This window comes from Musca vetustissima, unplaced genomic scaffold (genome assembly GCF_032173495.1).
Source record: "Musca vetustissima isolate MV318-11 ecotype Yass unplaced genomic scaffold, APGP_CSIRO_Mvet_v1 utg1722, whole genome shotgun sequence".
NCBI classification, from domain to species: Eukaryota; Metazoa; Arthropoda; class Insecta; order Diptera; family Muscidae; genus Musca; species Musca vetustissima.
Window position 1 is genome coordinate 1 of NW_026884475.1, and position 56,792 is coordinate 56,792.

The 56,792-nt window shown below is 33.8% G+C and overlaps 1 protein-coding gene across 1 annotated transcript; it reads right to left on the reverse strand.

Annotated features, from left to right (window-relative positions):
* Window positions 1-30,548: 30,548 nt before the first annotated feature.
* On the reverse strand, window positions 30,549-53,848 carry LOC133331479 (protein embryonic gonad-like; the record flags this gene model as incomplete). Its single annotated transcript, XM_061539870.1, has 2 exons — window positions 30,549-30,701; window positions 52,742-53,848. Coding segments are annotated over 2 exons (1,260 nt in total), but the record flags the coding sequence as incomplete, so codon positions are not given.
* Window positions 53,849-56,792: the final 2,944 nt, after the last annotated feature.

Consider the following 56,792-nt stretch of genomic DNA (forward strand, 5'->3'; position numbering starts at 1 on the left):
GACTACCACAGCTATAGGCGTGGATTTTTAAAATGATTTTTTCCAAGGACTACCACAGCTATAGGCGTGGATTTTTAAAATAAAATTTTTCCAAGGACTACCACAGCTATAGGCGTGGATTTTTAAAATAAAATTTTTCCAAGGACTACCACAGCTATAGGCGTGGATTTTTAAAATAAAATTTTTCCAAGGACTACCACAGCTATAGGCGTGGATTTTTAAAATAAAATTTTTCCAAGGACTACCACAGCTATAGGCGTGGATTTTTAAAATAAAAATTTTCCAAGGACTACCACAGCTATAGGCGTGAATTTTTAAGAAAATATTTTTCCAAGGACTATCACAGCTATAGGCGTGGATTTTTAAAAGAATATTTTTCCAAGGACTACCACAGCTATAGGCGTGGATTTTTAAAAGAATATTTTTCCAAGGACTACCACAGCTATAGGCGTGGATTTTTTAAAAAAAATTTTTTTTTGGACTACCACAGCTATAGGCGTGGATTTTTAAAATAAAATTTTTCCAAGAAACTTCGGAGCCAAAGGCGTGGATTTTTAAAATAAAATTTTTCCAAGAACCTTCGGAGCCAAAGGCGTGGATTTTTAAAATAAAATTTTTCCAAGAAACTTCGGAGCCAAAGGCGTGGATTTTTAAAATAAAATTTTTCCAAGGACTACCACAGCTATAGGCGTGGATTTTTAAAAGAATATTTTTCCAAGGACTACCACAGCTATAGGCGTGGATTTTTAAAAGAATATTTTTCCAAGGACTACCACAGCTATAGGCGTGGATTTTTAAAAGAATATTTTTCCAAGGACTACCACAGCTATAGGCGTGGATTTTCTAAACTTCTTCTTTGCCAATATGAATCAGAAAGTATTTTGGGAGATTTTTTGTTTTTCAAAATATTGTATATATTTAATTTTTTTATTATTTACATATTTACAGAATTGCAAAACAAACAAACCGGAAGACATTTTCTTATAACTACTTATTGCTAGGAATTTATAACTAAGTTGGAAGACATTGATTGAAATTACAAATAATATGTTTTAAATCTAAATTGAATATTTATCACAAAATATTAAAGCGTTCAGTTTTGTAAATTAAGAGTTTTATAACTTTTCAGCATATCCAAAGACCTGTGGAACCCCATCATCAGCCATTAGCCAAGTTGAAACAAAATTTTTAAAGTCGGGATTTCAGCTACATACTTTTCGCCACTGCCATAGAAGAAGATTCCCATCGCAGTCATCAGGAAGCCAAAACGTTTCCATTAAAGCGTTGTGTGTGCATTTTTTTATTCCATTGCGAGGAACATTTATCCATTGTTGGGGAACATGTTAATACAGCAGGGCCTCTTGGTTCTCCATTTGTTCATTTAGCCAATTTTGATGTTCCTCCTCGGTGAGGCAAGTTTGTACTACCACAGCAGACGATTGACTGCTGTTCAATGCCAATTTCTTTTGCTGCTGCACATCAAATTTGTTAAAGAAATTTTTACAATTTTTGGCAAATTTCTTGAAAATGTTTTTGTTGGTGTTGTTGCTGACAGACAAAATCATGGTTTGAGCCATTTTCGTTTTCGAAATTTTTATTTTTTAGATGAGAAATATTTTTGAAATGTTAACTATTGAAGTTGTAATCGTTGAATGATGACTTTCTTCGATGAGGGACCTTCTTTTATACGGAATTTTCCAAAAGAGCTATTTTAATACAAAAATGCCTTGAGGGAGTTTAAGTGTGAGGAGTCACAATATATTGCTGTTTCTTTCATTCTACTTATCGAATTTGTTTAGGGGTGGTTTGAAATCTTTAACTCAGCAGGAATTAGGAATTCTCTACTTGTTGCCCTGACCTTTGGCAATGTGTGTGGTGTGGTGGTGTTAGCTCATTTGTCTTATAAATTATTGATGTTGTTCTTTGTTTTGGTAAGGTGTTGTTATGAATTTTAAAAACAAAATCTTATTTGAATGAATAATGCAAAAAATAATTCAAACATTATTTTTAAGCTATATGAGTTGATTTTTTTAAATATATTTTTCGATGACTAAAATATACGTCTATTTTTAAAGAACCTTTGAAAGGACTGCATTTTTTAAAGAATATTTCTTAAAGGCTAAAATAAAATAGGATTTGTAAAATATAAGGATTTATAAAATATATTTTTCTATAGCCATAGCTATATTTGTGGATTAAGAAGAATTGTATGGACTATTAATATAATAATATTTTAGAAGAACTATCAGAGTTATTTTTGTTTGGATTTGTAATGAAATACTTTTTACAAGGACATCAGATCCTTGATTTAAATTTATATCTCGCATTTTTTAACTAATATTTTTGCATGGATTATTTAAACGATAACATCGATTTTCAGAAAAATATTATTCCAAGGGCTAACAAAGCGTGGATTCAAAGAATATTTTTCGAAAGACTACCATGGTTATAAGCAACGATTAAGAAAAATATTTTGCCTAGAAATATCGGAGCTATAATCGCAAATATTATTTTTTAGAGACTACCAGTGATATAAGCGTGGATTTTTAATAGAATATGTTTCCAAGGACTACCAGGACTACGTGAATTTTTAAAATATTATTTTGTAAGGAGACCAGAGACTATTTTTTCCATTTTTTAAAGAATATATATAGGAGTGGTTTTATCAAATAATATTTTTCCCAGGACTACCAGAGCCATATTTGGATTTTTAAAATAATATTTTTCCAATATTTTATTAAGGACCAAAATTAGCGGATATTGTTTAATAATATTTTTTGAAGAACTTTCATAGCTATGGATTCTTTAAAGAATATTTTTCAAAGGTCTATAAGAGGTATAAACTTGGATTTGATAATTGAATACTAGGTCTATAACTTTCGATTTCTTCCATGACATTTTTGAGTTTGGATTTTTAACGCACTGCTAGATGATTCCCTTTGGATTTCTGCAATTAAATGTATGGTAAAGACTATCAATGATATTGCTATGGATTTCCTAAAGAATATTTATCAAAGGCAATTTGCACTGATTTTTTAACGGAGTAGAAACACAATTGAATTAGATTTCTTCCAATTTAACTTATTTTAAATATTTTATGAATGACAATAAATATTTTCCGCAATATTAAGAATGTATATAAATAAATTACAAACAAGAAACACACTTATATTCTTCAAAAAGTATTCTACCTGTTGCTAAAGGAAAATCCTTAATAGCCAAATAACATCCCATTGGTGAAGAAGAAACAAAACTACTAGCATTACTAGGCTATGCCACTCTAACACTAGGATGTGTAATGCACATCCCCTTCAAACTAAATACTAAAACAATTGACAAATATTTTCCTCAGTTCCCTATAAATAGTGAAGCAATTTCCTCAAAGGACATCAGTCAACGTTCAGTTGTTCTAACAAAAACATCGAAAATCATCAACAATCTCTCATCAAAAACAATTTCGACAAAAATGTCTTTCGCCCAAAAATCCTTCAAAGTGTTGCAACAAACACCAACAAAAATGTTGAAACTAGTAAAGAAGTCCTTGCATCAAGTTGGCGCACAATCAAGATAATCACCCAGCAGCCAGAACATGGTTCACAGCCGACCTCATCACAACATGAGCGAAGAAGAGCTACAAAATTATATCAATGAAAAATTGGAAAGATAAATCAATGGAAAATTGGCAACCATAATCAGAGAAGAGAGCAGAAGAAGAATATCCTCCCTAATGAAGCTTTAATTGGTGCCAAGCACTCCGCCCACAACTCTTTGGAATGAGTGTAACTTCCTTATGAAATAAAACAAAATGTGATTCAGAAACGTTTTCCTCCATCCGTTCCTGTGTGACTAATAGTGACTGTTCTCCAAATTTCAAATCCCGACACTAATTTTTGGCGAACACCATTTGGTTGCAGCAGAGCCTTTTGGAATACGTTGTGATGTGAAAAGTGATTTTATTGAAATAGAAACAAAATGTAATATTTAATTTTAGTTTGAATTTATATTTAGAAATCAATGTCTTCCAATTTTTAGTTTTTAAAGTTATATTTAAGGTTTTAGTTAATTTTAGTTTAAGAAAAATGTCTTCCACGGTTTGTTTGTTTTGCATCATGTAAATATTTGTAAATAATAAATACAAAATTATATATTTTCTAAAAACAAAAATAAATTTTGAAAATTTTTATCATTTGGGGGAAAAACATATAACAAGGGTTTAAAATTGGTTGTTTATTAAACAATGCTCAAACGACCAGAAGAGCAAAAGAATATTTTTCCAAGGACTAACTGATTTATAGAGGTTAATTTTTCGAAGAATATTTTTCCAAGGAATACCAGAGCCATATTTGGGTTTCTAAAATAATATTTTTTCAAGGACTAACAGAGCTATAGGCGTGGATTTTTAAAAGAACATTTTTCCAAGGACTAACAGAGCTATAGGCGTAGATTTTTAAAAGGATATTTTTCCAAGGACTACTACATCTATAGGCGTGGATTTAAAAAAAAAATATTTTCCAAGTACTAACAGAGTTATAGGCGTGGATTTTTAAAATAATATTTTTCCAAGGACTAGGATTGTCATAAGCGTAAATTAAAAAACAATATTTTTCCAAGGACTTTGGTGGTCATAAGATTTTAAAAGAATATTTTTTTCACGGACTACCAGAGCTATAGACGTGGATATGTAAAAGAATAAATTTCCGAGGGCTATCAGAGCTGAAGCTTGGATTTTAAAGGAATATCTTTTAAAGTTTATCAGAGGCAAATACGTGAACTTAACAAAATATATTTTTTCCAAGGATCATTTTAGCTGCAACCTTAGATTTTTAAAATATGTTTTTTACATGGACTACCAGAGCTATAAATATTAAAATAAAAAATATTTGTCGAAGGATTCTCAAAGCTGTAAAAGGAGATTTTTGGTGAATATTTTTCCAAGGACTCTCTGATCTATAGGCGTCGATTTTCAAAGACTATTTTTCCAAGGACAAATTTTTGAGTTGTGAAGAATATTTTTATAAGGATTATCATAACTATTTTCTTATTTTTCATTGGATTTAAAAAAAAATAATTATTGTATCAACAATAGAATATTGTACCAATTACAGGACGATCATGTAGTTTTGTTAGTAATTATAAAAAATCTTTAAAAGTGGTTTATTAGACCTCTTCAAAAAATCCCATACCATTGTTTCTGTAGTCATCCAAATATTACTAGAACAAAAAAATATTATTTTATTCTCTTGATAAATATTATTCCCCAGATAATAAACATTTTCAAAATTTAGTTTTTTATACCCTTCACCACACTGTGGTACAGGGTATTATGTCTTTGTGCATATGTTTGTAACAGGCAAAAATAATCGAGATAGACCCATGGTTCCTTTTGAGAATATACATAGAATCACTTTCTAAGTCGATTTTAAACGGCCCCTATATAACTTTCGATTTGCACGAAATTTGGTACAGCCTAACCATTTAGGTCTAGAATGATGCCTGCCAAGTTTCGTGAAAATCGGTCCAGATTTAGATATAGCTCCCATATATAGTTTCGTCCGATTTCATGTAAATGATGCCCCAAAGTCCCTATATATCTTTCGAGTAGCACGAAATTTGGCACAACGTATTGAATTAAGCCTAGAGTGATGTCTGCCAAGTTTCGAGAAAATCGGTCCAGATTTAGATATAGCTCCCATATATAGTTTCGTCCGATTTCATGTAAATGGTGCCCCAAAGTCCCTATATATCTTTCGATTTGCACGAAATTTGGTACAGCCTAATCACTTAGGTCTAGAATGATGTCTGTCAAGTTTCGAGAAAATCGGTCCAGATTTAGATATAGCTCCCATATATAGTTTCGTCCGATTTCATGTAAATGGTGCCCCAAAGTCCCTATATATCCTTCGATTTGCACGAAATTAGGCATAACGTACTTAATTGAGCCTAGAATTATGTCTGAAAAGTTTCATGAAAATCGGTCCTGATTTAAATATATCTCCCATATATAGTTTCGTCCGATTTCATGTAAATGGTGCCCCAAAGTCCCTATATATCTTTCGATTTGCACGAAATTTGGTACAGCCTAATCACTTAGGTCTAGAGTGATGTCTGTCAAGGTTCATGAAAATCGGTCCAGATTTAGATATAGCTCCCATATATAATCTCGTCCGATTTCATGTAAATGGTGCCCCAAAGTCCCTATATATCCTTCGATTTGCACGAAACTAGGCATAACGTACTTAATTGAGCTTAGAATGATGTCTGAAAAGTTTCATGAAAATCAGTCCTGATTTAGATATATCTCCCATATATAGTTTCGTCCAATATCATGTAAATGGTGCCCCAAAGTCCCTATATATCTTTCGATTTGCACGAATCATTTAGGTCTAGAATGTTGTCTGCCAAGTTTCGTGAAAATCGTTCCAGATTTAGATAGATATAGCCCTTTTTTATTATAGATTGATTTTAAGCAATTGACGCACCATATATATTTTCGCCCGATTTCAAGTAAATTGGGCATCAAACTCCTCATGTTAGTCAGATTGACATCAAAGTTTGCACATCGTTCAAAATTGAGCGTAAAATTCTATAGTTGCGTTTTCTAGAAGTACAGACATAGCCGAACGGATGACCTATTTATATTTGTTTGAAGTCGATTTACATACTTTATGGATAGATCTAGGTAGATTCACATTTAGATAAATATCACATATTTTATTTCATCCAATTTCATGCTAATAGTCCTGTTTAATATACCCATAGTGGTGAAGGGTATCATATAGTCGGCCCCGTCCGACTTTACTACTTTCCTTACTGGTTTATAGATTTTTTTGTATTTATTATTTACAATATATACATGATGCAAAACAAACAAACCGTGGAAGACATTTTTTCTTAAACTAGACTTAACTAAAATCTTAAAAATAATTTACAAAACTAAAAATTGGAAGACATTGATTTATATATATATATATATATATATATTCAAATTAAAATTATATATTGCATTTCGTTTCTGTTTCAATTAAATCACTTTTCAATCACAACTTATTCCAAAGGCTCTGCTGCAACCAAATGGTGTTCGCCAAAAATTAGTGTCGGGATTTGAAGTTTGGAGAACAGCCACTATTCGTCGAACAGGAACGGTTGAAGGAAAACGTATCTGAATCACATTTGTTTTATTCAATAGGAAGTTACACTCATTCCAAAGAGTTGTAGGCGGAGTGCTTGGCACCAATTAAAGCGTCATTAGGGGGATATTCTTCTTCTGCTCTCTTCTCTTCTTATGGTTACCAAATTTCCTTTGATTTATCGTTCCAATTTTTCATTGATATAATTTTGTAGCTCTTCTTCGCTCATGTTGTGATGAGGACGGCTGGGAACCATGGTATGGCTGCTGGATGCTTGTCTTGATTGTGCGCCAACTTGATGCAAGGACTTCTTTACTAGTTTCAACATTTTTGTTGGTGTTTGTTGCAAAACTTTCAATGATTTTTGGGCGAAAGACATTTTTGTAAAAATTTGAGTTTATGAGGGATTGTTGATTATGTTAGAACAACTGAACGTTGACTGATGTCCTTCGAAGAAATTGCCTTGGTATTTATAGGGAACTAAAGAAAATATGGTTTCTTGTTTTTGGTATTTTCTTTGTAGGGGATGTGTATTATACATCCTTGTGTTAGAGTGGCATAGCCTAGTAATGCTTATAGTTTTGTTTCTTTTTCACACTGGGATGTAATTCGGCTATTAAGAATTTTCCTCCAGCAACAGGTAAAATACTTGTTGAAGGATAGAAGTAATATTACTTGTTTGTATTTTTAGTTGACTTATATTTGAATAGTACGAAATTTTTTTATTGTCATTAATAAATATTTAATGTAACCTGAATGGGCAGAAATCTAATATGAATTTGTCTAGTAGTCCGTAGAAAATCGAGTTAAACAATCACTGATTATCCTTTGAAAAATATTCCTTAGATAATCCAAGGTAAAATTATTGATAGTCTTTACCAAAAATGTAATTTATGAAATCCAAAAAGAAATATCTCATACCCCTATAGTAAATCCAAATTAAAACAGTAAATGTCCTTCTAAAAATTTTATAAAAAACAAACCAAAATTATAAATATTTTATTACTTTAAACAAATACACGCGCATATAGCTCTAATAGACTTTTGAAAAATATTATTTAAAAAAAATAACTAAAGGCTGCGATAGTTCTTCGAATATAGTTCTTCAAGAAATCATCCTCTATTTAAAAATATTTAAAAAAATCGTCACTTTTTCGCCGTTGAAAATAATCCTCTTTTAATTTTTTTTCCAAAATATATCAAGTGTATGAAGAACTTCTGAAGAATATTTAATAAAAACTCCGGGCTTACGACAGACCATCGAAAAATATGTTTAACAAATCGACATTTCTATAACAAATTCTCACTCACGTAAGTCCTATAAAAGGATCACAATTATTTTGGTTCCTCAGAAAATTATTTTAACTGCTTGTAGAAATAATATTTGTGGTAGTCCTTCGAAAAATATTCTTTTAACAATCCACGCCTATAGCTGTGGTAGTCCTTGGAAAAATATTATTTTAAAAATCCATGCCTATAGCTGTGTTAGTCCTTGGAAAAATATCCTTTTTAAAATCCACGCCTATAGCTGTGATAGTCCTTTGAAAAATATTCTTTTAAAAATCCACGCCTATAGCTGTGGTAGTCCATGGAAAAATATTCTTTTAAAAATCCACGCCTATAGCTGTGGTAGTCCTTGGAAAAATATTCTTTTAAAAATCCAAGCCTATATCTGTGGTAGTCCTTGGAAAAATATTCTTTTAAAAATCCCCGCATATAACAAACAGAAAATCAAATCCTTTTAGTTTTTTGTCTCTAAAAATAATAATATACCTGTGTATTGAACTAATACAGGGAAATGAAAAGATAAATGCATAGCTGTTAGAGTGAGACATAAACTCACATGCAACTAGTTAATACTACTCTTACATTAATGGCATCCTTTGACCACCACCAGCACAAAACAATTGAGTTAGAAAGGACAGACAAAAATACCAACAACATGTGTTGTTCTCTTGGAAACTAAACTCCTATAAATACCGAAGTAATTCCCTCAAAGGACATCAGTCAACGTTCAGTTGTTCTAACTAAAACATCGAGAATCATCAACAATCCCTCGTACAAATAAGTTCTTGAAAAATGTCTTTCGCACAAAAATCCTTGAAAGTGTTGCAACAAACACCCACAAAAATGTTGAAACTAGCAAAGAAGTCTTTACATCAACTGCATGCCGCACAATCAAGACAAACATCCAGCAACCAGACCATGGTTCACAACCGCCCTCATCACAACATGAGCGAAGAAGAGCTACAAAATTATATCAATGAGAAATTGGAACGATAAGTCCAAGGAAAATTGGCAACCACAATCTGATATAAGAAAAAAGAAGAAAATCCCCTTAATGACGCTTTAATTGGTGCCAAGCACTCCGCCCACAACTCTTTGGAATGAGTGTAACTTCCTTTTAAAATAAAACAAAATATGATTCAGATACGTATTCCTGCATCAGTTCCTATTTGACGAATAGTGGCTGTTATCCAAACTTCAACTCCCGACACTAATTTTTGGAGAACACCATTGGGTTGCAACAGAGCCTTTGGAATACGTTGTGATTTGAAAAGTGATTTTATTGAAACAGAAACGAAATGCAATATTTAATTTTAGTTCGAATATATATTTAGAAATCAATGTCTTCCAATTTTTAGTGTTGTATGTTATAATTTAAGATTTTAGTTAAGTCTAGTTTAAGAATAATGTCTTCCACGGTTTGTTTGTTTTGCATCATGTAAATATTTGTAAATAATAAATACAGAAATATATATTTTCTAAAGAAAAAAAAAAAATCGAAAATGTTTTGATTTAAGGGGACCCCCCCATTCTCGGGGTCAAAATTTTTGTTGACTTAATTCCAATCTACACTAATTCAAGAATGTCCCTGCAAAATTTCAAGTAAAAATCTCAAGAACTCTTGAAGATATTGCCGATTTATTGTGTCAGCATCAAGTGACGGCTGAAGAGCTTCTCAAACTTTGAACCCGTTTTTCTCTAAACATTTTTTTGCGAATGGCGGGCACGATAACTCAAAAACTAATAACCCAATCGATTCCAAATTTTTACATGTTTCTCTGTGAGTGAATAGCTATCGTATGAACTAGGATAAAGCCAGTCGGTGAAGATCTTCCTTATTTTTTAACTTGGTTTTTGGTCAAAAATCGGCGATTTTCGAAAAATATTTTTTCAAAGGTCCGCCATTTTGTTAATTTTAGAGCGAAGTCAATAATCCTAGTTCATACGAGACCCAGACATGTACTCTTTCTAACACCGTTGGAATTTTCGGATTCCGATGTTCCAGTGAGGAGTTATCATGCCCGCCATCAAAAATAAGGACTTTTCCTTAATTACAAAAAACAACAACAAAACAATAACAAAAATTTTTTGTAAATTATTTTTCTTCTCTTTTAAATCTTCAAATATATATGTACAAAGTTACAAACCTTAACAAGCATTGGTATTGATTTACCAGCCCATTGAAAATCTTGAAAAATTAAAATCGAGAATGGGTGGGGTTCCCTTAAGGAAATGACAAATTTCAATGGTATAAATTTGGGCCCACTTTTAAACTTGATGAGCAATACAATTTTTACTGTCTAAATGACAAGACCACCAATATTAAAAGAATATTTTTTCAAAGGGCTATAGCACTACATGCTTAGATTTTTTGAATAATATTTTTCCAGGGACTATTTGGGCTATAGACCTGACTTTTTAACGAACAATTTTCCATTAGCTATCAGATTTTTCAAACAATAAATTTTTCAATAGATTATCATTTTTTAAGGGGAGGATTTTTTTCAAAGAACAATCATGACAATTTTTTATTATTTGAAGGGCTTACAGAACTGTAAGCGTGGCTTTTTAAACAAAAATTGTCCAAGACTCTTACATCTATAGGCGTGGATTTACAGATAATATTTTGCGATGACGACAGAGCTCTAATCGTTGATTTTTCAAATATTTTTTTAATGGCTGTCTGAGCTCTAAAATTGGATTTTTTATATAAATAATTATTTAAATAATATCTGAGCTATGGGCGTTGATTTTTAAAAGAATAGTTTTTAAAGATATTCATTTCAAGTACAAATCAGGACTACAATAGTGGGTTATAAAAATATTTTTTTCAAAATACTGTCAGCACTACAAAATTTTGTAGGGAAACGTTTAAAGGACTGTAAGAACTATAAACGTTTATTTTTAAAATAATATTTTTCAAAGGACTGTTGGAGCTGCAAGCATGGGTTTTGTAACGAATATATTTCCAAGGACTGCAGAGCTTAAATATTATTTGTTTAAGGACTATAAGAGTTATAAAATTTAATTCTTTAAAAAGTATTTTCATCATGGACGTAAATGTTTTAAAGAATATTTTTCAAGGTCTGTGTGGCCAACAGGCGTGGATTTTTTTAAAGACAAATTTCAAGGACTATCCGCAAAATAGACTTGGATTCCGTGGATTTTTTAAAGATAATATTCAAGGACTTTCCGACAAATAGACTTAAATTCCGTGAATGTTTAAGAATATCTGTGAATTTTTAAGGATTGCCTTTTAGGGAATATGTGTGGATTCGTTGAGAAAACATTCTTGCATTCTTTTCTATAGTTTCATATTTTTGAAGAATGTGTTTTCAATCCTTCTATTTAAAAAGGAAATTTTTAAGGACTATCAGCCCCACATACATAGATTACTGAGTACTATTATTTTCAAGGATTACCCGTGGATTTTTAAGGAATATATTTTTACATTTAAATAATATTTTTTCAAGAAAAATCCGTGGAGTTTTTAGGAATATTTTTAAGGACTGCCTTTAGTATTAATAGGGAATATTATTTCAAGTTCTATTCGTGGGTTTTTGAGGAACATATCCGCCCCATAGAGTAGATTTTCTTAAGAATATTTCAATGTCAAAGATTTCTTAATGAATATCCCTGGAGTTTTGAAGACTATTTAAAAAAAGTATATTCGTGGGCTATAAGGAAAACTTCTTCAAAGACTATTCACCCCATAAAATTAAGGGCCCGATAAAAAAGTATCCATTTTTAAGGTATATATTTGAAGGACCCACACATTGCGTGGATATCATAAAAAATATTTTTCAAGGACCCACACAAGACTTGGACTTTTTAAAAAAGGATTGTCCTGCATATGAGACTATTCTAAATATTTGAAAATAATATTTTGTCAACGACTTTTCGCCCCTTAGACCTAGATGATTATATTTTGAATCTTTGGCTTAAATAAGGATTTTTAATGACTCCCTTGCCTCACAGACTTGGATTAAATTATTCAGGTATTATTCGTGAATTTTTGGAAATATATATGTAAATAATTTTTAAAAAATATTTTCTGAAGGAATATGCGTGAAGTAATTTGGAGGACTAATAACAGATTTTATAGGGAATATTTTTCAAGTTATATTCCTGCGTTTTTAAAGCACATTCGTTTTAATTGATTAAGAATTGTTTTCCAAAGAATATTCGTAGATTTTTAAGAAAAACATTTTTAGGGATTATCCTTGTTTTTTGAGAAAATATATTTTTTTTCAAGGACCATCCTTCCGATAAAATTTTATCTCTAAAGAAAATATTTTGAATCCATTCATTTTAAAAGGGTATTTGTAAAATATTATTTACATATAATATATTTGTGAGTTATTATTAAGGGATATTATTTCAAGGTCAGTGAGTGCATTGATTTTTAAAGAATATTTTTTTAGCATATACAAAAATATATTTTGTCGATTTTTAGTGCATAACCATGAGAGAATATTTTTACATAACATTCCGTGGAGTTTTTAGAAAATATTATTTGTTTATAATATTGTTTCAATGTCTATTCGTAGATTCTTAAGGAATGATTTTCAAGGACTAACCTGCCTGTTTTAAACATTTACCTTTAATCCTTAATTTATTTCTCCAAACCAAAATTTATTAAATAAATACGACGTTTATATAAGTTTTAAATATTTGTTTATTATTTGTGTTTTCAAAACATCACAATATCAGATCATAGTACCTATTTTTTTAATTGTTTAAAAATATAAATAATTTTTTTTTTCTTTTTTGATAATATCACAGTGAATTTTTGGTCGTTATTTATTCTCCTTCCAGGAGTCCCGTTTTTTTCTAACCATCATCGAGAGGGTTGTTGTCCAGAGAGTATACTCCTGTCTTGTCTTCTTAATATTCCAAAAATTCATTGATATAATTCTGCTGTTCCTCCTCGGTGAGATCTTGCAGAGCTCCTTCCGCCGAAATCAAAGATGGTGTATAGTTGCTAAGTAAGTCCTTGGGTTCTTTTTGGACACAGCGCAGCGACTTCATGATGTTCTTCATTAGTTTGGTGGGTCGTCTCATGATTTTTAGCGATTTTTGGGAGAGAGGCATTTTGCGATGAATTTGAGAACAGAAATCCAAAGATGTGTGATGATGTAATGTTTAGCGGTGAATGATGCTGTAACCAAAAGATGACTAGACATTTATAGAGATTTAAAAAAATCTGTGATGACAATTTTATTGCACAATTTTTGGCAAACTACCTAGTTAGGTAGTTATATATTAGACAAATAACCGACCTATAGTTAGTTGGCCTCTCTCAACTCCCGTTTCCCGCCTTTTATGGTTTATTAGCTACTCCTTGCAAATTTCGTTTGCCAAAATCCTTGCCTACACTTGAAGGGATTTTCTTTTGCCTTGCTAGCAGGTAGCAAAGACCTGTGGTGTAAATCCCTGTTTTAGTCCTTCCATCTCTTTCCTACCACAATAAACTTTTCTTTCTCTATCTAATCTTTTTAGAGTGTATGTGTGTGTAAATGTCACAGACATGGTAAATGAGGGGGCGATTTTTAAATCTCGAGCATGATCGATCATGCTCGAATTAAATTTTATTCCACGCAGGTAGTCTTGTTCATTGAGTTACTGAGATTTTTCGAAGAACAATGGAAAACTCTGAGAAAATTTTTACCAACCTGCTGAAAAATATCCCATAATGCACTTGTTGAATAAAATCATGATCAAGCATGCTCTCTGAATAGAAATTGTATACAGTGAGAAAATGTAAAGTGTATTTAAAATATACAATTACATACTTATTTATTTCGATGTATGTATTTATTGTAACAGAGATTTAGAGGGTAGACGATGGGGTCCTTAGAATTATCTGATAATGCAAATGATTTGTTTTTAAAAGGTCGTGGGAAAATATTTTCCTATACATATGTACATAAGTAAATACAAAATACAGACTTCTTAGTTACAAAAATTCGTCCTCCAAATTTGAGCATGATCGTGCATGCATTGTAGAAAATTTGCCACTTGATGCATACTTCCTTCTATTTCATTGTAATATTTTCCTATCTTAACTGAGTTTGAAATGAAAATGAGTTTCTTTATGAAAACATCACAATGGTATAGTTGTAATAATTGTAAGTCTAACGTGATTTATTACGCCCTATGACTCAGATGGGTCAGGTGTAGAATTTTTATACCCTTCACCACACTGTGGTACAGGGTATTATGTCTTTGTGCATATGTTTGTAACAGGCAAAGGAAACGAGATAGACACATGGTTCCTTTTGAGAATATGCATAGAATCACTTTCTGAGTCGATTTATGCATGTCCGTCCGTCCGTCCGTCTCCGTCCGTCCGTCTGTCCGTCTGTCCATGTTAAATTGTAAACAAAGTACAGGTCGCATTTATGATCCGAATTGGATGAAATTTGGCATAGGTCACTTATTCGGCCCAAGGACGAACCCTATTGAAATTGGGAAAAATCGGTTCAGATTTAGATATAGCTCCCATATATATATTTAACCGATTTAATGTAAACGGTCCCTATATATCTTTCGATTTGCACGAAATTTGGTACAGCCTAATCATTTAGGTCTAGAATGATGTCTGCCAAGTTTCGTGAAAATCGGTCCAGATTTAGATATAGCTCCCATATATAGTTTCGTCCGATTTCATGTAAATGGTGCCCCAAAGTCCCTATATATCTTTTGATTTGCACGAAATTTGGTATAACGTGCTGAATTAAGCCTAGAGTGATGTATGCCAAGTTTGGAGAAAATCGGTCCAGATTTAGATATAGCTCCCATATATAGTTTCGTCCGATTTCATGTAAATGGTGCCCCAAAGTCCCTATATATCTTTCGATTTGCACGAAATTTGGTACAGCCTAATCATTTAGGTCTAGAATGATGTCTGCCAAGTTTCGTGAAAATCGGTCCAGATTTAGATATAGCTCCCATATATAGTTTCGTCCGATTTCATGTAAATGGTGCCCCAAAGTCCCTATATATCTTTTGATTTGCACGAAATTTGGTATAACGTGCTGAATTAAGCCTTGAGTGATGTATGCCAAGTTTGGAGAAAATCGGTCCATATTTAGATATAGCTCCCATATATAGTTTCGTCCGATTTCATGTAAATGGTGCCCCAAAGTCCCTATATATCTTTCGATTTGCACGAAATTTGGTACAGCCTAATCATTTAGGTCTAGAATGATGTCTGCCAAGTTTCGTGAAAATCGGTCCAGATTTAGATATAGCTCCCATATATAGTTTCGTCCGATTTCATGTAAATAGTGCCCAAAGTCCCTATATATCTTCTGATTTGCACGAAATTTGGCATAACGTACTGAATTAAGCCTAGAGGGATGTCTGCCAAGTTTGGAGAAAATCGGTCCAGATTTAGATATAGCTCCCATATATAGTTTCGTCCGATTTGATGTAAATGGTCCACCAAAGTCGCTAAATATCTTCCGATTTGCACGAATTTTGGCATAACGTACTGAATTGAGTCTAGAATGATGTCTGCCAAGTTTCGTGAAAATAGGTCCTGATTTAGATATAGCTACCATATATAGTTTCGTCCGATTTCATGTAAATGTTGCACCAAAATCCCTATATATCCTTCGATTTGCACGAAATTTGGCATAACGTACTTAATTGAGCCTAGAATGATGTCTGCCAAGTTTCGTGAAAATCGGTCCAGATTTAGATATAGCTCCCTTTTATTATAGATTGATTTTAAGTAATTGACGTACTAAGGAACCAATTGGAATAAAACGTTCTGAAAGTTGTATAACCTAACCTGTGACAAGTTTGTTTGAAATCGCTCAATATTTGGATAGAGCTTCCATATATATTTTCGCCCGATTTCTAGTAAATTGGGCATCAAACTCCTCATGTTAGTCAGATTGACATCAAATTTTGCACAACTTAAAAAATTGAGCATAGAATTACGTAGTTGCGTTTTCTAGAAGTGCAGACATAGCCCAACGGATGACCTATTTATATTTGTTTGAAGTCGATTGACATACTTTATGGATAGATCTAGGTAGATTCACATTTAGATAAATATCACATTTTTTTCATCCAATTTTATGTTATAGTCCTGCTTAATATACAATATCTCTACTTTTGTATGGAAAATGTCGTGGGAAATGAGTGCACGTGCATAGATTTTATAATTTTTGGATTGACAAACATACAATTAAATTAAAAAGGTAATGAAAAATCTAAACCATGTTAGCCATTGATTGTTTCCCATAGAATTACCAAAGAAATTTTTTTCTTTCACCCTTCGAGCTATCAATTTTGGAAAATAATATTTTATAAACGTAGATATTGTTACGAATTCTTTAGCCCCTTATAAGGATCCCTTTTTAAAACAATATTTTTTCTAGGGCCCAATAAGGCGTTGAAAGAATATTATTTCAAGGGCACAATAGGAGTTGGGTTTTTTATTATATAATATTTTTCAATCATCCAAAAGGAGAATACGTTCAATTGCATTTTTAAAGAGGACCTGATAAGGCGTGGATTTTTATAGAATTCTATTTTGAAAAACCCAAAAATACATGGATTTCATAGAATATTTTTTATAAGGGGTAGATTTTTTTAACATTTTTTTCCAAAAATAATTTTTCAAGGCGTGGAATTTAAAGAATATTTTTAAGGGCCCAATAAGGCGTTGATTTTATAAAAAATGTATTCCATGACCCAATAAAGCGGGGATATTTTTTTAAAGAATGGATTTTAAATGATATATTTCTTCACGGACCCAATAAGGCGAGCATTGAAAGAAAATATTTTTAAAGGACCGAACTCTAAGGCGTCTATTTTTGAAGACTGCAAATTTCAAGAAACGAACAATATGCCATGGATTTATAAATAACTTTTTTTAAATGTCGTAATAAGGCGTTTATTTTAAAGAATATTTTCTTCAAGCATTTTTAAAGCATATTTTTTTCGAGGTCACAGCAATAAGGCTTGTATATTTAAATAATATTTTTAACGAACCCAATAAGGCGTCGATTTTTAAAAGACTTAGATTTTTTAAAGAATATGTGTTTAAGACCCCAATAAGGCTTGAGTTTACTTTCTTTAGGACCCACACAATATTTTTTCAAGGGACCAACATGCGTGGCTTTTAAAAAATATTTTTCAAGGGGCCAACAGTAAGGCGTTGTTTTTTCAAGGTCCCAACACTAAGACGTGTATTTTTAAAGAATATTTTTTCAAGGTCCCAAAGAATATTTTTAAAGAACCTATACCTAAAAAGGGGGAGGTTGTTTTTGGAATATATGTTTCAAGGGGAAAATAAGGATTTTAAAATTTATATATAGCAAACCCAGACCAATAAATGTTTTTTTAACGAATATTTCCAAAGGACATTTTTATCTTCTTTATTTATCGTAGCAGCATAGCGCTTCCATCCAATTCTTCGTCATCTTAATCGTTAATAATTTTATAGTTTTTATACCACTTAAGTTAATGATTGGTCTGCTGTAGCCTTTCCAAAGTGATCATGCTGCCATCTATCATAGGCTAGAAGCAATTAATCCTTTTTTGAAGTGGTTGAAATCCGAGCTTATTTAGTGTTACCATTTTTCTCTGGGTGGTGCTATATCATCACATTTCTATATTGTTTTATCTTCATGTGTTGATATTGATGTCGAGGTTTGTTTTTTAGTGTCAGGGGGATTTGATAAATTTCATCTGGAGGCGGGTGTTAGCTTTTGTTTTACAAATATTCGAAAACCACTCTTCCGGTGGAATTCGAATCCGGCACACATCAGTTTGTAAAGTGGTATTTTATTCACTGCATTACGTCAGCTTCAATTCTAAAGGCCTATCAGAGCTATAGGAGTGGGTTTTTTGGGTTTTCGCCCTCTAGTGTGGTAATGGGCTACTAAATAATATCGGAACACATAAGCACCTGTATATATTTAAGTGTAACTCCCACATCCGAGTACAGGTGATAATGTAATTGGTATCAATTTAAATGTTAACCACTCCTTTTGGATATACTGTCAACTTCTCGGGTCTATGTCCTTCAGGGACAAATATATACGCCATAGAATAAAAATTTTGTCATTTTTCATACAAAAGTAAGGGTCCGATAAACATTGACCGATCTTTATCAAAACAAGCATGCATAATTGCGGCCCCTAGGGCGACCAGAAAATCAAGTAAAAATAAAGTTTTTGGTCGATTTCATCCCATAAATATTAAGCGATCTTTACCAAAAACAATAGGGGTCTTCATTGGCCAGAACCCATCCTACATGTATTTTCGTGAAGATTGGTCCATAACTGTGGCCTGTTTACAAATTATAATGGGCAGACGACGGACAGAGGGACACACATGTCTAGATCGAGTAAGTTGGTCAAGATATGACGATCGGTAACTTAAAGGAGGGTCTAGGACTAATATTTCGCGGCGTTACAAACTCTTGGGCCTGCACAGAGCTATAATACCCTGACAACGTAGTATAATGAAAATAAAGGTTCCCAACGATTTAACCCTTTCAGTGTTTTGTCGAATGTATTCGACATTTAAAAATTCTCTCTTTTTTGCGATTTTTCGGTTATCCTATGTACCGTTAACATTGATGTTTTTGTTTTTGCTGAAAAACAGACGAAACTGTCCGAGGGTTAAAATAAAAAATTCCTTTTTTTAACTATATGCCTTTATATGATTTTAAGTACAAAATTTTAGATTTTTATTCCGACAACAATTTTTTTTGACACTGAAAGGGTTAAGGTATTTTATACCCTATACCAAGAGTTTGTAACGCCGCGAAATATTGGTCTGTCTCGACCAGCTGAGTCGATCTAGACATGTGTGTCCTTTCTCGTGTCCTTTACAATTTTTAAACATAGTACGGGCCACAGTTATGGTCAATCATGAAATTTTGCATGTAGGGCTGGTTCTGGCCAAAGAAGACCCCTATTGCTGTTGGTGATGATCTGCTAATATTTAGGGGGTTCAATGAACCCAAAACTTTTTTTGTCAGATTTTCTAGTCGCTCTAGAGGTCATTACCATCACATATTTTACACATAAATATTTTACACGGTGAAAGGCATCTGACCATATTGCCTATGCCTAGGTAGTTGTATAGGGTATCATATGGTCGGTCGCGTTCCACTATACTGCTCCGTTCACTGGTTATATATTTTTTTCAGCAATATTATTTTAAGTTTCAATATAACCCATTTGTAGGAATTCCGAAGATTCTAGACGCATGTTTCGAAAAAGGGCTGCAATTTGGAATTTCGAGTTTTCAAAAATATAAATTTTGTAATATATGGCGGCCGACCCTATTTCAGGTGTATAAAGGACCTAACCAACCGGTCTATATCATTATATCCACATATTTCATATTTTTATTTTTTTCGCAAAAAGGAAAAGTTTTCCCTTTTCCATCCCCTCACATACTACGCCATTAAAGTATAACTTCCACTCACTCACAAGGCACTTTCTTTACATTCTCTCCTGCACAAATTTCGAAATTTCCCAAATTCTCTACTTGTATGAAAGAAAAACAGGAAAATCCCTGGTGTGGTGAATCAACAGGTAACAATATAACCCGACCCAAAGAAAGAAAATCCACTCACAGCAACAAAATAAAGAAAAAAAAACGAAATAAAATGAACACTAAGTAGGACCTTGAATTTAATCTCCCTCCCTATATTTTGTTGCTGTTACACATGTTTGCAATACAACGAACTTCATTTATCTCTACTTCGCCAGCCGAGTATAAAAGTGCCACGAAATTTAGCAACAGACATCATTCGCTGAGTGTAGCTCAACAAGTAAACATTACAAATTTCATTCACTAAATAACAAAGAAAAAACCTTCAAAAATGTTCTCAACCACTGCTGCTGTGTACAACAACAATTTCGCCATGGTCTTCAAACAAACTGACGACAACAATAACAACACCACTACAAAAATGTCTTCAACCAAGAAAAATATCTATACTCCCGGCAAATCCTTCAAGAGCATTGTGAAATGTCTACGTAAAATCATCGTGAATAAAAAATCATCAAAGATGAATGGACCCATCCAGGGTTGTATGACCGAGGAAGAATATGAAAATTATCTCAACGAGTTGCTGGAAGCCAGTCTTGAAGCCGAAATGTGTTACATAAATTGAAAGCGGGATAGATGAAGGAAAATCACAATTCACTGTGATATGTGAAGTGATGTATTTAGCTGAAACAAATTGTATCCATCTCCTGCGACTAAGGCCTGCCAAGAGAGAGAGAGAGAGAGATCGAAGGAAGAACCTGAAATATTCCTTGCTTTTGCTGCAGACTGCAAAACACTGGAATGTGAATCCCGTCCCAACTGCAGAGTTGAATCCCGTGTTGTCCTGAGTTTTCAAACGTTTACTGAAAGTAAACCTTTTTGCAATAAACTCAATGGACATGGAAATTATTTGAAGTTTTTTTATTAAAAACAAATTAAATTTATTAATAAAAATATAAAAACCAAAAACATTTGTTGTTATTATTTACTGAGGGAACAGTTTTCTATAGCAAATAGGCAGATTTTCTATAAAAATAAAATATATACATTAGAGAGAAAGAGAGGTCTTGAGGACACAAATTTTCCAATGAAATACAATTTTTTTGGTGGCCATAAATTTTTTTTAAATCAAATTTGTAGGCTTCCATAGAAATAATTTCCTCAGGCCCCATATAAAAGGAACACTCAGTTACATATTTTTCTCTGATGAAGACTTTGAAACCTTTGAATATTTATTTGCATTTAATTTTGTTTATTTCAATTGAATGTTTGTTAATCAAATAGTTTTTTATCGTATTTTTAATTCATATTTTTTAACTTTAAATAACTCTGCTCTGGCAAAAAACAAAAGACTTAGGAAACAAACCCTTTTGCGAGTAGTTCAACAGCATGAACATATTGCCAACTACTTTAGTAGTATTTTACACCAAGCTTAGACACAAACCAATTTATTTCTGGATTATTCATTGTTGTTTTGGCAGTCCCTGAAAATCATTCGATTTGCAGGAATTTTGGCATAGCGTATTGAATTATGTGTAGAATGATGTGCACTAAAGATTCATTGTTCACTAAAGATCCATAGCTAGGCCAATTGACACAACTTACTGAAGTTAATATAAATTAATATCTGGCAGGTTAGTTTGAAATCGGTACAGATATATATATATATATATATCGGTATAGATATAGATATACCGACTTATTTATGTTAATTGTACACCAAATGGGTGTCTGATTGAGATTAAATTTTTGAACAGTGCAGCATACCAAATAGCGTGTGTCAAGTTTGCTTTAAATCGAATTACACAAATCTGTCCCACTGTGCACAAACGTCTCTAAACATACCCAAATGGAATGAAATTTAGCATATGTTCCAGAAAGACATAAAAATCACATATTTTATTTCGTTCAATTTCATGACAAAATTCCTTCAAAAAGGCAACTTCTTTTCAGATACATATGTAGAATATACCCAAAGTGCTGAAGGGTATCATATAGTCAGCTCAGTCCGACTTTACTACTTTCCTTACGGTTTTTTTTTTAGGTAGATTTCTACCCAATGAGAATCCAAAGCGTAAACTTACAGCCAATTTGATAGAAACACGTATCCCAACTCACCACAATATCGAAATTTGGGATGTTATGTTACATGGGCGCTACACTAAAAAGTGGCCCATTTTGAAAATTAGTCACTAGGAAGATTTTCTAGCCAGTGAAAATCCAAATTACAGCTTTTTAGATTGAAAACGTCCCCAAAAGCTTTAAAATATCGAATATTCAGGGAACAGTTTCTAAAAGGGCTAACCCGAAACATGGGAAAATATTGATCAATGAGATCCCATAATATTACATTAGAACAAAATTCTACTGAAAAACGTGACCCGTTTTATGGGGGCCACCAAGTCAATTAGATAAATATTCCTAAAAACTTCAAAATGCCGAAAATTAGAGGATACCGTTATTTGTGGACTTATTGTAGAAGTGGGCCGGTATGTCACAAAAATTTTCAAAGCTCAGTTTTGAATATTGTGGGTCCTATCTTAATTTCAATACATGGACGAACAGACAGGCGGACATAACACAATAGACATTTAGTTTTTATCTACTTCATGAGGTTTTGATGAATATTTCGAGGTGTTGCAAACGAAATTACAAATTTATACCTTATAGTGGAGGGTATACGAATTTGAAGAGTTATTTATATCCTAAAGATGTCAATTCGTTATAATTAACATTAAGGAATAACAAGTTTTGTTTTTGTTTTAATTAAAACACTAGGAGAACTGTGCATCAGTGGTGAGATCCTGGCGTACCCTTTTGTGAACAATTTCATATTTTTTCCTCTAATAAATCGTTGTTTTATAAAAAAAAACTGACATCACGCCTGTCTACTTAAATAATAAAATTAAAAAATATACAAATGGTTTCCCAAATAAAACGCCAACACTACTGAAATAAATTATTATTATTATTATTTTTTTTTTTAATTTGTCGGAATAAAAATCTAAAATTTTGTATTTAAAATCATATAAAGGCACAGAGTTTAGAAAAAAAGGAATTTTTATTTTAACCCTCGGACAGTTTTGTCTGTCTTCCAGCAAAAACAAAAACATTAATTGTCACGGTACATAGGATAACCGAAAAATCGCAAAGAAAGAGAGTAATTGTAAATGTCGAATATATTCGACAAAAACATTGAAAGGGTTAATAATTTTCCAAAGCATTTCGAATAAATAAAATGATAAATAAATGATTTTTTTTCATCCAGTTCCACATTTTGCACATTTCAGTTTTCCCCTATAAACACCTAATATTCCCTTTATATACTAAGCATATTCTGGTTATGGCATTCCTAAGTAGTTGGGTTCACATACCCGGTGTTTTCGTGATCGCAACTAATTTGTAATTGGTTTGTGTCAATACTAGGTGATATGGCAACGCCAACTGATCTTTCTACCAGAGTGACATCTAGCAATTCCAAACAGAATCATATACACGATCATATTATACTGAAGCCATAAACCACTGCCGTGTGTGTCGATAGTGCAGTTGAATAATGGTTATGGAATTTGCTAAAAGATGTAAATATTCGGTGTCTTATGTTTATCAAATATTCGGTAGGCCACATTACATGAACTTCATGCAGTAACCGAATTTTAAGAAACTGATGATGTTTTTATACCTGTGAAAATTGCTTCTCCTTTGGAAAATAATTTAATATTACTAAAGTATAGGAAACAAAATTCAGGAGGGGGTTGTCTATAAAAAAAATGACGACTTTAGTAATGCCTAAACAACGAATGAGAGGGAGATTTTTTTATTATAAGAATTTGTGATTGATTTTTTAACAAAAAAAAGGCTTGGCTCCGACGAAGGCTTCTGCATAATCTTAAGTACCTGAGGGCGAATTGTTTATGTTCAATGTTTACAGAGCCTAGGGAAACGTCCATCTAAAGGAACCCCTATATCAATCACTTAGGATGATTTGTTTCTATAGGATGATTTGTTTCTTAGGATGATTTGTTTCTATTAGGATGATTTGTTTCTATAGGATAACCGAAAAATCGCAAAGAAAGAGAGTAATTGTAAATGTCGAATATATTCGACAAAAACATTGAAAGGGTTAATAATTTTCCAAAGCATTTCGAATAAATAAAATGATAAATAAATGATTTTTTTTCATCCAGTTCCACATTTTGCACATTTCAGTTTTCCCCTATAAACACCTAATATTCCCTTTATATACTAAGCATATTCTGGTTATGGCATTCCTAAGTAGTTGGGTTCACATACCCGGTGTTTTCGTGATCGCAACTAATTTGTAATTGGTTTGTGTCAATACTAGGTGATATGGCAACGCCAACTGATGTTTCCACAATGGTGACATCTACTAAGTCCAATCAGAATCATAAACACGATCATATTCTACTGAAGGCATAAACCGCCGACGTATGTGTCGATAGTGCAGTTGAATAATGGTTATGGAATTTGCTAGAAGATGTAAATATTCGGCATATTGTGTCTTATGTTTATCAAATATTTGGGAGGTCACATTACATGAACTTAATGCAGAAACCGAATTTTAAGAAATTGAGGACGTTATCATACTTTTGAACATTTTTCTCCCATGGGAAATATGTTTAAATGAGATAAGAACGAAATTCAGAAGGGGGTTTTCTATAAAGAAAATTTCCTAGCAGCGATGTAAGATGTTTTTAATTAAAATAAAATGTACCAGATTATTTAAACAGAAATTTGCATGCATTTGCAGAAATTTGCACATTTGTAACTGTGGACGATTTTAGTAATGCAAAAAAAAAACGAATGAGAGGTTTCTCTATAGAGAAGATTTCATTTCAGCGGAGGGAGATTTTTTTACAATATGTGCTAGATTTTGTAACAAAAAAAGCTTGGCTCCGACGAAGGCCTTAGCATAATCTTAAGTACCTGAGAGCGACTTGTTTATGATCAAAATTTACAGAGCCTAGGGAAACGTCCTTTCTCAGGCTCTGCTAAAGATATTTGTCTAAAGAAACAATTTCGGAGGATCATTGAAAGACTTTTACTAAGAAAAAACGCAGAGCTCAGTAGAAATTATTTTAATTAAGAGAAAATGATGAGTTCATCTGCAAGACTTTTTTCCATAGAGCAAAATTTTGAAATTCCCTAGGCTCTCAGGAAAACTTTACCTATTCATTAAAAGTTATTCAGAAGCTTTACCTTAAAGTTTCTCTTATTTCATATAAAATCCTGAGGATATCCTGATTTAATATAAAATTCTGATATAAAATCCTAAGGAGGTGGTCCTCAGGAGCCTTACAAAAATATTTTCTTTTGAAAACAAGTCGACAGAAGCTTGATGATGTTTTTTTTTTATAGAGGCCAAAAGGAAGAGTTTTTTATAATAACATACGATAAAAACAGTTTTTTTATGAAAAATTTATTCTAATGAAAGCTATCCTGAGGAACTCAAGACATTTTTCTTTTTACCGAAAATGGAACTCCTAAAGCCTCAGGACAATTTTGTTCTTTTGAAAGCAATACGTCAGAAGCTTGATGGTAATTTTCATCTATAGAGGCTTTTAAGAATTCTTTTTTAACAAACACAAATTCCAGAACATTTCTATACAAATACTCTTAAGGATCGCAGGTAATTCTAGATTTATATAATAATATTTATTATAATCAAAACACTTCTGAACTATCACTATCAAGAAATCTTTTCTTACATAGAAGACGTTATTGAAAATGTTAGATAAAATTCTTAGGACCTCCTAGAACCACAGGAAAGCTTATCCTATTAAATAAAATACTTACTAGGCTATGTATGATGTTTTGCTATAAAAGTCTTCAGAAAGTTTTTTATAGAAAATAAATATCTGAGCATACGACGAAACCCATTTTCTACAGAAAAAAATCCTGAGAACGTCAGACATATTTGGTTTTTAAATGTTGATGTCTTCTATAGAAAAAATTTAGAGGACTTCTGGAAGATTTTTCTGAAGGCAGCAGTTATATGGTTAATATTTTCTAGACAAATTATTGTAGAATAAAATCCAGATTATCTCCGTATGGTTTTAAAAGTCTTGAAGACATCTGGACGACTTCTTTCTGTAAAAAAATGCTGACCACTGAAGAAATATTGTTTCCACTAAATACTATTTTTTAGACACCTAAGGGAGGACTTTTTATTGAATGCTGATACCATTGTCAGGGTATTATAGCTTGGTGCAGCCCCAAGAGTTTGTAACGCCGGGAAATATGAGTCCTAGACCCACCTTTAAGTATAGCGATCGTCATATCTCGACTAGCTGAGTCTGTCCATTATAATTTGTAAACACGATACAGGCACATTTATGGACCAATCTTCACTAAATTTTGCATGTAGGATGGGATCAGCCCAATGAAGACCACTGTTGTTTTTGGTAAAGATGGGTTAATATTTAGGGAATGAAATTGACCAAATACTTAATTATGGTCCAAACATAGCGAGTTTTTACATGGATAAGGGGATCGGGCCAAAGAATAAGCATGCCTATTTTGATAAAGATCGGTCAGTATTTAGCGGGTTCAATGGATCCTGACTTTTCTGTGAAAAATTACAAAATTTGTATTCTATGGCGTATCTATTTACTCCTGATGGTCATAGATCCGAGAAGATGATAATATATCGAAGAGGAGTGGTTGACCTTTAAATTGATACCAATTATATTGTCGTATGTACTCGGATGTGGAAGATACACTTAAATATTTACTTATCCACATATTATTTAGTAACCCATTACCACACTAGCGGGCGGAAATATAGCGCTGATAGCTTTGAAATTTTCCCTGATGTTCCAGTTATGGTCCAGGATAACACCTATAATTTTCTGTGATGATCAGATAATATTATTGGGATGAAGTAGACCAAAAACTTAATTTTTTGTGTTTTTTCGAGTCGATTTATAGGCCACAATTGAAAGCCGAACATCACAACACAACCCACGATGAATGGAATCATTGCAAGTAATTAGAAGGGCTGCACTGAATATTAGTAATATTTGTTAACCTCTAGTCGGTCAAGAGGCTGCGAATATGGCGAACTATTTCCCAAGCTCAGAACTACACCGCAGAAAGTTAGATTTTCGTGTAAGTTGTGTAGGGTATCATATGGTCGGCCCCGTCCGACTATACTGCTCCGCTCACTGGTTTATACTCGATATATTGAGGTACTTAGAATTCTTGGGAAGTATTTTCCCTTTTTTCAATTTCCCCAAAAAAATTCCCTTCGAATAAAACTTGCTCAGCCACCCGAGGATGAGGAAGTATTTTTATTCCGGAGGAAAACTTAGTAAGAAACAATCTTTTGCAGATCTGGAAGTTTATTTCCGAAAGAAAATATACGTCGGCTACTATGAACGATTTTTTTTATAGAAAAGTTAAAAAAATCCTCTATATGGACCTTTTATAGAAAAAATTCACTGAGGATGACTTTTCTATAGAAACATAAATAAAAAACCTCCGGACCCTGAATTTGACTTCTTATATAGAAAAAAAATCCTAAGGACCCCGAATACGATATTCTCTAGAAAAGATTTGAGGACGTGATTTTTCTATAGAAAAAAATTCTTCAAGACTCTGAAGAAACATTTTCCTTAAAAAAGTATAGAAAAAATCTTAAGAAATATTGTATAAAAAATCATAAAGATGACTTTGCTATAGAAACTAAATTCCTGAAGATGGGTTACTTAAAAAAAAATAATAATAACAAGTGAAAAAGCGTTAAGTTCGGCCGGGCCGAACTTTGGATACCCTCCACCATAGATATACTGACAGGTACTTAAAATGAAAATATAGGGAAAATAAAAAAGTGAACATATATCGACATTTCCACATACCAGTTATGTAAAACACAATGTAAACTATAAAACAAATTTCAGAAATTTTTAATGGATAATGAGGGTGTATACACTTTTACACGGTTAAAATGGTTCTAGACCCCATGTTTCTTTGGACCAAATTTGTTTCAGAAAATTTTGATTTCATCCAAACTTTGGCCATCTTATAATTTCTTCCAAACTTACTTCAAGTTTGAAGATGGGGAATATCGGTCCACTCCTTCTGGTACCTCCCACAGAGGGGCTAGGTCTAAATACGGGTTATAGTTCATATATAGTTCATTATTGAACCTTACGTTCTAGTTTTTAATCTCGATATCCTCCGCAGGTGATATGATTACAACAGAGTCTTAGAATCACCCCAAAACTCGGAACAGATTGCATAACTATTTTAATATAAAAAAGGGGGTTATATAGGGACTACCCCAAAAAGGGGGTACATATTAATAATTTTTTGTAGGGAAATTTGTTACCATATACGACTACAAAATACCAAATTTCAGGGAATTCGGTTGAAAAACGTGCTCAAGAACTTCAAAATAGCGAAAATTTGGGGGTACCCTTATATGGGGGCTACCGGAAAAAGTGGACCTATATTTATAATTTTTAGTGGGGAAATTTGGTACCCTATAAAAACCCAATGTACCAAATTTCAGCGAATTTGGTTGAAAACCGCGCTCAAGATCCTTAAAATACCGAAAATTGGGGGGTACCCTATATGGGGGCTACCCGAAAAAATTGACCTATATTTATAATTTTTCGTATAGAGATTTGCTACCCAATAAGAACTCAAAGTACCGAATTTCAGCGAATTCGGTCGAAAAATGCGATCAAACCCCCCAAAATACCTCAAAATTGGGGGTACCCTTATATGGGGGCTATCCGAAAATATGGACCCATATTTATAATTTTCAGTGGAAAGATTTGCTACCCAATAAGAACTCAATATACCAAATTTGAGCGAATTCAGTTGAAAAACGCGCTCAAGAACCTCAAAATACCGAAAATTGGGGGGTACCCTTATATGGGAGCTATGCCTAAACGTGGACCGATGAAGCCCATCTTCGAACTTGACCTGCCTGCAGACAAAAGACGACTCTATGCAAAATTTTGGCGATCTATCTCAATTCGTTTAGACGCTAGAGTGATTACAACAGACAGACGGACAGACAGACAGACAGACGGACAGACGGACAGACGGACATGCTTAGATCGTCATAGAATTTTACGCTGATCAAGAATATATATACTTTATATGGTCGGAAATGATTATTTCGATGCGTTACAAACGGAAAAACAAAACTAATATACCCTCCATACTATGGTGGAGGGTATAATAAAAATACACATGACGCTGAAGAAAAAAACCTTTGGGACCCTGAATACTATACAAAAAACTGCTCAGTATACCGAGGATGACTTTTTCTATTGAAGTTCATTTCGCTGGACTCTAAATAACATTTTTTATCGAAGAAATGCCTCGGAACACTGATTATGGCTGGTTGATATAAAAACATCCTCCTATTATATTCTATGACCTAATATAGGAAACAGGAAACATCTTCCTATGTAATAAAAATCTTCTTCAGGGTCTATAGAAACGGAATGGTTTGTCTAATTAATTCCTGTAGAAAAAAATCCTCAACACCATTTGAAAACATTATGCTATTAAAAGCATTAGTACCCTAATAATCTCTTTTTCTATACTAAAATATTTATTTCCATAGTCAGAAAGCAAAGACATCCTTGGTATTCCGAGTACCGCTTTTATATACAAACTAATTCTTCAGCTTATGAGGAAGTCTTTTTCTGCGTATTTTTTTTTTTTTTTGTAATTGACCCATTTGAGTTTCCTTCCTTTCCTCAATTACATCGCTTCGTTTTTACAGCTCATTAAGTTATCCATAACGAAAGACTTAAGCAACAAGCACCATTTATATCAATCAAAATTGAACATCAACAAAAATGCACTACAAAAAAGCAAAAACAACCAACCTTCCCGCACAAAAAAAACCGCAGCAGAGTCCCAAACAACCGTTCTTTTTACGCGCTTAAGGTAAAAAAGTCATCAAAAAGCATTTTTTTTTCAGCTAACAAAAAATTATTATTACAACAAAACTGACGACAATAAACAATAACAACAACAACAGTTATCAAGAAGGCGCAGAAAAAAAGAAGAAACAAAAATTTGTCAATAAAAATTAATTGCAATTTTATTGCAACGAACAACAACATTGGAATATAAAGTAGTGCTGGAACCCAGGGGCCTCAACAAAGCTTTCGACACATGGCTGGATGGCTGGCTGAGTGGTGTTGGTGCTAAGTGGCTGGTTGGCTGGTCAAGCATTCATTGTTGCAATTGGTCACTGAGCAGTGGGCAACAGCAGACCATGGGTGCCACAAAAAGCCAATTGTTATGATTTAACACATGGGAAGTTGCAAAGAAGACCACAGCATGTCTGTCCTTCCATGCGATTGTCTGCTGGTGATCACCAAAAAAAAGAACGGTTAACTTTGCCAAAATCGAAACGACACCGCAAAATTGCAAAGAAAAAAAAAAAACAAATCCAAACAACACCAACAACCTCTTATGACCCAAATTTTTCTTAAATGTAAGCCACACGAGGCAAATGAAATCAACAAAACGATGATCATCATGGGGCCAAGCAGAGCAAAAAGAAAAAAAATGCCTCAGAGATGCCAAAAATTAATTCACTTTCCTTTAAGGAAGCGCAGTGGTCACCGCAATGTGTTGCTGCTGTTGTTGTTGTGTGGTAATGATGTTGTTCTTTTGGATCTCACTTTTGGTGGTGGCCGTTGTGTTGCAGTCACACAACTTGTACTTTTCAAGAGATCCGCCACTAATGATAATCAACTGTAAATCGTAATGATCATGCGGATCATGGTTATGATACCCAACAAAAAACAGCCAAAGGGCCTAAAAATCTGCAACACGTGCGTTCGAAATATGACAACAACAACTACACAACGGATTACATGTTTTTAAAACCAAAACAAACCGCTTCAAGATAAAGAAGATTATCTTCGGAAGCTGTAAATGTAAAACCTTTTATGGAAAAACATTGAACAACAGGACTACCTTTTCTATAGAAAAAATCTGATAAACTCAGGACGATTTTTTATAGAAAAAATCCTGAAAACTTCAAAACTATTTTTTTCTATAGGAAAAAATACTGAAAAATTCAAGACTATTTTTTCAATAGAAAACAAATTCTGACAACCTCAGGATCACTTTTTTTTATAGAAAAAATAGAAAAAATCCTGACAGCCTCAGAAGTAAAATTCCTGTCAACTTCGAGGATATTTTTCGAGAAAAAAATTCAGCCACTTTCATTTTTTTTTTAAAAACAATTCTGACATCCTCAGGACTACATTTCTTCTACAGAAAAAAAATCCCTGATTAACCCAGGACTAATTTTTTGTATAAAAAAAAAAAAATCTGACAACATCAAAACTATTTTTTTTCTAAATCCTGAAATATTTAGAACATTTTTTCAATAGAAAAATATCCTGAAAAATTCAGGACTAATTTTTTGTATAGAAAAAAATGCTGGCAATCTCAGGACTATTTTTTTATAAAATAATTCAGGACTGATTTTGTCAATAGAAAAAAAATCTGGCAACCTCAGCACAAATTTTTTCTATGGACAAAAAATCCTGAATAATTCAGGACTACATTTTTGTATCGAAAAAATCCTGACAAACTTTTCTTCTCAAGAAAAAGATCCTGACTATGTCAGCAACAATAGTTTCTACAGAAACCTGATAATCCCAGGACAATTTTTATAGAAACAATTTGCTATTTTCTTTTCCTATAGAACATCCTCACGATAACGACAGGATAACGTTTTTCTATAGAAAACAAAAATTTCCTGTCACTCTCTGACATCATCTTTTTAGTCGATGAAAATCCTGTCTCAGGATCACTATTTCCTATAAAAAAAATCCTTACAGCTCAACAACGATTTTTTATAAAAATTCCTGAGACCCTGAGGTTGATTTTTTTCTATAGAAATCCATCTACCTTTAGTAAAAATGATGTTATAGAAGAAACTCTTGGAAACTCCTCAGTACATTTTTTCTATAGAAAAAAAAATACTGTGAAAAAATTCCTGAGACCCTGATTTTTTTCTATAGATTTTTTTCTATAGAAAAAAATTCCCAAGGTCGATTTTTTTTCTGTAGAGAAAAAAATTCCTGAGACCCTCAGATTGATTTTTTCTATAGAAAAAAATTCCTGAGACACTTAGGTTGATTTTTTTCTATAGAAAAAAATTCGTCAGACCCCTCAGGTCGATTTTTTTCTATAGAAAAAAATTTGTGAGACCCCTCAGGTCGATTTTTTTCTATAGAAAAAAATTCGTGAGACCCTTAGGTCGATTTTTTTCTATAGAAAAAAATTCGTGAGACCCTTAGGTCGATTTTTTTCTATAGAAAAAAATTCGTGAGACCCTTAGGTCGATTTTTTTCTATAGAAAAAAATTCGTGAGACCCTTAGGTCGATTTTTTTCTATAGAAAAAAATTCGTGAGACCCTTAGGTCGATTTTTTTCTATAGAAAAAAATTCGTGAGACCCTTAGGTCGATTTTTTTCTATAGAAAAAAATTCGTGAGACCCTTAGGTCGATTTTTTTCTATAGAAAAAAATTCGTGTTCGACCCTTAGGTCGATTTTTTTCTATAGAAAAAAATTCGTGTTCGGCCCTTAGGTCGATTTTTTTCTATAGAAAAAAATTCGTCAGGACCCTTAGGTCAATTTTTTTCTATAGAAAAAAATTCGTGAGACCCTTAGGTCGATTTTTTTCTATAGAAAAAAATTCGTGAGACCCATAGGTCGATTTTTTTCTATAGGTCGATTTTTTTCTATAGAAAAAAATTCGTGAGACCTTTAGGTCGATTTTTTTCTATAGAAAAAAATTCGTGAGACCTTTAGGTCGATTTTTTTCTATAGAAAAAAATTCGTCGGGACCCGTAGGTCGATTTTTTCTATAGAAAAAAATTCGTGAGACCCTCCAGGTCGATTTTTTTTTCTATAGAAAAAAATTCGTGTTCGACCCTTAGGTCGATTTTTTTTTCTATAGAAAAAAATTCGTGATCGACCCTTAGGTCGATTTTTTTTCTATAGAAAAAAATTCGTGTTCGACCCTTAGGTCGAGTTTTTTTTCTATAGAAAAAAATTCGTGTTCGACCCTTAGGTCGAATTTTTCTATAGAAAATAATTCATGTTCGACCCTTAGGTCGATTTTTTTCTATAGAAAAAATTCGTGTTCGACCCTCAGGTCGATTTTTTTCTATAGAAAAAAATTCGTGAGACCCTTAGGTCGATTTTTTTCTATATAAAAAATTCGTGAGACCCTCTGGTCGATGTTTTTCTATATAAAAAATTCGTGAGACCCTTTGGTCGATTTTTTTCTATATAAAAAATTCGTGAGACCCACAGCGGTCGATTTTTTCTATAGAAAAAAATTCCTGAGACACTCAGGTTGGTTTTTTCTATAGAAGAACAATTCCTGAGAATCTTAGGTTGTTTTTTTCCTTGGAAAAAATCCTGGGAATATCAGTTTGAATTTTTCAATAGAAAAATCAACCTCAGCTTTAAGTTTACGACCCCATGGTAATTAATATAGTTCCTAGCCTTGGCTAGCAATGACTTTGGCATTGTTTTCACTGCGCACCAAGTCATTGCAAGGAAATGAAACAGCAGCACCAAAGAAAGCTTACTCCAATTCCTGTGATGATTTATGAGTCCATACGTTCCACACCGTCAACAACAACAACCATGGAGAGCACTTAAACTTTCTTAACAAAAATTTCACCTTAACCTGGCATCAGTATGGAATATGAAACATAAATGTTGGCCGGTTTAAATCACTTTTTGTCCGGTGTGTGTTGGCGTTGCTGGCTGATGGTTGTGATGGTGGTTGTGGCGATTGTGTTAAACAATAACGATGGCCACCGCCCTCCCACCATTAAATTAAATGTGAAAAAGGCTTAATATACCTTTTAAGTAACGACTTGCTATATAAATCATATCGATGATACATGTTCGGTGGAGGTAAGCTGAGCAGAAATAACCATGGCAATATTTTCTTTTTTTGGTCTGGAACACATTTTGTTTTTACGAAAATAATTAATGTTTTCTGGTTTTTCAGTGGCCCTCACCAACTTCATCAAGAAATCAAGAAAAATATGGTAAAAATGTGTAATAATACCATTGATTGCACCCAGGGGGGAAAATTATATGTCACTACTTAATGGGGCAACACCTTAAGGGCCAATGATTTTGGCACTTAATTATATAAATTATGAAAAATGTATTGACTTTCAATACAAAATGCAGTGTTTATGTTTAATATTCGATACGATTATGATTGGGAAAGTATGATTATTGGTTCGTGGGACGATAAAAAATAACGGGTATTAAAACAAGTTTTACAAATTGTCAGTATTTTTTCTATCTTAAAGGGTTGTACTGAGGGCCTCAGTAATTTTTTGCTATAGAAAAGATCGTACTTAGGGTCCCAGTATTTTTTATCTATAGAAAAAAGGGTTTACTGATGGTCTCAATGATTTTTTACCAAGAAAAATAGCTTACTGAGGGTCTCAGTATTTATGCTTATAGAAAACCCCTTTCTGAGATTGTCAGGAATTATTCTACACAAAAAAGTTTTCCTCAGATTGCCAGCGATTTTTTTCTAAAAAGGAAGTCTTCCTGAAGTCGTCAGGAATTTTTTCTATGGAAAAAAGTCTTCCTGAGGTTTTTAGGATTTTTTTCGATTCTATTTCTATAATTTCTTCCTGAGGGAAGAAAAATCTTCCCCCACCAATTGTTAGTCATGTTCGATGACGCAGAACAAAAATTGAATCGATTTTAAATTGAAATTTAAAACTTTATTTCAGGTCATTTACGTGAGCATGCTTTTTTATAGATGACATGAAACAAAAGACTTAAGACACAAACTCGATTTCTAACTGTCACACAAACGAGCAAATGAAAAACAGATTAAATGATATTTTTGTTAACAAATTGTCATAATTTGATGAATGTTAATAACATTTAAACCCTTTTTAAATGTTTACTCATATTTCTGACAATTATTCGTTGGGAAATGAATATATCACACACACACATACATACACCCATTGAAAGCCACTTAACAGAGGCAGTGGCAGCAGTTGTCGTGGTGGTGCTGCCGCTGGAAGTGATTACAGAAAAAAGACCACCTATTGCGATTAACCTACAAATGTCGGTTTACTATTGACAATGAAAACAAACAAACGTACAACAATATTAGGGGGTGGGTGGGGAGCCCATAGACCCAGAGAACTTTATAAAATTGATTTGAAATTCAATATATTATTTGTTTTCGTTATGGGATTGAGATTATTTTTTGCTTTAGTATTTATTTTTGTAGAAAAAAATCAGTTTTGAGGTAATTTTTCTTTTTTTGTTTTGTAAGCCTCTGTTGTTGACCACTATAAAGTATTGTCATGACAAAATATCTACAAAGATGTTATTCAACTGCAGCAGCAACAACAACAATAGTCATGTGCACAATTTCGAAAAATAAACAACGAAACTGATGGATGGACAAGCACTAGGGCAGAGAATTTCTGAGACGATCATATATATCTCCATATGTTCTGGAGAGTATATGTGTATGTATAACCTGTGTATGTTTGCAAAAACAGCAACAACAACACCAAGCAGCTACATCACGTAATGTTTTGGGGATGAAAATCGGTCGAAGATGATGTCGTCCAACAACGACAGCTACAATGGAGAGACACAACAACGACATCATCGCTGGAGATGATGTTGTTTTGTATACAATTTTATTTTGTTGTTCCTCTTTTTGTTGTCGTTGTTGTTGCTGCTGCTGCTTTTTAACAATTTACAAACAATGAAATTCAATGCAATCATTTAAAATGCAATTGAATTTTAAGTAGTCATTCATACAATGCTCACATACACAGTGACATGTACTTTCTTCGTATGTGGAAAATTGATGACGGAGAAAGAAGGAGTATAGTGGAATAAAGGGGATAGAACTTACGACAGGGAAGCCTCTTATAGGCTGCGAAATATGTCTGAAAATTGCCATAAAGGTCCTGAATTTTTTTTATAGACCGAATAATTCCAATCAATGGGCCAAAGATAATTTCAAACAAAGATAATTTCGGAATTTTTCTATAGGAAAATGTCATCCTCAGGGACTCAGTTTTTTTCCAATGGTCTTAAGTCGTTTTTCCATACAGAAATTGTCCTGAGGAGAGAACATTCCACAGGTAGGATAGGCTGTGAAATATGTCTGAAAAATGCCATAAAGGCCCTGAAATTATTTTATAGACGAAATAATTCCAATCAATGATACAAAGATAACTTCAAACAACCAGTCTTTCTGAGAGCCTCGGAATTTTTCTACATGAAAATGTCTTCCTCAGGGTCTCAGGTTTTTTCTGATGGTATTAAGACGTTTTTCCATGCAGAAATTGTCCTGAGGAGTGAACATTCCACAAGGTAGACTCTGCTAGACTGTAAAATAGTTCTGTTAAAAAATCTTCCATAGAGCCCTGGATCCCATTTTTGTTGTTTTTGTAGCAATAATTTTTATGCCCTGGGGCAGAACTTTCTACAAGGGAATCCTCTTCTGGAATGTCAAATATATCTACCATTTTTTAACAGAGGTGCTGAGAATATTCTTAGGGTTCTGAGGATATTTTTCTTTAATCTAAAATATTTCAAAGGGCCTGACACAAAAAAATATATAAGAAAATATTTCAAAGGGCCTCAATATTTTATTCCGGGAAACAGTTTTCCTCAAATTTCCTTGTTTTTCTTTTTTAGGTAATTTCTTTCTGGTGGTCGGAAAGTGTTCTGAGGACAGAAGGATGTATGCTATAAAATAAATTTTTAGAGCCCTGATGGACAAAATAAAAAAGTCCCTCCGAGGGCTGAGGATCTTTTTTACAGGAAACAGTTCTCCTCAGGGCAATTTTTGTAGCAATTTTTTCTGATTGTCTTAAGGCGTATTTCTATGCAGAAAGTGTCCAGATGACAGAATTTTTGACAGGAAAACCTCTTCTAGGCTGTGAAATATGTCTGTCCTTGAGCAATATATTTGAGAAATATTTCTTTGAAAATCCATGCATTGTACAGGTCCTTGAATAATATTTTTAAAAATATGAAAATACTTTTTAAATCCATTCCTTGAAGAGATTGCAGAGAAATATTTTTAACCTCATGCTTTGACGAGGTGCTTTGTGGAGGTTCTTGAAAAATACGGTTTTTAAGCCATGCCTTGAAGAGGTCTTTGAAAAACATTCTTTTTTTTAATCGACACCTTGTAAAGTCCCTTGGACCCTATGGATATTCTTGGGAAATATTTCTTTGAAAACCTACGAAGTACAAATTTTTTTGGAATATATTTGTATAGGGGTTCTTAAAAAAAAATTTAAACCAGCGGCTAGTAGAGCTCACTAAAAAATACTTTTTTTAATTCCGCCTTATATTGCTCCCTGAGAAATATTTTTTAAACCCACGCCTTGTAGAGATCCTTGAGAAATACGTTTTAAAAATCCACGCCCTTTAAAGGTCCTTGGCTCTTATCTAGATTCTTGAAAAATACTTATTTGTAAATATATGCCTGGAAGAGGTCCTTGGAAAATATTTTAAAAAATCAGGACCTTATGAAGGTTATTGAAAAAAGTATTTTTTAAAAAAAAAACACGTCTTTAAGAGGTTCTTGAGAAATATATCAATTAAACAATGCATACTTTGTGTAGATCCATGAGAAATTTAATAAATCCCCGCCTTGTTTGAAGAAATTTTTGATAAATCCACAAGCTCGTGGTTCATTCGACGCCGATATTCACCCTCGACGCAGATCGGCCCGTAGATCTTTCGGAGAATTTTTCTTTCAAACACCCCAAGAGCTGCCTCATCTGCTTGCACAAGTACCCATGCTTCTGATCCATATAATAGCACGGGTAGTCTCAGCGTCTTGTAAATTGTGAGTTTGGTCTGGCGGGAGGTGGTCTTGTTTCTAAACTGCTACTTAGACCATAGTAGCATCTGTTGGCCATCACAATCCTTCTCCGAATTTCAAAACTGATGTCACGTTTTATTTATGGCGGTACCAAGGTATATAAATTCTTTAACTACCTCGAAGCTATAGTTATCAAGTTCTACAGTTGGTCCGAGTCTACTGGACGTCTTGCGCGTTGATACCATCAGCTTGGTCTTCTCGCCGTTTACTGCCAGACCCACTTTGGCAAACTCCTTTTCAATTTGTTCAAAGGTGTCGATGTCATCCGCGTAGGCGAGTAATATGCGTTGTTTGGTGTACAGAGTGCCATTTCTGTTCACCTTTGCGTCTCGTATGACCTTTTCCAGCAGGATGTTAAAAAGATCACACGACAAACTGTCACCTTGTCTGAATCCTCGTTTGGTATTGAAGGGCTCCGATAGGTCCTTTCCTAATTTAACTGCTGATATTGTGCCACTTAAAGTTATCCTGCATAGCCGTATTAATTTTGCAGGGATGCGAAACGTAGACATGGCTTTAAACACCTCTGAACGGATAGGGCTGTCGAATGCGGCTTTATAGTCGACAAATAGGTGGTATGTGTCGATGTGTTTTTCGTGGGTCTTTTCCAGGATTTGGCGCACAGTGAAAATCTGGTCAATGGGAAATTTGCAAGGTCTGAAGTCGCATTGGTATGGTCCAATACTGTCATTGACCATTGGCTTCAATCGTTCACACAGCACACTTGATAGCACTTTATATGTAATGGGAAGGAGACCTACTCCTCTATAGTTGGCACATATCGTCTTGTCTCCTTTTTTGTGCATGGGACACAGGATGCTGAGGTTCCAATCATTGGGCATGCATTCATCTAGCCAAATTGTAATCATCAGCTGGTGCATGCTCCTGACTCTCTGGCCACCAGTCTTGAATAGTTCGGCTGCTGCTGCTTTGTTGTTTTTGCGCCGAAAAAAGTTTTCATCGGAATCTAAAATAAAATAGTTTGTATAGAAAACAATTTATTACTCGGAAGAAGGCAATATAGTTTTTTCTCTACAAAAAAACTAGTCTCAAGAATTTTTTCTATAAGAAAAAGTATTTGTTCCATAGCACAAAAGTATACCTGGTGTTGTCAGGATTTTTCCCTGGTAAAAACTTTCAAAATCAAAGGAAGTCCTGAAGCCCATGGATTTCTATAGCCTTAGAGACCGAGAAAAAAATATAAAATGGGAAAAATAATAAAAAAAATGGAAAAATGTTTTAACAAAAACTCGAAGAATTTTTTTATAGTAAACAGTCATCCAGAGGGCTTCATAAATGTTATTCTATATTTCTGACGGTGTCGGAAATGTTTGCTCTAAAAAATTAACCCTGAGGATTTTTCTAATTTCTCTCCAGAATTTATTTCTACAGAAAAGAAAAATATGAAACCGCCCCCCTTGTATCGTCCGCCTCTGTGTGATATCCCAATAATCCATACTCCAGCAGCCTGTTCACGACATTGAAAGTTTAATGCAATAATATTGAGAGCGTGTGCTTAAAACGCATAAAATTTAGACAACTGACGACAGTTTTTTTAATGCAATTCTAAAAGAGAAACAACAACAATACATATTTAACATGGCTTACAGATACAAGAAAATCGAAGAAAAAAATGCTGTAAAAATTTTTAAGATGTCCAAACCAACTTTACTACAAAATACTTTTATAAGGCTTATACGTTTTTGAGTTCCTTATATCCAAATAGACGATATCCTGGTTTACACATATCTGCCTCCACCTGTCCACGATCATGTGGATGAGATCAATTGTCTATGAATATTTTTTTTTTTTTTTTGTTGTTTTTTTTTACAAATCACACAAATCGAAATGTATAAAATAACAATTAATTTTGCTTTGAATCGATAGCTTTGCTGTCGTCTAACCACGTCCAAAGCAGTTAACTTGACAATAGCAGGTGACCAATGGCGGATAAGTCTCTGTCACATAAGATCATCATGTTGAGATTCGGTTTCAAAACGTATGCTCTTGTCATTGGCCCATTGGTTGGACATTAGATGATTGTTGCTGTATTTGATTTTCAATTTTTATTTTTGTCTTCATTCGAAGATGTGACGATGATTATCACCGACACCAATAAAATGATTGCCAAAGTCTATCATCATCACCAGCAAGCAATCGTTCGGGCCAGGCTGCCAGACATCAAAATGTTCAGGCAAACAACGATCTTAACAAAATGGACTTGTAAACCCGTGGATGGACGGACAGACAAATAAACATAGACACAAAGTTAGTTGTTGTTTTTGTTGTTGCTGTTGTGATTTTCATTTTCGTATTGCATAAATCCATTTGAAATCGCAATAACGAATTGTCACCATTATTATTGTGTACAAAACCTACGACACAATGATTTCGAATCACCAACACCATTGCAATCCAATTTTATGTGAATGATTTCTATAAAGAAATGCGCATTTGATTTTTTATTATCTTGGTGTGTGTGTGTGTATGTGTGAGTGTCTAATGTGTTTGAGTCTCTGCTGTGGTTTTTATCGCTTTGGCTTCTATGGCTGGTCTCAGGGGGCGTGTTTGTCATATGTTTTCATTCAACTTGAATGATGTGATTTGAAATGCATCAGACGATGTTTTATTTCGATACGAGACAAGATAAAAACGAGCACTGGAAATCGTATTTAATTTTCACAACAGGTTAACACTTTTCGCAACAAGATAGAGATGTGGAGATTAAACAAAATAAAAGAGGAAAGGAGGAAAAAGATAGGAAACAAATTTTGAGAACAAAAAGAGGAATTTTTTCTTCAGGAAAAAATTAGACTTTTTTAGAAGACTTTTTTTCTATAGAAATAATCCAGAGACCCTCAGATGATTTTTTTATAGAAAAAATCTGATATCCTCTGAAAGAATTTTTTCTACATCTTAAAACCCTCTGGTGATTATCTTCTGTAAAAAATCTTGAGAAACGCATGAAGACTGTTTTCTATAGAAAAAAACTGACGAACTCAGGAACACTTTTTCCTAAAAAGAAATTCCTAAAAAAGGACGACTTTTTAATATAGAAAAAATTCTGACAACCTCAGGAGAAATTTTTTCTACACAAAAAAAACCTTCCAACCTCAAGAGAACTTATTTTCTATAGAAAAAATCCTGACAAATTGTTTTCTTTTATAGAAAAGATTCCTCACAAATTTAGGATGCCTTTTCCTACAGAAAAAAATGGGATCCCCAGGAAGATCTTTTTCGATAGAAAAAATCCTGACGAACTCAGAACGACTTATTTATAGAGAAAAAATTTCTGACAACCACAGGAGGACTTTTTCAATAGAAAAAAATTTGACAACCCCCCATTTCTATGGAACAAATCCTAGGAACACTAGAAAGATTTTTTTTGAAAGGGTCCCAGATTCTTTTCTAAAGTAATCTGGAAGATCTCGGGAACATTTTCAAATAGAAACCAGTAAGGAAAGTAGTACAGTCGTGTTGCAAAATGTTGTGTAAATCGGCCTACCTTTGGGCCCTTGGTGAACCATTTACATACAATTGGACGAAAATATATATGGGAGCTATATCTAAATCTGGGCCGATTTTTACGAAACTTTGCACACATCATTCTAGACCTAATTCAGTAGGCTACACCAAATTTCGTGCAAATCGAAAGATATATAGGGAATTTGGTACACCATTTACCTTAAATCGGGCGAAACTATATACGGGAGCTATATCTAAATCTGAACCGATTTTCACGAAACTTAGCACACGTCATTCTAGACTTAATTCAATACGCTATGCCAAAATTCGTGCACCATATACCTAAAATCGGGCGAAACTATATATGAGAGCTATATCTAAATCTGAACCGATTTTCACGAAACTTAGCACACATCATTGTAGACCTAATTCAGTAGGTTATACCAAATTCCGTGCAAATCGAAAGATATATGGGGACTTTGGTACCCCATTTACATTAAATCGGACGAAACTATATATGGGAGCTATATCTAAATCTGAACCGATTTTCTCCAATTTCAATAGGGTTTGTCCCTGGGCCAAATAAGTGACATGTGTCAAATTTCATCCAAATCGGATCATAAATGCGACCTGTACTTGGTTTACAATTTAACATGGATAGACAGGATGGACGGATATGCATCTATCGACTCAGAAAGTGATTCTATGCATATTCTCAAAAGAAACCATGCGTTTGCTTTTGCACAAAGACATAGTACCCTGTACCACAGTGTGGTGAAGGGTATAAAAGGTTCTTTTAAGGGTCTCAAAATTTTTTTCCATAGAAAAAATTTTTACTGAAGGTCTCAGTAATTTTTTTCCATAAAAGTCTTACGGGAGGTCTCAATAATTTTTTCTGTAGAAACAATCTACAATAACTGTTACCTTGGGACTAGAAAAAAAATTCGTGATCGACCTAAGCGTCGATCACGAACTTTTTTCTATAGGAAAAAAATCGACCTAAGGGTCTCACGAATTTTTTTCTATAGAAAAAAATCGACCTAAGGGTCTCACGAATTTTTTTCTATAGAAAAAAATCGACCTAAGGGTCTCACGAATTTTTTTCTATAGAAAAAAATCGACCTAAGGGTCTCACGAATTTTTTTCTATAGAAAAAAAATCGACCTAAGGGTCTCACGAATTTTTATACCCTTCACCACACTGTGGTACAGGGTATTATGTCTTTGTGCATATGTTTGTAACAGGCAAAAATAATCGAGATAGACCCATGGTTCCTTTTGAGAATATGCATAGAATTACTTTCTGAGTCGATTTATGCATGTCCGTCCGTCCGTCCGTCCGTCTGTCCGTCTGTCCGTCTGTCCGTCTGTCTGTCCATGTTAAATTGTAAACAAAGTACAGGTCGCATTTATGATCCGAATTGGATGAAATTTGGCACAAGTCACTTATTTGGCCCAAGGACGAACCCTATTGAAATTGGGAAAAATCGGTTCAGATTTAGATATAGCTCCCATATATATATTTAACCGATTTAATGTAAACGGTCCCTATATATCTTTCGATTTGCACGAAACTTGGTACAGCCTAATCATTTAGGTCTAGAATGATGTCTGCCAAGTTTCGTGAAAATCGGTCCAGATTTAGATATAGCTCCCATATATAGTTTCGTCCGATTTCATGTAAATGGTGCACCAAAGTCCCTATATATCATTCGATTTGCACGAAATTTGGCATAACGTAATGAATTAAGCCTAGAGTGATGTCTGCCAAGTTTCGAGAAAATCGGTTCAGATTTAGATATACCTCCCATATATAGTTTCGTCCGATTTCATGTAAATTGTGCCCCAAAGTCCCTATATATCTTTCGATTTGCACGAAATTTGGCATAACGTAATGAATTAAGCCTAGAGTGATGTCTGCCAAGTTTCGAGAAAATCGGTTCAGATTTAGATATAGCTCCCATATATAGTTTCGTCCGATTTCATGTAAATGGTGCCCCAAAGTCCCTATATATCTTTCGATTTGCACGAAATTTGGCATAACGTACTGAATTGAGCCTAGAATGATGTCTGCCAAGTTTCGTGAAAATCGGTCGTGATTTAGATATAGCTTCCATATATAGTTTCTCCCGATTTTAGGTAAATGGTGCACCAAAGTCCCTATATATCCTTCGATTTGCACGAAATTTGGCATAACGTACTGAAGTGAGCCTAGAGTGATGTCTGCCAAGTTTCAAGAAAATCGGTCCAGATTTCTATATAGCTCCCATATATACTTTCGTCCGATTTCATGTAAATGGTGCGCCAAAGTCCCTATATATCTTTCGATTTGCACGAAATTTGGCATAACGTACTGAATTGAGCCTAGAATGATGTCTGCCAAGTTTTGATAAAATCGGTTCAGATTTAGATATACCTCCCATATATAGTTTCGTCCGATTTCATTTAAATGGTGCCCCAAAGTCCCTATATATCTTTCGATTTGCACGAAATCGTTCTGAATTAAGCGTAGAGTGATATCTTCCAAGTTCCGAGAAAATCGGTCCAGATTTAGATATAGCTTCCATATATAGTTTCGTCCGATTTCATGTAAATGATGCACCAAAGTCCCTATATATCTTTCGATTTGCACGACATTTGGCATAACGTACTGAATTGAGCCTAGAATGATGTCTGCCAAGTTTCGTGAAAATCTGTCCTGATTTAGATATAGCTCCCATATATAGTTTCGCCCGATTTTAGGTAAATGGTGCACCAAAGTCCCTATATATCCTTCGATTTGCACGAAATTTGGCATAACGTACTGAATTGAGCCTAGAGTGATGTCTGTCTTGTTTCGTGAAAATCGGTCCAGATTTAGATAGAGCTTCCTTTTATTATAGATTGATTTTAAGTAATTGATGCACCAAGGAACCAATAGGCTGATAGGAACAAAACTTTCTGAAATTAGTATAACCTAACCTGTGACAAGTTTGTTTGAAATCGCCTAATATTTCGATAGAGCTTCCATATATATTTTCGCCCGATTTCAAGTAAATTGGGCATCAAACTCCTCATGTTAGTCAGATTGAAATCAAATTTTGTACAACTTACAAAATTGAGCATAGAATTACGTAGTTGCGTTTTGTAGAAGTACAGACATAGCCCAACGGATGACCTATTTATATTTGTTTGAAGTCGATTTACATACTTTATGGATAGATTTAGGTAGATTCACATTTAGATAAATATCACATATTTTATTTCATCCAATTTCATCTTAATAGTCCTGTTTAATATACCCATAGTGGTGAAGGGTATCATATAGTCGGCCCCGTCCGACTTTACTACTTTCCTTACTGGTTTTCTATAGAAAAAAATCGACCTAAGGGTCTCACGAATTTTTTTCTATAGAAAAAAATCGACCTAAGGGTCTCACGAATTTTTTTCTATAGAAAAAAAAAATCGACCTAAGGTTCTCACGAACTTTTTTCTATAGAAAAAAAAATCGACCTAAGGGTCGATCACGAATTTTTTTTCTATAGAAAAAAATTCCGACCTAAGGGTCGATCACGAATTTTTTTCTATAGAAAAAATCGACCTAAGGTTCGATCAAGAATTTTTTTCTATGGAAAAAAATCCTCAACTTTCTTAGGAGACTTTGGTCTATCGATAATTTTTTTCTAAAACTTCATTTTTATTAAGAGACACACCATTTTAAATGTCTCCATAAAAGTCTAGATTTTGACATTCCAACATCATATGTCATTGCTTCTATTTTAGCTTTCAAAACATTGCCATGCGTTTCTCTTTTTGTTTTTATTTCATGATGATAGGATATTGGCTGCCGACAACAACGAAGATGATGGGGATGATGCTGATGCCTGATGACAACAACGACGACGATATGATGTCCAAATGTCACGATGACAACAATAAGGAAACCAACCAGAAGAAGAAGAGAAGTTATTGACAAACCGATTTGAAGGAATAACAATCGAAATGAAACTAAGCTACTAACTGCCTGAACAGAAAAATGAAATATAGACAGTTTAGTGAAATATAGAGGAGAATAAATCAAATAACATGACAGGAAGAGGTAAACAATACACCAAAACGCAGCACACAGACAAACAAAGACAAAGAGACAGACACAAATACAAGGAGACTGTTGCTTGTAGCACAATAATATAAACATATATATTACAACAATGACAAAAATTACAAGAAATAAAACAACAACTTTTTTAACTAAATTCACATTTTTTATTTATTGATGATTTGTTTTTTTTTTGTAGTAGTTTATTTTTTGTTGTAGAATTTATTACTACATAGACATATAAGAAAAACACTATTTATAAATTGTATATAGACTCTTATGTTGTTGTTGTTCTTTTTTTATACACAATAATAAATAAATTATGATAATACAAATACGGACATAGTTAAAAAAATAACACACATGAATATTATTACTCTAAAAAAATGAAAACAATTTTATTTTTATTTATAAATAATATTAAAAAAATAATAATTAAAAAATTAACAACAAAAAATTGGTAACTAAACTATAATTTCAACTAAAAATATATTTATTTTTTATTTTATGCATTTATGTATATAGGAATGTTTTTTTGAATATGGGAAGGGAAATTAAACTAAATTTTCTAAACAAATAATACAAACTAATTTATAATTTTGTCTATGAATTTATATAAAGAAATATTCAAGGACAGGTTCTAGAAAAATATAACAAAAATTCACCTAGATTGTCAAAAATAGAAAAAAATGTAATGAAAAAAATCAAATAAAAAGTTGTTTTTTTTTAATTACAGACACTAAAATATATTCTTCAGAAATTTCAAGTTTAAAGGCGCCTGTATGTATGCTATGAATTTTGTTCACATACAAATATCTCCAATGAAAGCAGGACAATTTTCGACCGACTTAAAATGCCTCAATGTAAAGGATAACTGTAGGAGATGCATAAGAAGCCTACAGAAATGCTTTTCCTTAAAAAACAACATCTGTGAGAGTTAAGAGGGATTTTCTGTATAGAAAAACAAAATCAGGACAAACTTTTTCTATAGAAAAATATTCTCGAGAGACCAAGGATTTGATTATAGAAAAAATCTGCCTAGGGTATCAGAATATTTATTACCACAAAAAAGGCTTCCGAGGATCTCAGGATTTTTTTGTCTTTAAAAAAATATTTTCCTGAAAGCATCAGAATTCGTTTCTATAGGAAAACATTTTCTGAATGTTTCAGTTTTTTTTTTTTTTTTTGTTTTTTTGCCCTACACAACTAAGAAGTGAGGGTATGATATGTTTATGTGGCCTCAAGAGTTTGTAACGTCGTGAAAGATTCGTCCTAGATTCACCTTTAAGTATACTGAGCGTCATATTTTGACTTGCAGAGAGAGTAGACAGAAAGAGAGATTGGCCAAAGACGACAAGTAATGCTTTTGGCAATAATCGGTTAATATTTTGGACTAACAACTTATTTTTTGTATGATTTTCTCTCCAGAACAGCAAGAAATGTTACACGAAGAAGAGGATTTTTCCAATGAATAAACATGGCTTTTTAGGTGATAAATCAGTTAAAATTTTGGATCCAGATTTTTATGTGAAAAACCAGTAAGGAAAGTAGAAAGTCGTACGGGGCCGACTATATGCTACTCTTCACCACTTTGGGTATATTCAACGGATGAATCCTAACAGACGTCGCATTTTTAAGGGACCAGTAAAATGAAATTGGAACCATAAACATGTCATTCTGCAACCGATACTAAATTTTTCATTTGTTCAGATATAGAAGTTATATCTAAATCTGAATCGATTTCAGGAAACTTAACACACATTATTCTAGACCTAATTCATTACGCTGTGCCAAATGTCGTGCAAATCAAATGATATATAAGAACTTTGGTTCACCATTTACAAAAAATCGGAAGAAAATATACATGGGAGCTATATCTAAATCTGAACCGATTTTCAGAAACATAAAACACACCATTCTTGATCTAAATCATTACGTTGTGCCAAATTTCGTGCAAATCGAAAGATATATTGGAACTTTCGAGTACCATTTACATAAAATCGGACGAAAACATATATGGGAGCTATACCTAAATCTGAACCGATTTTTCCGAAACTTACCGCACACCATTCTAGACCCAAATTAGTACGCTACACCAAATTCCGGGCAAATCAAAGGATATATAGGGACTTTGGTGCACCATTTATATAAAATCGGACGAAAATATATGTGGGAGCTATATCTAAATCTGAACCGATTTTCAAGAAACTTAAAATAAATCATTCTAGACCTAATTCATTACGCTGCGCCAAATTTCGTGCAATCCGAAATATATTAAGGGACTATGGTACACCATTTACCTTAAATCGGACGAAAATATGTATGGGAGCTATATCTAAATCTGAACCGATTTTCACGATACTTAATACACATCATTCTAGACTTAATTCAGTACCCCATGCTAAATTTCGTGCAAATCGTAAGATATATAAGGACTTTTACGAAACTTAACGCAAATCATTCTAGACCTAATTCAGTACCCCATGCTAAATTTCGTGCAAATCGTAAGATATATAAGGATTTTGGTATACCATTTACATTAAAACGGACGAAAATATATACGGGAGCTATATCTAAATCTGGACCGATTTTCACGACACTTAGCACACATCATTCTAGGGTTAATTCACTACGCTGCGCCAATTTTCGTGCAAATCGAAAGATATATAGAGACTTTGGTGCACCATTTACATAAAATCGGACAAAATTATATATGGGACCTATATCTAAAGCTGAACCGATTTTCACGAAATTTAGCAAACATCATTCTAGGCTTAATTCATTACGTTGCGCCAAATTTAATGAAATCGAAAGATATATAGAGACTTTGGTGCACCATTTACCTTAAATCGGACGAAAATATATGTGGGAGCTATATCTAAATCTGAACCGATTTTCCCAAATTCAACAGGTTTCGTCCTTGGGCCAAATAAGTGACCTATGCCAATTTTCATCCAATTCGGATCATAAATGTGACCTGCACTTTGTTTACAATTTAACGTGGACAGACGGATGGACATGCATAAATCGACTCAGAAAGTGATTCTATACATATTCTCAAAAGGAACCAGGTGTCTATCTCGTTTCCATTTGCCTGTTACAAACATATGCACAAAGGCATAATACCCAGTACCACATTGTGGTGACGTGTATAATGACAACATTTGCATCCTCTATAAGAATATAGATCGGGGAAGCTGACGTATATAAAAGAAGAGTGATTGACCTTAAAATTGACACCATACAAATTTGAAAAAGGTCTACTAATATTATGTAGTTTAGAATTTCCTTTGCCCGATTAGATGACGAAAATCTTACATGAAGACACGATTAATACAACCGTTCTAGAAAGCCGAAGGAGGGTAGAGGCTGATAAAATACTTGAGAATGTGAGCAAGGGAGGAAGAGGATTAGGTCTCTCAAAGAGCTGATGAACGCCAACCCCTCAAAAAAGAAACAGAGCACATCTTTGCACATCTTATTATGTTAAGTTAGGTCTTTCAAACTTGGTTCAAGTTCGAATATCGGTCCAATCCTTCTGGTATCTCTCACACAGGGGCTAGGCCTAACTGCGGGCTATACTTCATTATCGAACCCTACGTTCTAGTCTTTTATCTCGATATCCTCCGCAGTCGAACATTAGAGAGTACCGTTATATGTGGGCTACCAGAAATAGTGGACCTATACTTATAATTTAGTACCAATAAGAAGAAAATGTACCAAATATCATCGAATTCGGTTGAAAAATGCGCTCAAGAATCCCAAAATAACGAAATTTGGCGGGTACCCATATATGGGAGCTATGCCTAAACATGGACCGATATATCCCATCTCAATTCCTTCAGAAGATATCGTGATTACAACAGATGGACGGACGAACATGGCTACATCGTCTTAAAATTTTACCGGATCAATAATATATATACTTTATAGGGTCGGAAATCAATATTGCGATGAGTTACAAACGAAATGACAACATTAATATACCCTCCATACTATGGTGGAGGGCATAAAAAGGACATGTGGAGAACTACGAGCGCTACAAAAAAATGTGAATAATGAATAAATGAGAAAATGGGAAAGCCCACATACTCGTAGAAGATCTCCTGAGTTCCTATTCATGATCCTTGCTGAAGATTTCGAGAAACTTTCTGTGGCTCTGATATGCTAGAATACTCACTAGAAAAAATAAATCTCCAATCTATACTGCCCGGAGCAACCAGTGCTTTGAGCGTTCGATAAGTGAAATGTAAGAATTATTCAATTCCAGTCGTAACAAGGACAAACTCTCACTGAGATTCATCTTCTCCACTAACTGTGACAGTGTGTAAGAGCTGAGAAATACGAAGTAGGTTTGGTGAAAATACTATGTGGGGTTAATTTTTGAGGAAAGTTTATATTTTGCTCGTTTCTACTTTGTAGTGAAAATGATAGATGGAGTGGAACGATAAGCCCCATTTTCAAACATTATACAGGCTTCGCAAAAATATTAGGTTGTACAATTTTCGGTTCTAATCGGCTACTCCGTTTGATGAGGCACATTTTATCATTTACCATAAGGTTGAGGGTATAGAAAGTATATCTGAGTGCCTCAGATTTTTTTAGTCCCCAGGATCTCTGGCATATTTTTCTAAATAAAAAAGGAGTCCTAATGGTTTCAGGCATGTTTTTTTCTATAGAAAAAGTCCTACGTTTTTCAGACATACTTTTCTACAGAAAAGAGTCTTCCTAATGACCTCCGAAAAAAAGTCTATCTGAGTGCCCCTGGAATTTATTTGCATAAAAACAAATACTGAAGGTCTCACGAATTTTTCTTCAAACATTTTCTTCCTCAGGTCAGAAATTTGTTTCTTATTTTGATTCGGTCCCCCTACAATATATGTCGGAATTTAAGAATTCTTCAAGGCGCCTTTAAATATGCTATACTTTTGAACTTTTTGTTTTTGTATTATAGATTTTGGTATTTGTATTTTTTTATATATCTATTTTTTATTAAAATAGTGACCTTATGGCACAAAGGGAATTCCTATGACCTCTGTTGATATTTGTTTTTATTTATTTTTTTTTTGTTTAAATATATACAACATAAAACAATAAAAAAACCAGTAAGGAAAGTAGTAAAGTCGGACGGGGCCGACTATATGATACCCTTCACCACTATGGGTATATTAAACAGGACTATTAACATGAAATTGGATGAAATAAAATATGTGATATTTATCTAAATGTGAATCTACCTAGATCTATCCATTAACATGTCATTCGTATGTTACAATGGGACAAAAGTATGTAAATCGACTTCAAACAAATATAAATAGGTCATCCGTTGGGGAATGTCTGTACTTCTATAAAACGCAACTACGTAATTCTAGGCTCAATTTTGTACGTTGTGCAGAATTTGATGTCAATCTGACTAACATGAGGAGTTTGATGCCCAATTTACTTGAAATCGGGCGAAAATATATATGGAAGTTCTATCCAAATATTAAGCGATTTCACACAAACTTGTCACAGGTTAGGTTATACTAATTTCAGAACGTTTTGTTCCTATCACCCTATTGGTTCCTTGTCGCGTCAATTACTTAAAATCAATCTATAATAAAAGGGAGCTATATCTAAATCATTATCGTTATGCCAAATTTCGTGCAAATCGAAGGATATATGGGGACTTTGGTGCACCCTTTACATGAAATCGGACGAAACTATACATGGGAGCTATATCTAAATCTGGACCGATTTTCTCGAAACTTGGCAGACATCATTCTAGGCTCAATTCAGTACGTTATGTCAAATTTTGTGCAAATCGAAAGATATATAGGGACTTTGGGGCACCATTTACATGAAATCGGACGAAACTATATATGGGAGCTATATCTAAATCTGGACCGATTTTCTCGAAACTTGGCAGATATCATTCTAGGCTCAATTCAGTACGTTATACCTAATTTAGTGCAAATCGAAGGATATATAGAGACTTTGGTGCACCATTTACATGAAATCGGACGAAACTATATATGTGAGCTATATCTAAATCTGGACCGATTTTCTCGAAACTTGGCGGACATCATTCTAGGCTCAATTCAGTACGTTATACCTAATTTAGTGCAAATCGAAGGATATATAGAGACTTTGGTGCACCATTTACATGAAATCGGACGAAACTATATATGGGAGCTATATCTACATCTGGACCGATTTTCATGAAACTTGGCAGACATCATTCTAGGCCCAATTCAGTACGTTATGCCAAATTTCGTGCAAATCGAAAGATATATAGGGACTCTGGGGCACCATTTACATGAAATCGGACGAAACTATATATGGGAGCTATATCTAAATCTGGACCGATTTTCTTGAAACATGGCAGACATCATTCTAGGATCAATTCAGTACGTTATGCCAAATTTTGTGCCAATCGAATGATATATAGGGACTTTGGGGCACCATTTACATGAAATCGGACGAAACTATATATGGGAGCTATATCTAAATCTGGACCGATTTTCTCGAAACTTGGCAGACACCATTCTAGGCTCAAATTAAGTACGTTATACCTAATTTAGTGCAAATCGAAGGATACATAGAGACTTTGGTGCACCATTTACATGAAATCGGACGAAACTATATATGGGAGCTATATCTAAATCTGGACCGATTTTCATGAAACTTGGCAGACATCATTGTAGACCTAAATGATTAGGCTGTACCAAATTTCGTGCAAATCGAAAGATATATAGGGACCGTTTACATTAAATCGGTTAAATATATATATGGGAGCTATATCTAAATCTGAACCGATTTTTCCCAATTTCAATAGGGTTCGTCCTTGGGCCGAATAAGTGACTTGTGCCAAATTTCATCCAAATCGGATCATAAATGCGACCTGTACTTTGTTTACAATTTAACATCTACAGACGGACGGACGGACAGACGGACGGACGGACGGACGGACATGCATAAATCGACTCAGAAAGTGATTCTATGCATATTCTCAAAAGGAACCATGGGTCTATCTCGATTCCTTTTGCCTGTTACAAACATATGCACAAAGACATAATACCCTGTACCACAGAGTGGTGAAGGGTATAAAAATTGTGCCTATAAGTATGCTACAATATTCATGGAAATTAAAAGAATTTTTACAGAAAACAAAATTTTTTCACTGGGTCTAAATTTGAAATGTTTGAAAAAATATAGATTTTTTTTAAATACTGAAAAAATACCAGAGTAGACAGAGATAATGTGAGAGTGTTACTCTATATGAAATATATCCCCTCATCCCGTGAGGGTTTGCGTAGATCGAACCAGTGTTAAATCCAAAACTCCCACACCACCTTTGCCACATTCCATTTCCGGCTCGGGTGTTAGACTTTTATTTGCCTCCGGTTTTGGTGATTGACTTTGCCGACTTTTCAACGATAAGTCGATCGGCTCATCCTGCACATCACTCTCCTCCGCATCATGATGATCACCAGCTTCCATTCTCAGTTGGAAGCTATCATGTGTCTTAATGGCGGGTAACATAAATGCCGGTGGTGAACCTGCCAGGGCAGCTGTATTTAATACTGCCGCAGGTGGTGGTAGTTGGGTAAAAGCAAACGATGCAAATGGACTATGTAGAGGTTCGGAATGACTACGAAATATTTGTAGAAATTGTTGTCGTCTGCGTTCTCGTTCATCGGAATCTTCTTCGCTGCAGCCATTATCCATGGGTTGATGAGCCGAGTTACAATTCCTTTCCGATTTCAGCAATTGCTGATGATGTTGACTGTGGCTATGATGCCGTAGACTTGCCGTACTTGTACCATCATCTGTGGGATCACCTGCAGAAGAGGCTCCCGAATCGCTGGGTGTATCGCTAAGGCGGGATTCATTATGGCTTTTATTATTCGCGGTATTGTTGCCCGAAGACATCGACTCCGCACCATTAAAAAATTTGGCAGGATTAAGAAAATTACTCAAGTTACTCCCCACATTCCCCGCCAGAGTATTGACGTTATTGTTGTTATTATTATGGCTGCTGGTTACTGGTATACTGAGAGCGGTTCCCGACGCACCTCCCCCACCACTAATGGCTGACTTTATGCAGGGATTTGTCTTATCCTGATAGGTCTGACGGGCATGTATCTGATGCAGTCTTGCCAATTGTTCCAAATTACTATTCGAATTTCCACTGTTGTTTTGTCCCGCCGTTCCGCTATTTGTTTGCTGCTCTTGTAAAAGGCAGTGGATTTTAAACCAATTCGAACGTCGACCATATCGTGAGCCACTTTTTGACATTCCCACTAGCAGGCATTTACGTAGACGACAGGCTTTACATGCGGTACGATTCTTTTTGTTAATAACGCAATCGCCATTATTTTTGCAACCCGCAATGGCGGATATGTTGTTATAGGTGCGGCCGAAAAATGACTGAAAAGAGAAGAAGAAAATAAATTAGAAAAAATCAAAAAGGAAAAAAATTAAAAATTTTATTTCATTAAATAGAACAAAATTATAAAACTCTTTGGAGGAATTTTTTTCTATAGAAAAATTACTGGGACCCTCAGTACGATTTTTATACCCTTCACCCCACTGTGGTACAGGGTATTATGTCTTTGTGCATATGTTACATGGTTACTTTTGAGAATATGCGTATAATCACTTTCTAAGTCGATTTATGCATGTCCGTCCGTCTGTCTGTCCATGTTAAATTGTAAACATTTATGATCCGAATTGGATGAAATTTGGCATAGCTCTTTAATTTGGCCCAAGGACGAACCCTATTGAAATTGGGAAAAATCGGGCCAGATTTAGATACAGCTCTCATATATATTCCGTCCGATTTAAGGTAAATTGTGCACAAATTTAATTATGCACCGATTTAAGGAAAAATGAGCACCTTTTGATTTGAATGAAATTTGGCACAGGGTACTGAATTAAGCCTAGAATGCCGTGAAAATCGGTTCAGATTTAGATATAGCTCCCATATATATTTTTCTCTGATTTAAGGTAAATGGTGCACCAAAGTCCCCAAATATATTTACTACTTTCCTTACTGGTTTTCTGTAGAAAAAAATTACTGAGACCCTCAGTACGATTTTTTCTATAGAAAAAAATTCACTGAGACCCTCAGTAGGATTTTTTTTCCATAGAAAAAAAATCACTGAGACCTTCAGTAGGATTTTTTTCCATAGAAAAAAATTCGCTGAGACCCTCAGTAGGATTTTTTTCCTATAGAAAAAAACTCACTGAGACTCTCAGTATGATTTTTTTTGCTATAGAAAAAAATTCACTGAGACCCTCAGTACGAATTTTTTTTCTATAGAAAAAAATTCACTGAGACCCTCAGTACGAATTTTTCTATATAGAAAAAAGTTCACTGAGACCCTCAGTACGAATTTTTCTATATAGAAAAAAATTCACTGAGACCCTCAGTACGAATTTTTTTCTATAGAAAACAAGTAAGGAAAGTAGTAAAGTCGGACGGGGCCGACTATTAACATGTAATTGGATGAAAAAAAGTAATATTTATCTAAATGTGAATCTACCTAGATCTATCCATAAAGTATGTTAATCGACTTCAAACAAATATAAATAAGTCCGTTGGGCTATGTCTGTACTTCTAGAAAACGCAACTACGTAATTGTATGCTCAATTTTGTGCGTTGTGCACAATTTGATATCAATCTGACTAACATGAGGAGTCTGATGCCCAATTTACTTGAAATCGGTCGAAAATATATATGGAAGCTCTATCCAAATATTAAGCGATTTCAAACAAACTTGTCACAGGTTAAGTTATACTAATTTCAGAACGTTTTGTTTCTATTGGTTCCTTAGTACGTCAATTACTTAAAATCAATCTATAATAAAAGGGAGCTATATCTAAATCTGGACCGATTTTCACGAAACTTAGCATCATTTTAGGCTCAATTCAGTACGTTATGACAAATTTCGTGCAAATCGAAAGTTATATAGGGACTTTGGGGCACCATTTACATGAAATCGTACGAAACTATATGTGGGAGCTATATCTAAATCTGGGCCGATTTTCTCGAAACTTGGTAGACATCATTCTAGGCTCAATTCAGTGCGTTATGCCAAATTTCGTGCAAATCGAAAGTTATATAGGGACTTTGAGGCACCATTTACATGAAATCGGACGAAACTATATATGGGAGCTATATCTAAATCTGGACCGATTTTCTCCAAACTTGGCAGACATCACTCTAGGCTTAATTCAGTACGTTATGCCAAATTTCGTGCAAATCAAAATATATATAGGGACTTTGGGGCACCATTTACATGAAATCGTACGAAACTATATATGGGAGCTATATCTAAATCTGGACCGATTTTCTCGAAACTTGGTAGACATCATTCCAGGCTCAATTCAGTACGTTATGCCAAATTTCGTGCAAATCGAAAGTTATATAGGGACTTTGAGGCACCATTTACATGAAATCGGACGAAACTATATATGGGAGCTATATCTAAATTTGGACCGATTTTCTCCAAACTTGGCAGACATCACTCTAGGCTTAATTCAGTACGTTATGCCAAATTTCGTGCAAATCGAAAGTTATATAGGGACTTTGAGGCACCATTTACATGAAATCGGACGAAACTATATATGGGAGCTATATCTAAATCTGGACCGATTTTCTCCAAACTTGGCAGACATCACTCTAGGCTTGATTCAGTACGTTATGCCAAATTTCGTGCAAATCAAAAGATATATACGGACTTTGGGGCACCATTTACATGAAATCGTACGAAACTATATATGGGAGCTAAATCTAAATCTGGACCGATTTTCTCCAAACTTGTTAGACATCATTCTAAGCTCAATTCAGTACGTTATGCCAAATTTCGCGCAAATCGAAAGATATATAGGGACTTTGGGGCACCTTTTACATGAAATCGGACGAAACTATATATGGGAGCTATATCTAACTCTGGACCGATTTTCACGAAACTTGGCAGACATCATTCTAGACCTAAATGATTAAGCTGTACCAAATTTCGTGCAAATCGAAAGATATATAGGGGCCGTTTACATTAAATCGGTTAAATATATATATGGGAGCTATATCTAAATCTGAACCGATTTTTCCCAATTTAAATAGGGTTCGTCCTTGGGCCGAATAAGTGACCTATACCAAATTTCATTCACAGTGTGGTGAAGGGTATAAAAATTCACTGAGACCCTCAGTACGAATTTTTTTCTATAGAAAAAAAATTCACTGAGACCCTCAGTAAGACTTTTTTCTATAGAAAAAAATTACTGAGACCCTCAGTAAGACTTTTTTCTATAGAAAAAAATTACTGAGACCCTCAGTAAGACTTTTTTCTATAGAAAAAAATTTTGCTTG